Raw genomic sequence first — 67,834 nt, forward strand, 5'->3', positions numbered from 1 at the left:
ACTGACTGCCCCGTACATGGTTTCAAAGGGCACTTTCCGCTGTAGGCAGAACGTCGCTCGCAGAGCCAACCACAGCCCCCATCCTGGTCAGCAGCCGGCACCCACTCGGAGCACAGCGAACCCTAGCAATGGGCAAGGGGCATCCGGTCCAAGTGAGCAGCAGGCAGCGAGTTAAACCAAAGGTTAGTATATGCTTGGACCTTCAAGAAGGTAGCCCACCAACTCCTTGCCAGCTGTGGGGCCCTAACTCCTACAAAGAGAGAATGTGTACAAAAAAGACACTGCTGTTTTTTTCCTCAAATGGCTGTTGAATTTATTTGCTTGATCAATAATGGTCCTGGCAAAAATTAGTTAACCAATGCTGAGACAACTGTAATGAAATACTAATTTTAAAAATCCATGACACCTTGATAGAAATTAAGAGTTTACACAAACAAAAAAGAAACCTTCAATATTGCCAGCAAATATGAAATGAATGTAATATGACCGACAGGACAGCAAGAAGGCTTTTATACGTTTATATTTGACACCTGACCATATCTGCAGTCACCATAATATCTTCTCTCCAGATTTAAAAAAATAGTATGCTGATTTCTATAACAAAGCTTTTTCTCGTACAAAAATCAAACAATGGCCAACAAGTCACAACAGTGCAATAGGTAGAGAATAAAAAAACCGCATCAAACAGGTGCTGAAAATAAATAGTAACTAGGAGAGGACAGAGCCCTCGTGGGGGTTTGTTTCCATCACCTTGAGTGTGTGGGGTATGTCTTCACAGCCATGAGAGCTCACCTACCTCATGGGTGCCGTTTACTCAAGACAGGGTGACCGATCCCAGGTGCCTGAGAGCTGACCTCCCAGATGCCTCAGTCACCAGACAAGCTGCAGAAGCAAGAGAACGGGGTCAGGGATCACAGCTATCACTTAAAGGGAAAGTGTTTTTCTATTGCTCAATCTCGTCAATCGGGAGTCCATCAGCAGGTTCGCGGAGATGATACAGGGAACTGAAGACTTGTGTTTAAGAGCATATATGGCTTATTCAGGCAAAGAGACTTTTACATTCTAGCCCAAGCAAGCAATCTACGTCCTTCTGTGTTTAATGGCAGGTCAGTCAGACAGATTTCTGGGTTAAGCAACAGATCCTCTGCATGGACGTCTTAGGTCAGGCAGCTACCTTCGACCGACCCAGTGAAAAGCACGCGCTGATCACCAGCAGCGAGGAGCCGGCAGGAGGCGGCGGCCACGCGAGCCACGCTGCCTGGGGCGGGCAGGCAGGCTCCCCTGGCAGTTCTGTCTGTGACTGGCTGGGCCATCCCGTGACTCAGGCCCATGGACTGTGGTTTAGGACTGTCAGAGGAGAGGGTGACAGGGTGGGTAAAGGTAACCTCCATAAGAGCCATTGTGGCCAGTCAGGAAATATGAGGCAGCTCCCCATTATATAATCTGCACCGGAAAGGTGTAAAAGGCACAAGCAGGAGTGACTAGTAAGCAGAGATCCCGGACGGTGAGGCTATGGGGCAATCCACAAGGCGGAAACAGTATTTACCTTGTTTGGCTCTCCCCCACCCCCACCCCGAACGAGAGAAAGAGATCCTGATTCTGCTATAATAAAAAAGCAAAGAAAGACAATTTTTGGTTTAAAAAGAAGCCACTCAAGGGTTAAAATAGTTTTAGTTAACAAATTAATCTTCAAATAAGCTGACACTATCTGGAAATCTCATCTGTCCCCTACAAGCCCACAATGCGTGCACTGCTCTGTCCTCCTGTGTAACCTGAGCCTGACGCGGAGAAGTCATACGTGTGAGAGAAGGAAGAGTCTGAGAAGGAAAGACATCTTTACAGAATGTACAGCGGAGAGTTGTGCACTCTGACTCTCGGGATTACAGTAAGATGCACAGGTCTCGTCGGGTCTGGAGGTTCCGTGACGCTCGGGCCGCTCAGATGGGTGTCTCCTTCCTGTCTCTGCTTGGTGACGGCTTGGCCTGCTCCTTGCCTGCCTTCGGCTGCTCCTTAGCTGCCTTCACCTCCAGGGCGCCATCTCTGGGCGGCTCGTCGTCGTCCTGTCCCTGCGGCTCGGGCCTGGCTCGCTGCAGCTGCAACAGGCGGAGCTGTACCCGCAGTTCGATGATGGCCTCCCGCTCCTCGTGAACCGCCTGATTCAAGTGATTGTTCTTTATCTGGAGGGGTGACGAGAACAGCTGTCACTTAAGAAGGTCAAGATGAGGGATCCCTGGGTGGCGCAGCGGTTTAGCGCCTGCCTTTGGCCCAGGGCGCGATCCTGGAGACCTGGGATCGAATCCCACGTCGGGCTCCCGGTGCATGGAGCCTGCTTCTCCCTCTGCCTGTGTCTCTGCCTCTCTCTCTCTCTCTGTGTGTGTGTGACTATCATAAATAAATAAAAATTTAAAAAAAAAAAAAGAAGGTCAAGATGACAATGATTCAGGAACAGAGAACGGCTAGTGGGGGCATCCTACACAGGAATCTGTTCTCTGGGGAGAGGTCCCCTAAATTCCTCTCTACTCAGCTGCCTCACTGTTTCCCAAGGAAAGGAAGACCACTTCCAAGGGGAAGAGGTGGCCTCTAGGAGTTTCTGGAAGCTGGTGCTTACTTCTAGCTCTTCATTCTGCCTCTGTAAGTCCTCCAGGATGATCTGCAGCTCCTCTTCATCCTCACTCTCACTCTCACTGTCGGAGGAGTACTCCTCGGTCTCACTGCGGCCATGCTGCTGACGGCTACCAAGAGAAAAGGACCAGTGATCAGAGGAAGGAATGCTGCTCCCTCCCCACCCTTCCTTTAGATTCACCAGGTTTCCTTGAATTTGCTTAATACAGCACCATTCTTAAGACTTAAGAAGAAACTCAGGGCCACCTGGGTGGCTCAGTCGAGTGAGCTTCTGACTCTTGGTTTCAGCTCAGGTCATGAGCTTGGGGTCATGGGATGGAGCCCAAGGGCTCTGTGCTCAGCAGACAGTCTGCTTCGGATTCTGTCCCCCCTGCAACTGCATGCACACACTCTCTCAAATAAATAGATTTTTAAAAAAGAGAGAAAAGAAGAAACTTAAAGATGACTGATTCAGATGCCTAGTTCTTGCATATGAAAGTCTGAGAGCTGAAACAATTTTATGTTTATATTTCAGTAAACATTCTTGCAAACTCAAAACCTTCTGCTTTCCTTTACCTCTGAATTTCAGCAATCTCAGCTCTGAGGCGTTCAATCTCTTCTTTTTCTGAGGCAATCTGACGGCGCAGAAACTGCTCCATGGCTAGAAGCTCTTCCTGTTCAGTCAGGATCTCATTCTCCTGAAATAACAGTTACTGGATGAACACCTTTGAGAGTATGAGTCTAAGAAATGTCACTTTTCTGGGGTCCCCTATGTTCCCTTGAATCCTTTAGCCCCATACATACATAACACAAGTTATGGGAAAGCTTGTACAGCAAAGCCTGTCTCCTGTTTCCTTAGTGTGAAGAAAAGGTTCTCTGAGAAAAGATAAGACTAAGTTACTTGGGAGGAATGTCTAGATTTTTCTCAAGACATAAAATGCCAACCAGGAATCCCTCATTTTGCAAAGGCTCTCTGAGGCCATCACAATGGGCCAAAGGTCAAGTGTGTGTGTTTTTGACTCCCAGTCCCCCCTGAACGTCTTCCCACCTCTCAGTAAAGGGAGTGTCTCAGGGTCAAGATGGCCCCTGACAGTGCCACTGGGAAAAGGACCCAGGAGATACACAACTGATGTCAGTATCACCTTAAAGCAGATCTAGTAAAGATGTTCCCAGAAGAAAACCTTTCCCCTCCTCAACCCATATCCCCAGGGATAAATAGTAAATAAACAATACATATTCTGCTTTCACAGATTATGCATTTCTAAAACTGGATCACCAAAGGGAGGGGGGGGGACACAAACCCTCTCTGTCCAACATCTACCTAGCCCCTCCAACCTATAGAAAAGAACCAAAGCAGATTTTCAGAGACAGAAATGTATGGCTATGAAAACGAGGAGTTGGAGGCAACTCCAGGTATCCTGTGATTGAACCTGAAAGACCTGGTCAAGTTCTAGACCTGGCAGGCACGAGCAAGCCCTTGGAGAGGGAATATGCAGTGTTTCTTCCCCAGGGGTTTCTGAACACAGATGTTCCCTTTACCCCAGTACACCTAGTAAAGCTAATATGCCGAGGAATATCAGATTGCAAAACTGAAATAGATATGATCTGGGACTTGATCCTGTCTGCTATGTGTCCCTGCTGGACAAATCAAGGTGAGAAAAGGACTGGAACTCGTCCAGCTTTAGGTATTCCACATCCATGAATTTCTGGAAGTGCAGACTCTGCCGTCAGAGCCTAGAACTTCATTCTTTAAAAAAAAAAAAAAAAAAAAAAAAAAAGATTTTATTTATTCATGAGACACACAGAGAGAGAAGCAGAGACGTAAGCAGAGGGAGAAGCAGGCTCCCTGCAGGGAGTCCCACGTGGGACTTGATGGAGAGACTGCGTGATCATGCAGCAGCTCACCCGCTGAGCCACCCAGGCGCCCCTAAAACTTCATTCATTTCTGGTTAAGCTCTAGGAAATTCCAGAACATAGTAAGGCTGAGAGAAAGAAAGGAATTCATCTTCAGCTCTATGCTTGGAATACAGTAGATATTCAAGAGCCATTTATCAAATCAATGAGTGAATAATAAAACAATTCCAGCAACTTGCACTCATAAAAAATTAAAAATCAAAATATCTAAACAGGTTTTATCAGTAACAACAATCAGATAAAATCTGTATGGTTACATTTCAAGGTCCCAAACTCTGTGGTCAGAAAGAATATGTTTTAAAATCTTTATTAAAGTCCAATCTCATTAATATGGAACAAGTACAACTAATCTAAAGTTAGTGAAAACACCTATACTCAAACCTGTATGTGGATAAAATGAGGTCAAGTAAAGCATGTGGAATAGTGTCTAGTAAGAATCAGTAGAAGGTAGTTTCTTTCTCCAGCTGAACACTTAAGCAAACACCACATACAGGTAAGACTGATGATTCCTCTAAGGCTGCTAAATCAGCTTATAAGTTTCTTTAAAGAATTCACACCTCTGTAGCTGAGCTTCTCAAATTTAACAAATGATGACCATTAAGAGTCTTGCAACACACTCTGAACAACCAACGGGTCAAAGAAGAAATCAAATTTCTACGGATGAATAAAGTGGAAAGACAAAAATATCTGAAACAACCTATCTCTATACTTCAAGGTGTTAGAAAAAGAACAAATTAAACTTAAAATTAGCAGAAGAGAGGAAATGATACAGAGCAGAGCAAAAATAAACAAACAGAGGGATCCATGGGTGGCTCAGCACTGAGCGTTTGCCTTTGGCCCAGGGCGTGATCCCAGAGTTCTGGGATCAAGTCCCACATCGGGCTCCCTGCATGGAGACTGCTTCTCCCTCTGCCTATGTCTCTCCCTCTCTCTCTGTGCCTCTCATAAATAAATAAAATCTGGGCAGCCTCAGTGGCTCAGCAGTTTAGCGCCACCTTTAGCCCAGGGAGTGATCCTGGAGACCCGGGATCAAGTCCCACGTCGAGCTCCCTGCATGGAGCCTGCTTCTCCCTCTGCCTGTGTGCCTCTGCCTGCCTCTCTCTCCCTGTCTCTCATGAATAAATAAAATCTTAAAAAAAAAAACTATAAATGAAAAAGGAAACATAATAATTGATACGACAGAAATACAAAGCATTATAAGATACTACTATAAGCATTTATACACCAACAAACTGGATAACCTAGAGGAAATGGATATGTTCTTAGAAACCTACTACCTACACCAAGACTGAATCATGAAGACGGAAAATCTGAACAGAGCAGTACAAAGATTCAATCAGTACATCAAAAATCGCTTAACCAAGCAAAAACCAGGACCAATTAGCTTCACAAGTGAATTCTGCCAAACATTTATAGTAATGCCAATCCTTTTCAAATTCTTCTAAGAAAACTTTAAAATGCTGCCAAACTTCATTCTACAAGACCAGCATTACCCTCACCCCAGAGCCAGAGAAAGATACTGCAAGAAAATTACAGGATAATATTTCTGATGAACACAGATGTAAAAATCTTCAACAACATACAAGCAAACCAAATTCAACAACACATTAAAAAGATCATATAACATGATGTAGTGGAATTTTATCTCTGGAGTGCAAGGATAGTTCAACACATGCAAATCAATAAATGTGATATACCGCATTGACAGAATGAAATATAAAAATCCTATGATCATCTCAATAGATGCAAAAAAGCATTTGAAAAAATTCTAATTTTTCCTTACATGATAAAAAGTCTTAACAAAGTGGGTATAGAAGGAACATACATCAAATAGCCTTTTATTAAAAAGGCTCATAGGTAACATCATACTTAACAATTAAAGGTTAAAGGCATTTCCTCTAAGATCAGGAACAAGACAATCATGCCACTTCTATTCACTATTCAGTACTAAAAGTCCTAGCCAGAGTAATTAGACAAGGAAAAGAAATAAAAGGTATCCAAACTGGAAAGAAGTAAAATTGTTTCTGTTTGCAGACCTGATCTTATATATAGAAAAGCCTAAAGACTCTACCAAAAACAACAAAAAACAAGAAACCTGTTAGAATAAACCAATTCAGTAAAATTGCAGCATCTAAAAATCAATATAGAAAAATCAGTTGTGTTTTTATACACTAGCAAACTATTTGAAAATTCAGAAAATTCCATTTACAATAGTATCAAAAAGTAAAATACTTAAGAGTAAATTTAACCAAAGAAGTAAAAGAACTACTCAAACTAAAACACTGATGAAAAATACTGAAGACACAAATAAATGGAAAAATATCCCATGTTTATGGATCAGAAGAAATAATATTGTTAAAATGTCCATACTACCCAAAAAGAGCTAAAGATTCAAAATTCCAATGGTGCTTTCAACAGAAACAGGAAAAACAATCTTAGAATTTATACAGAACCAAAAAAGACTGCTAATAGTCAAAGCAATCTTGAACAAAAGGAACAAAGTTAGAGGTATTACACTACTTGATATCAAAGTATACTGATTTCAAAAGCTATAATAAAACAGTATGGTACTGGCAGAAAAAGACACAGACCATTAGAGTGGAGCACAAGTCCCCAAAAATAAATCCACACATTTATGGCCAACTGATCTTTGCAAAGGTGCCAAGAACACATATAGGGAAAGGACCATCCTTTCAATAAATGGTGTAGGGAAACTTGTCTTCTACATGCAAAAGAATAAAACTGGACCTTTATCTCACTCACTCTATATATACAGATAAACTTATAATGAGTTAAAGATTTAAATAAAAGACCTTAAACCACACAACTATTAGAAAAAGAAAACTCATGGAAAAGGTCTGTTGACACTGGTCTGGGCAATGATTGATTGACTGATTGATTGATTGATTGATTTTTGTTTATTCATTCATTCATTCATTTTAAATATGACCCCAGAAGCAGGCAACTAAAGCAAAACACAGACAAATGGGATGGCATCAAACTAAAAAGCTTCTGTACAGCAAAGGAAGAAGTCAACAGAGTGAAGAGACAATCCATAGAATGGAAGAAAATATTTGCAAACCACACATCAGATGAAGAGTTAACATCCAAACTATAAAAGGAATGCAACTGATTCAATGGGTTGAAAACAACCAACCCAATTAAAAAATGAGCAAAGGACCTGAATAGGCATTTCTTTCTTTTTTCTTTTCTTTTCTTTTCTCTTCTTTTCTTTTCTTTCTTTCTTTCTTTCTTTCTTTTTTTTTTTTTTTAAGATTTTATTTATTTATTCATGAGAGACACACAGAGAGAGGCAGAGGGAGAAGCAGGCTCCGTGCAGGGAACCCAAGGTGGAACTCGATTCCAGGACTCCAAGATCACACCCTGAGCCGAAGGCAGATGCCCAACTGCTGAGCCACCCAGGTGTCCCTGAATAGGCATTTCTATTTTTTTTTTTTTTTTGAATAGGCATTTCTAAACAGAAGACCTACAAATGACCAGCAGATCTATCAAAAGATGCCCAACATCACTAATTATCAGGAAAATGCAAATCAAAACTATGATGAGATATTACCTCACAACTGTTAGGATCGCTATTATAAAAAAAAAAAAAAAAAAGAACAACAACACAAAAGAGAACAACTGCCAGCAAGGATGTAGAGAAAACAGACTTCTTGTACACTCCTGATGGGAATGCAAACTATATACAGCCATTATGGGAAAAAGAATGGAGGTTCCTCAAAAAACAAAAAATAGAAGTACCATATGAGGGACACCTGGGAGGCTCAGTGGTTGAGTGTGTGCCTTCAGCTCAGGGCATGATCCCGGGTCCGGGGAACGAGTCCTACATCAGGCTCCCAGCAAGAAGCCTGCTTCTCCCTCCACCTATGTCTCTGCCTCTTTCTCCGTGTCTCTCATGAATAAGTAAAGAAAATCTTGGGAAAAAAAAGAACTACCATATGATCCAGCAATTCCACCTCTGGGTATATACCCAAAGGAAATGAAAAGGATACTGAAGAGATACCTGCACTGCCATGTTTACTGGAGCATTATTCACAATAGTCAAAATATGAAAACAACCCAATGGTCAATGCATGAATGGATAAAGAAGATGTGGGGTGTGTATAAACACACACATACACAGGAGTATTATTCAGCCATGAGAAAGAAGAAAATATTGCCATGTATGGCAACACGGATAAACCTAGAGGACATTACACAAAGTGAAATAAGCCAGAGAAAGACAGTGTATGATCTCACTTCTAGGTAGAATCTTAAAAAAAAAAAAAAAAGTAGAACTCAAAGAAGTACAGAGCAGAATAGTGGTTACCAGAGAGGAGGGGGGATAGGGAAAATGGGGAGATGTTGGTCAAAAGATACAAAGTTGCAATTACAAAGGATGAAAAAGTCTAGAGATCTAGAATTACAGGCATGATGACTATGGTTGATAATACTGTACTGAATACTAGAAATACACTACGAGAATGGATTTCAGGTGTTCCCATCACAAAAGAAAAAGGTAACTAGATGAGGAGACTGTTTATTAGTTTCACTGTAGTAATCATTTCAAATCACCATGCTGTACACTTTAAATTTGTAAAATTTTTATTTTTAAAAAAGGATCTTGTAATATAGAGAAAAAAGTTTAGCTTACCTGAGCAAGGAGAATATTTATAACTTCTTCATTTTCATTCATTTCTTCTTTGGAAACATCCTCTTTTGAAAGACTGGCGATCTCTTGTGCAATCTTTGTTTCACACTCCTGTCAAGAAAGAAATGAAAAAGCACTGGTCAGCCCAAATATAACACATATTCAACAATTTCACACCATCACCATTTAGACGTTTCCTTTTCATTTCCTAGAATTGAAAAAGTAACAGTAACAGTCAGATGAACTATCTGGATAGATGAGCATTTGTTAACTGGGCTTGGAAAATAAAATATGGATCTTAGTTTGTGGCTGCACCATGAAAAATGTTCAATTCTGATTAGTTACTGTGCTCATCATTTCTAAACCCATCCATATAAAATTACTTTCTGTGATACTTTCTTTTTTTTGGAGGGTGTCCACTTTAAGTATACAATTCAATTAATTCTGACAAATGAATACAGTCGAGTAACCACCACCACAAACATGACACGTTTCCCTCACCAAAGTACCGTTGGGTTCCTTCACCATTTGCTGATCCCTGGCAACCACTGACCTATTTTCTATTCCTATAGTTTTGACTCTTAAGTTTCATATAGATTGAATCAATCAGTAAGAAATATTTTTTAAAAGATTTTACTTATTTATTTGAGAAAGGAGAAAGAGAGTATGAGCAAAGGAGGGGCAAAGGGAAAACCAGACTCCCCGCCAAGCAGGGAGCCAGATATGGGGATCAATCTCAGGACTCTGAGATCATGACCTGAGCCAAAGGCAGATGCTTAACCAACTGAGCCACCCAAGCACCCAGTAAAAATCTTCTTTCACGTAGCATAATACTTTTACTATTCATCTATTTTGTTGTTTGTATTAGTAGTTTGCTGAGTAATATGCCGTGGTACAAATGTACACCAATTTGTTCATCCATTCACAGTTGATGGGACACCTGGGTCCTTCCTGGATCTGAGCTATTATAACTAGACCTGTTACAAACATTTCATACATATCTGCTTTATGTGGATATATGCTTTCTTCTTTTAAATACCTAAAAGTGGGACTGCTTTGTCATACGGTAACCATATGTTTAACTTTATAAGAAACTGCCAGATTGTTTTCCAAAATTACTGTTGTCATTTTGCATTATCAAGGGCAACAATGAGATTTCCAGTTGCCCCATGTTCTTGTCAACACCTGGTATTTTTATTTTTACTTTTTTTTTTAGAGAGGGAGAGTGTGGGGGACAGAGGGAGGGAGAATCCCAGGCAGGCTAGATGCTCCGCACAGAGCCCAATGCAGGGCTCAATCTCACGATGCCAAGACCATGACCTGAGCCAAAATCAAGAGTTAGATGCTTAACCAACTGAGCTAGCTCATACCCAGGTACCCCCACACCTGGTATTTTTAATTTGAGTCATTCTTATCGGTGTGTAGTGTATTTATTTATTCATGAGAGACAGAAAGAGAGAGAGGCAGAGACACAGGCAGAGGGAGAAGCAGGCTCCATGCAGGGAGCCCAATGCGGGACTCGATCCCAGGACTCCAGGACCATGCCCTGGAGAGCCTGGTCGAAGGCAGGCACCAAACCACTGAGCCACCTAGGGATCCCCCATCAATTTGTATTTCTTTAATGACTAATGATATTGAGCATCTTTGCATGTTATCTGCCATCTGTACATGTTAAAGTGCCTATTCAACTTTTTTGCCTTTTTTTTTTATTTTTATTTATTTATGATAGTCACACACACACAGAGAGAGAGAGAGAGAGAGAGAGGCAGAGACATAGGCAGAGGGAGAAGCAGGCTCCATGCACCGGGAGCCGGACGTGGGACTCGATCCCGGGTCTCCAGGATCGCGCCCTGGGCCAAAGGCAGGCGCTAAACCGCTGCGCCACCCAGGGATCCCCCCTTTTTTGCCTTTTTAAAACTGAATCGTTATTGCAATAAATGTACTGTACTGTGATGGGAGAGCAGAGTTTATACAGGATATCTCTGTACCTTCCAATTTTGCTGTGAACCTACATCTGCTTCAGAAAAAAAAAAAAATAAAACTCCGGGATACCTGGGTGGCTCAGTGGTTGAGCACCTGCCTTCAGCTCAGGGCGTGATCCTGGGGTCCCAGGATCAAGTCCAGCATCAGGTTTCACACAGGGAGCCTGCTTCTCCCTCTGCCTATGTCTCTGCCTCTCTCATAAATAGATAACATCTTTTAAAAATTGTCTAAAAAAAATACCTTGAATTGTCTTCTTCTTAAGAGTTTTTTACATACTCAAATCTTTTATCAGGTATGTGTTTTTGCAAATATTTTGTCACAGCCTCTGACTTGTATATTCATTTTATTAACAGTGTCTTTTGAAGGGCATGTTTTTAGCACACTGATGAAATGTAATCTAACAAATTTTTCTTTTACAGTCCATGGTGTCCTATTTAAGAAATCACTGCCTAAGCCAAAGTCAATAAGAACTTTCAGGTTTTTCTTCTGGAATTTTTTTTAAACGTCTTAATGTATGGTTCATCTTGAATTAATTTTTATGTATGATACATAGAAAGAGTCAAGGTTTTGTTTTAGTTATTCTTTTTTGGCATACAGATATCCAGTTGTTCCAGCATCATTTGTTGAAAAGAAAATCCTTCCCCCAATGAATCGTCTTATCAGCTTTGTTGAAAACTAACTGCCCATGTATGAGTGGGGTCTATTTCTGAACTTTCTATTCTATATGTCTACCTTTATCCAATACCTACCGTCTTAGTTACTGTAGCTTCATAGTAAGTCTTAAAATCAGGTATGTGAATCCTCCAATGTTGTTCTTTTTCCACAATCATTTAGATCATTTGTATTTCCACATAAATTTTAGAGGAGCTTGTTATTTTCAAAAAAACAAAAACAAAAAAAGCCCACTTGTTTAGATTTTGATTGGGATTGACGCCACAGATGAAACTGAAAACACCTAACATCTTAACAATATTAAGAGATAGCACTCCATTTATTTAGGTCTTCATTTTTCTTTTTAGGCTAATATCTAACTGCTCATTGCTAATATAAAGAAATACAACAGACTTCTGTGTGTGTATCTGATCTTATATGCTACAACTTTGCTAAATGGACTTCTAGTTTTTTTTTTTATAGATTCATTAGGATTTTATATGCAGATAGTCATGTTGTCTGCATAGAAAAACTTCTCTCCAATTTGTTTTCTTGCTTTATTGTACTAGCTAACACGAACATCCAGTACAATGCTGAAGAGAGTGGTGAAAGCAGAAATCCTTGCCTTGTACACCCAATCTTAGGAGAAAGCATTCAGACTTTCACCATTAAGTACAATATTAATCGCTGATTTTTTTCATAGACACCCTTTATCAGGCTGAGAATGACATTTGCTGAGAGCTTTTATTATGAGTAAGTTGAATGAGAATTATGAACATCTGAAATGTTGAATTCTGCTAAATGCTTTTCTGCATCTATTGACATGATCTTGTGGTTTTTTTATTCTTTGGTTTTGTTAATACAATGAGCTATATTATTTCTATCTTTAAAAATAATTTATTTCTGGATGGGCAAGGTGGGGGATTAAAAAATAAAAGAATTTATTCCTCAAAGTTGAAGTCAACTTGTCAGCACCTTAGGAAAATTTATGAATTAATGAACAGGTATAAAAAGATAGCATAAAGAAAACTAGTAAAGTAAAGGTGATCTATCCCCTTCTCTAATGGCTCTGCCTGCTCTGTCACAACTCCTTTATGCAAGAGAGAAGCATGAGTAGCAGAGACACAACTGTCACAGGTCAGAGACCTTCATTTAGAGTCTGATGGGCAAAGCCACACGGTCAGCAATTATAACCATGATGGCTGATCAGTCAGTCACTGATTCCAGGCTGACGCATGAAAAGAACAATAATGACAACAGGCACAAGAAGCAAAAGATAGATAATCTGGTAAGCAGTAAGAAACGAGGAAAAATACACAAAGGGCTTTTGCTGGTCTGCCAGTCCTGGAGTACAGATGTAAAAATCCCACGAATACTTCCTTTCTGACGAAGCCAACCTCCACATAAATGCAAACCTCTGGGCAGCCCGGGTGGCTCAGCGGTTTAATGCCACCTTCAGCCCAGGGCCTGATCCTGGGGGGCCCGGGATCGAGTTCCACCTCAGGCTCCCTACAGGGAGCCTGCTTCTCCCTCTGCCTGTGTCTCTTTCCCTCTCCCTCTGTGTCTCTCATGAATAAAATCAATCAATCAATGCAAACCTCTACCATCAAAGCAACGTATGTACATGGGCTGATTTTGCCTGTTAGCACAACCACAATGGCGACCCACCACTGATCACACTCTCTCAGTCTGATAAATGCTAACTAATGTTCCATGGAAGTACTATTTGGGGCGTGGCGTTGAACCTGCATGTGGGTTGTAAGAGGGTCCAGTGATCTGAGATCTTAGCCTTGGTGTGGCTAGGCAATTCACAGTCCCAGAGCCAAGCAACACAGGCTAAGCTAGAGGAGAGCAAAAGCCTGACTCATATACCCCAAACTTATCAGGAGTTACATGCTGCTCTTCCTATTAGGTGACTAAAACTCCTCCTTATCTTCAGGACCTCCTTATGTTTCCTAAGAGCTGACTCAAAGGCCTCAGATTCCCCAGCCATCTCTGAAATGTCTCACTATCCAACTGCTTCTGTTGTTCACAAATACAACTAAGCAGGAAATGACAAAACATCTTTCAGTAAAATCATCTCTTAAATTAAAAAAAAAAAAAAAAAACAGCTTTCTACATTAAACATTTCCCTGATACCAAACTGAAGGACCAATAATGATTAGCTGGGAACATTCAAGCAAATAGATTTCCCATAAGGGAACTTCACTTCAGAAAACATGTATATATTGTGTTTTTAAAAGAAAACTAACTTAAAATAGTATGTAAGAAAAATTCCAGCACATATGGTTTATATTCCATTATAAACATGATGTACCAAAATGACAAATTTACTCACTTGTCTTTTAGCTTCTCTCAGTTTCCTTTTGAGGGCTGTCAAAATTCTTTGTACTTCCCATAATCTTTCTTCTTTAGATAAATCCTTTATCCCAGCCTGCAGATCTCGATGTAAACAATTCAAAAGAAACTCCTAGAAAATAATATGCACACTGAGTGGTAACTCATGTCTTACCATCTTAAAATAAAACCACATGCAATTTCTAAAGATGTACAACCAACTCTTTTTCAATTATCATTAAGGGAATGAAATAATGGCATGAACTATTTTTTCAAGGATATGACTGAAAAATCCTTTTTTGCCTTGGGCACTGAGTTCTTGTCATTAATTTACATTGGCTCAGTAATAGTTCATTCATATCCTTTCCCACAACACATCGACAACTAATAGTGGGAGTTCAGAGTAGACAAAAGGAAAAGAAACTAAGCAGGAATTTTATAACATGTATGCCAATAATCATCATCAAATATAAGTAGATTTCTTTGTCTTGAATTTCTTTTTTTTTTTTTTTTGTCTTGAATTTCTTAATCAGTTTTGCTAAACACACACACACACCACTAAATGAACTATTTCTTCTATCAATATAGCATAGAAGAAAAGTACAGGATTTGGGGTCAAATCCTGGTCCTATAGTTTAGTAACCATATAACACAGAGTCAGTTATTTAATTTCCCTAAATTTATTTTTGTCTGTAAAATATGGCTGATAACAGCAAAGTTGTCCCGATAAGCTAACATTTTTTGACTCCTTACAACGTTCCTGGCAGCATTATCTTATTCATGGTAGTAATCTTCGCATGAAACCATGAGATGACCCATTTTAAAATGGGATCACCAAGGCTTACAGAGGTTAAACAATTTGCCTAAAAATCAATCAGCTAATTAGAAACCAAGGAAGAATTTAAAGCCAGGTCTTTTGATTTCAAAACCTGTGTTCTTTCTACTACAATATTCTGACTTCACTGGCATGAAAGAGTGCCAGACAGAAATTTCTGCCTTTGGCATACCATTAACAATGTGTCTAACATAGTTCCAGACACACACAACGTACTCAGTGAACAAAAGCTCCTCCTCTTAATCATCACTGTCAATCATCATAATCACCCAAAAGGGGCAGAGCAAAGGGAGGCTCTTCAGGGCTGAAGCATGGGGCTGAGAGCACACACCTGTCTTCTGATCTCCTCCTTGATGTTCTCCTGGGTCTCTGGCAGTGTGGGCATAGTGGCCATGTTAGACCATCGAAGAGGTTTTGTCACTTGCTTTAGTACCACATTTCCAAAGAGCTCTTCCACATGTGTGAAAAACACATATAGGACACGATTGCTAATCTAAGAAAAAAATAAATAAAAAGATTTGCAAAAAAAAAAAAAAAAAAAAACTATTCAAATTAGCATTTTATTTCATTTAACTTGTGTCTGGTGCAGAGTATATCCTTTAATCCTAGACATGGGAATGACCGTTCTCCTCAGTAGGGACCAGACATGCTTTGCTACTTAGTGGCCAATTCAAAGAAGAAAATGGAAAAGCAGGAGGAGTTCAGTCATGAATTCAAGCACCATAAGGAACTGAGTGGGAAAGGACAGGAAAAAGGTTGCAGAGCCGCTGACCATCAATCTGTTCCTTCTAGCAATATAATATTAACTGATTTTAAAAATCCTATGTTCTTTATTCTCGAGTTACTTTGAGACCTTGGCACACACACATATGGATCCACTGAGGAATATGAAGGAAGAGCACTTGGAGTTGTTAAGCTGGGCTGAGAATAGAAGAACCCTCACTCCAGAAACAAATGCCTTCTGGGCACATCTGCACAGCCAGTGTTTAAATATGATGTTCATGTGCTAGGAGCTCAGGACATTAACTACTTTCTACCTAAGCTTTATAATATACTTGCACTTTCTATGAAACTATCATCCCTATTATAGTAATATTAAGTAACAATGTAATATTTACCAAATTCTGAAATCCTGACTAAAATCCGAATGATCAAACTGAAATCTGAGAAACAGTTTACTTCCAAAACACAATCAATGAACAATGCAAGTATAAGAAAATGCACTCTTACAACAGTGCATTATAACAATGGCTGACAATAATCTAGTATACTGGCCAAAAAGAGAGCTTAAAATAAAAATACAGGGCAGACTGAGGCAGCCGGAGTGGCTCAGTGGTTTAGCGCCACCTTCAGCCCGGGGCCTGATTCTGGAGACCCAGGATTGAGTCCCACGTCCGATTCCCTGCATGGAGCCTGCTTCTCCCTCTGCCTGTGTCTCTGCCTCTCTCTCTCTGTGTGTCAATCATGAATAAATAAAATCTTAAAAAAAAAAAAAAAAAAAGCACAGGGCTGCCTGGGTGGCTTAGCAATTTAGCGCCGCCTTCAGCCCAGGGCGTGATCCTGGGGTCCCGGGATCAAGTCCCACATCCGGCTCCCTGCATAGGGCCTGCTTCTCTCTCTGCTTGGGTCTCTGCCTCTCTCTGTTTCTCATGAATAAATAAATAAAATCTTTAAAAAAAATTCTTCTTATAAAAAAAGTACAACTGTCACTTCATTTTTTTGTCTTTTGTGTCTAGCCTTTATAAAGTATTAATAATTCTGTCAAGGACTTTTGTTTTTTAAAGATTTTATTTATTTATTGAGACACACAGAGTGAGAGAGAGAGAGGCAGAGTCACAGGCAGAGGAAGAAGCAGGCTCCACACAGGGAGCCCGACGTGGGACTCGATCCCAGGTCTCCAGGATGACACCCTAGGCGCAGGCGGCGCTAAACCGCTGCGCTACCAGGGCTGCCCAATAATTCTAATTAAAGGAAAAGATACACTCTGTGCCAGCACCAAGTGAGCAGCAATAAACAAAGGCCAAGTATTTATACTGTAAATTTATATTATATTAACACATTACCCAATTCCCTGAAATGCCTCCTCAGATTAAATTTCTATAATTTCCTTCTCTAGGATCTTTATGAATGAAATGACCAGGTTAAATCTCTGACCAAACTAATGTTGTTAGGCTCCTTTGTGCCTGAGTCTGGTGTGTGGATGTGATATAATTAAGCAATAATGCTATTTGAAGAAATAAATGAAATCTTCAAAATTCTATAGATGAACTCTATAATTGTGGGTACCACAGGCTGCTTCTCTCCTCATGACAGACAGATCACTGTCATCAGAAACTGGTTTAGAAACCCACACCAGGGACACCTGGGTGGCTCAGCGGTTTGGCGCCTGCCTTCAGCCCAGGGCGTGATCCTGGAGACCCGGGATCGAGTCCCACATCAGGCTCCCTGCATGGAGCCTGTTTCTTTCTCTCTGCCTGTGTCTCTGCCTCTCTCTCTCTGTATCTCTCATTAAAAGTAAATAAAATCTAAAAAAAAAAAAAAAAAAAAAAAAGAGAGAGAGAGAAACCCACACCAAAGACTGCAATAGTCAAATTACACAGCTACATGCAGCCATATGACAACACTGTCCATATTCTGAAAGAAAAACACCAATATTCAGGCTTATCTACTGCCTACTTTTGCTGGTTAACTGCTTTGTATGTGACTCAGCAACAGAAAATGGCTCCAACACTCCCCGCAGTCAGCATCAAAGGACATGTGTGCAGAGAAGGCCATGTACCTGAACGGTTGGGCTGAGCACTATAGAAATGTTCTGTATATTCATTTTTGTTTCCAGTTCCTTCGAGATAACATGGTCCATGTGCACGATCAGCCAAGAAATCAGAAGATAGTTACATTCTGGCAGTTCTTTGAGCAAGCGCTGGAATTCCTGCACCTTCTCGCTCTCTGTGCTCCTCCCACAAGCCTCCTCAAAGCGGGGCATCAGCTCTTTGGTAAGCAGATTCTCCGGAAGGTCTCGCAAATATTGCTTCAACAAACTGGCTACGGTGTTAGGCTCATATTCTTCCAAATTTGGAGACTCCTCTCTGTCATAGGCTGCTTTCAGCTCATCCACCTTTGATTTAATTCCTAAAAACATTCAAATACCGAATAGAAAGAAGAGTATCAAGAAAACAAACACACACAGCTTTTCTCACCATGGCACCTGCCCCTGGGGGGAGATCTAAAGAGTTAATCTGACAGTAACAAACCTCTAGTTATGAAGTATTTATCTGCTCAAAGGGCATAGAATTCCTCTGTAAAAAAAAAAAAATTATAATAATAATAATATAAAAGACTACACCGTGAGGGTGAACTCAACCAAAAGCTAAATAATAATGGGAAAACTCAGTATTTAGAAAAGAAGTCAGAGCAATCTTGGAATATCTTAGGTTTCAAACACAATAATTTAAATCTACGTAGTTAAAAATTCAGGCAAAACTTCAACTACAATCCAAGTGTAAATCTTGTTCCACATGAGCGGCCAACTGCCTTTTCTAATGAGTCACAAGACTGATAACACAACACACAACTCAGTATTTATTAGTGTGTCCAAAAAGTTGTGGGTAATTACTTTTTTATAAGCAAACATTGTATCATAAATGCAAAAGGGGGGTTTGCTATCTAAACACACTCTGAAAAATCTTGTCCATTAAATAATCCCCATCTAATTTCTATTTTAACCTTAAACTATGATATATTTTCTTAATCCGGAACACAGCAGGACCAACCAAAAAAAAAAAAAAGAAAGAAAGAAACTTAAGGTTCCTAAAATCAAATTGTTTTGCTTTTCTTATAGGACAGAAACAGTGATACACAAAACTGTTTTCCAAACATTCTATAAGTTTTTAAATCTAGTCCAATCTGCATTTAAGTGATATGGATTCGGTGTTAGTGACTGCTCATTAAAGTACAAGGTAGCTTTCTGTTGTGTTTGATACTTAAAACTTTAGGCCAACATTTGAAACAAGCCACATTATTAAGACTGAGAGACTATAATGGTTGATGCAAATATTCAAGTGTCATCTAATCTCAACAGCATTTTATAATCAGTACTGCTTACATCTGGGCTTTGGTGTTCCTTATCTTATGTGAAACCCTTACAATGGCATTACAATGAATCTGTCAATCATCACTTACCCAGCACTGGCAAAATAAAATCAATAACACTAAATGTGAAAGTAAGAACATAAAGCTTATTTTGTATAATCTTTATTTTGAGGCAAGAAAAGTTAGAAAATAATTCCCATTTTCTTTTTAAGATTTTATTATTTATTTTAGAAAGAATGAGCAACCAGGCCGAGGGGGAGGAGGTGGCAGAAAGGAAGAGAAGCAGACTCTGCACTGAGCATGGAGCCTGATGTGGGATTCCATCCTTAACCAAAGGATCAACCAAGGATCATCACCTGAACCAAAATCAAGAGTTAAAGACACTTAACCAACTGAGCCACACATGCACCTAAATAATTCCCATTTTCTTATTTTTATGACAATGAGTAAAACACAGTGAGTGAGAACTTCAATTGAAATTCTTAGCAAAGACTTTCTTTTATGTATCTAATTTTTCTCCCCAATAGTGCCAACCCAGAAACCTACACAAATAAACAATTAAAATATGTGTTTGGTTTGTTGTTACTCTGAAATTATCAAAAAAAATTTTTAATTGGACACTTCAAATAAAATGTCTTAGGTAAAAAAGGAGCATACACAAAATGGTATATATTTAACAGTGGAACTTACATATGAATAATTAAAAGCCAAAAATTTCCAGCAGAAAACAGTATTATGGGCATTCAAAGAAAGAAAAGTCACAGAAAAGTCACAGCCGTAAACTTAATCCATACAGCACACTGTCAGAGCTTAAAAAATAATAAAAAATTGATCAAAGCAAGAGCTCAGCCTCCAGGAGTCAATGATCAGGGGAACAGCTCCGTTTGAATGCTCTGACACACAAATAGAGGAGTTCTGCAACTCTGACTCTCCAAAAGAATGCAAACATCAAAAATAGGTCAAAGACAAAGGAATCCTTTGAACAAAGCTACAGAAACTCTTCAGAGAAACTTTCACCTAAAACAAAGTTCCTTCGTGCCTATCAAACTCATGTGAGAGAAGCAGCTGTGTTAGTACTGTTTAAATCTTTAAAAACCAATTCATCATTAGTTTTAAAAGCCAAATTTGCAAATTCATTTAAATGTGTTTATTTTCGTGTTATTAAACGGTTATAAATTCAATACCTAATTTGTGGATTTTATTTTCTACAAAATGGTACTATGTTAGCCAAAAGAGTTAAGAGTCTAAACGACAGCATGGTATCTATGGAACTATGTAAAAGGTTCCTCAATTATCAAAGATGCCTGTCCCTTCTCAAAAAATCAAAAATATCAAATCTGCCCTCTAAAAATGTGTATGAACCAAATAAATGGAAAAGCTCAACATAATCTCTATATTCTAAATATGTATGATTTGACATATCATGAAAATGTGTTACCAACAAGTTTTATAAAATACATCTCCAGTATTAAGAAACTGAATTAAAGGAAAGTAATGATTTGGAACACAGATGTTGCACAGGGCAAGACTTCCATACTACACAATAAAAAAGTCCTACTACTTTGCAAGAAATAAAATCTTTTTCCTTCTACATTTTGCTTGATTCTAGACACCCACATGAGATATTCTTGCCAAATATGAAATTTAAATTTTCACACATAGGGAACATAAATAAATGGAAAATCAATTTCATTAATCTATGTAATAGCTGCACATGGCTGACAAAAGCATTCACATTTGGGCCTAAACATATAACAAAGAACATTTCATGTCCCTCAGCTTAACTCAGGAAATATGATTATGCTAATAAAAGTGTCTCTGAAGCGTCCTTTACCCAGATATCTCCTCTCCCTCACAACACGGAGCTCTGCTCAGAGAGGAAAGAGGTGAGAAGAATACAGCACAGTCTGAGCGCACCCGAGCGAAGGGACACTACTCCTATGCTTTGCTTACACTCAGCCAGGCAGCTGCAAACTATGAAAGACTCACGCATAAAGCCTCCTAATGGAAGGTAGTATCATAAGAAAAAAGCAAACTATCAAAACACACACAAACACATACACACACGCGCGTGCATGCGTTGAGGGATTTTTGTTCAACTGCAAGGATCAAGGAAATGAATAAGGCTCAGGACCCATGCTATAATTTTCCTCACAAGCTAATCGTTTTCCTTTCTTTAAAAAATGAAGGTGAATTTCTTAAAACCCCCAAGAGAAGCACATGTCCTCAATACCTGAAACTCTGTAGATGCCTTCACACTTCATGCCATACTTCTCCACGTAATCTACACACTCACGGAAAACCGCTGGCAGCCGAATGCCATCGTACAGCATGGTCCTCTCAGCTGCATCAGTCAAAGGGACTCCAAAGATGGGTTTGAGGTTCGGAACATCAATCTGAGGCACCTCTGGCTCCTGGATTGGCTTCTTCTTTTTCTTCTTCTCCTTCCACTGTTTAACAACATCGGCTGCTGTCAAGTCTTTTGACTTCTTCTCTTTATGTTTCTCTTCTTTGTGCTTTTCTTCTTTATGTTTTTCCTCTTTGGGTTTCTCTTTAATTTTAAAATCCTTCTCTTTCTTTTTAGAAAAGCTGGGCTTCTTGAAAACATGAATTCCCTTGGACCTCTTCATTTTGGAAGGACTTTCAGCTTCATCTCCAGAGCTGTCTTCCTGAAAGGCAGCATAGCCTTCAGCTGCCAAAGAAACACAGGAAACAGAAGTCATAGATCTGTTAAATGTCAAACCATGCCTAAACTCTCTAAAAACAGGACCAAAAAAACAGCGCTACCTGGCACTGGCTACCTTGCTTTTCACTTCATGGTCAATCCCTCCTGGGTACTCCCAGTAAAGAAACAGGTTTCTTCTCAGGTAAAATGAGATGTGGCAGTGACATCTCCTGGCCACAAGAGGGGAAATGCAGAGTGCCAGTTACCATCACAACTGGTTTTAGGTGGAAGTTTGGCAAACCAAATACTATGAATACACAACAAAGGATCTACAGAGAGAGAGCTAAGTAAGAGTCCTATAATATAGAGCGTTCTTTCTGGCAACTGCAGCAGGGACTGAAGCTTCATTTGGGTGGAAGACAGAACCAGGAAATTTCCAAATCTCTGGATGGTGGCCAAATGCACCGGCCCACTTATGCATCATGAGCCTTGGTGTACACACACTGACACTTGTTTTATATCATATTAGAGCTATCCTAGCTTGCTTCTGTTATCTCAAAATATAATTCTCCTATTCTTTTCTTTAGCCAGCTACCTTACAAGCTATTTCATAACAAAAATTAAAAATATTTCACAAATTACCCTCCATTTAAAATACCACAAACTCCACACCAACCAGAAGGGCAGAAACCTTAAGGGCATTATACCATGATCTAAAACAAATGCGGTTCTCAGACACTGCTGGTGTGAGTGTAAGCCACTCTGGAAAATTGTTTTTGCAGGATCTATTAGACTAATGCTAAGTTGAGTGTGGCCTATAATACAGCAATTCCACATCCAGGCATATACACAACAGAAATATGTATAAACACCTACAACGACACTCACAGAAGCCCTATTCATAACAGTCAAAAATGGAAAACAACCCAAAAGACCAAGAATAGCAAAAAAATTCTAGTATATTAATGAAATGAAACAAAATCCAGCAATAAAAACGAACAGATTACTGCCACATAGAATAACATGGATGAATCTAATGAATACAACTTTGGGCAAAAGAAACTAGATGCAAAAGGAAATCTGGTATCAGTTAGATAAATTCAAAATCAGGCAGTTTCAAGCTATATTGAAAGCAGTTTACCTTTGGGAAGGGTGGAAGATTCCCTTTGAAGGGATAATGGAAAGGAATTTCTAAGCTGCTGATAATGCTCTATTCCCAGAGGCTTATAATTATAAGGACATACACCCTTTTTGTGATAACTCATTCAAGTTATATACAATTTGTGCATTCTTAGTGCTATGCTTCAAAAAACAAATTAACTTAAAAATACCGTAAAACTCCAAATAAAGCAATACTTAAAATAACTCACCTGATCTGCTTTTAACATACTAAGGTGCTATGCTTAAAAAATTCATCTTTCCTACTGAATAGGAACTATAAATAGAATGCATTATGGCATTTGCTTAAGACAAACAAATAACTACTGTTTTTTTACAGTTCCAATAAAGTATAGTACTGCAACTGGCTTACACAACCGAGCCAAGAAAGTAATATTCTATATAAGGGTGAAACTCCAGTATCTACTTTTTATGCATTATTTAAAATAATCAATATAAGAAACTTTCATCATAAAACTTTACCATTTCTGGAAATTTGGTATTTTTATTTGCAAGAGTAAAACCCTAAAATACAGCTCTACTATACAAAAATTGAGATCCAAAAAAAAAAAAACAAAACAAAACAAAAATTGAGATCCAGAAAAGAACAGAAAATGTCAAACAAGAGTCTTTGAACATTGTCTCAGAAAATAGCAGGTGCATGTAATTTGAGTAAAAGTTTATCTGAAATATATCAAAAGCACAGATAAAAATGGCACTTACTCCTTTTTTCTTTTTTCTTAAATTTTCCTTTTTTCTTCCCATGGTCTTTCTCATCATCAGATACTATGTCAGGAGGTTCATGGAGGCTGTCATGGGGAGGCGAGGGCTCGCCGGTGCGGTACAATCCAGGAAATTTAGTAGGGCTGATCTCCTCAGAGCTGGGGGTTCGGGTAAGACCACTGCCATGCTCCACCCTGCGGTGTTCACTGGGGCTGCTGGTGGGGGGCAGGAAGCACTCAGTCATTCTGCCTCCCTGATGAGACAGTGAAGAGGGTTTCTCTGTTACCTATCCATTACACCTGCACATAGGAAAAAAAGGTCATCAACACCAGTCAAAATACAAAAGCACCTCCCCACACACAAAACGTAGTGAGTACTCTTGCATTTACAAATCAAAAATATTTTTCTTCATGACCCCTCTTTAAAAATATTCATTTTCTCATCTCAAGTTATATTCATCACACATTTCAGTTTTCAGAGCTTTCATAGAAAGCACTAGCATCTTTAAGTATTAGAAAAATAAACTAAATGAAAATCAGAGTTCTCAAAGTAGCACACAGAGCTCCTTTTACAAAGAAGTCCCCACAGTAAGAAGTTTCATTTTGTTTTTTTTGTTGTTTTTTTTTTAAGATTTATTTATTTATTTATTTATTCATGAGAAACACACACAGAGAGATAGGCAGAGACACAGGCAGAGGGAGAAGCAGGTTCCATGCAAGGAGCCCGACGTGGGACTCGATCCCGGGCCTCCAGGATCACACCCTGGGCTGCAGGCGCCCCTAAACCGCTGCGCCACCGGGGCTGTCCCAAGAAGTTTCATTTTGATTGCTCTAATCAACATAAAATCTTACTATTTTCCTTTATGAACAAATTACAAGTAATAAATAATATAAAGACAACTTATATAGCTACAGATGAATAGTTCAGAATCATAATTAAAATTTACAATAGTTGTAGTGATATATTTGATGATTCATACAATGATAGATCCTTAAGTATAGTTATATACTGCATTATATTAGATAGTTTTTGTGTTGATAATAACTTTAATTTTGTACTCCAATTATGTCAAAAGAAACAAGGGAGCCCTTATTTGTTCAATCCTAAAATACACACAAAGCAGACTGACTAGAATGGACACTGCAAAGGCCAACCACAGTAAGAACTCAAGATATGTTCACTTCTTTCTTTCTTAGAGGTTACACAATCTATACACAGTCAAAAGTTACTTGGATCAGTTCTTATTCCTCTTTAATATCCTTATGATACTCATTTGGAAAACTATTAGAATCACTCATTTTCTCTTTGCACTTACTTTTAAGGTTATTTTAAAATTTAAAAACTCCACAAGCCCTAAATGACAAGATCAATAAATCTGACCATGAACAGTCAAAAAACAAGCAAACATTAAAAAAAAAATAAATTGGCAATCTGCAATAACTAAGTTCTTTAAACAGCAAAGAGTTCTTAGAAATCAGTAAAAATATTAACAAATCAGGATACCTACACAAAGCACATGATACAACTTATAGAAAAATGACTAATATCCATATGAAAATAATGTTCAAGTACAATTCTAATTTTTAAAGCATAAACTTAAAAAGTTACCATTTTTCTAACATCAGACTGGCAAAGAACAAAAAAGTACATAATACCCAATGTTGGTAAAGATATAAGCAAAGAGGGACTCATGAGACTACGTACTGATAACCTAAGTCTAAATTAGCACAATCTTTTTTGAAAAGCAATTTGGCAATATCTATCAAAATATAAAATGTACTCTCTGATCCAGGCATTCCTTTTAGGAAATTATTCTTCAGATACACTTTCACAAGAATTCAAGGATGTGCACATGAAAATATTCATTTCAGAACTCTAAGAGCAAAAATATAATAATCTAAAATGGCTATCCCTAAAAGATCAGTTATGATTTACCCACATAATGGAATATAAATTATTATACACAATTTTTGAAAGCTTATAAGAAACAGCTACTGTTAACTCTTGGAAGTGGTAAAATGGGAGGGAGAGAAAGATTTTTTTTTTTATTCCTTCAACATAGTTTGAACCTTACCATGTCCTTTTATTACTTTCATTACTATTGTTGTTTTTAAAAATGTACAGGGCATATTTTTTTAATTTCATAAAAATCATACAGCATTTAAAATCATGTTTTTAATACTATTTAATAATATAGAGAAAAAAATAATATAGAGAAAAGGCTTTATTTATAGCACAATATCAATATTTAAGTATATGAACATACATGCAAAAAATGGTAAGAACAGGGGCACCTAAGTGGGCTCACTCAGTTGGTTAAATGTTCGACTTTTAATTTCGGCTTAGGTCATGATCTCTCAGGCTTGTGAGATTGAGCCCTGCATCAGGCTCTGCACTGAGCATTCTAGCCTGCCTTGGGATTCTCTCTCCCTCTCCCCCTTCTCTCCCCTGCTCTCATATACACACATTCTCTCTCTCTCTCTCTCTCTCTAAAAAAAAAAAACAAAACCAAAAAAACTTAAGTACAAGAGAATGTTAATAACAATTCTCTGAATCCTAAGATCATAAGTGACCTATGTTTTCTTCCTACCTTCCTGCATTTCATAAATTTTCTACCCAGTATTATTGCTCATATAATCAGGGAAACATAAAAAAAAAATCAGAAAGTTCCATTTAAGATCTATAAGGATCAGTCTAATTCTGTTTTTCTGTTTGGCTACTGTTTTTTAGAAGTACAGGCCATTTTCTCTTCAATCAAAGGCATCGTAAGTTTTAACAATTACGGGATTTGAGGGTTTACGCAAAGCTAGAGCCCAATAGCATAATAGCATAACAGTTACGTATTACAGGTGAGGAAACTGAGCTCCAAAGAGGAAGCCAAAACACAGCTGCAGGAAGGAGCACAGCTGTAAACTACACAAATAAACCTGCTTATAGGCATCCCTTCCACACTGAGCCATTTTGTCTTAAGCTCCCCTGGCTTTGCACACGATGTCTTCACTCCTGGAAAGCCCCCCTTCTAGCACCTCTGCACGGCCAATTCACACCCATCCTTCACCACGACTCCTGAAAATGGGAATGAGGGATCTGTTTAAAGTGATGGAAATAGCCTAGATTTAGACAGTGGTGACAGTTACACAAACTAGTTGATTTACTAAAAATCACCACATTATACACTTTAAGTGGGTGGATCTTATGGTATGTAAATTATACCTAAATAAAGCTGTTTAAAAAAAAAAAACAACAGGATCAATTACCAGCAACACTTTTTCCAGGAATCGTCCCTCACCACTCCTTTTCTGTGCTCTCCAAATCTCCAGAACACACCTCCAGCACTGCATGCACTATGCTGTGTTTTAATTGCCTGGGCACCTGTCTGTCCTGTCCAGCAAATCTGTGAGCTCCAGCATTTAACACAACACAGGGCATTATAGGAAGTACTCAAATTACTCAAATTAAGTTTACTTAATGAACCAATTAGTTTCTCCCATGTCCTCAACATATTGTATATTGATGATGAGACAAAGACTAGAAGACATGAACCTGACCCTTAGCCTTACATTTGAATTAAGGAAACAAAGCAATGGAGCCCAAATTTTGAGTTCCTGTGGCTTCAGCAACATTCACATACATTAACCTTAGTACATCCTGTGAGAAAAGAAGTACTTTGCCAGGTTCACAAAGGGGGGGCCCAAGGCTCAGAGGCCTGCAGTAACTTACCCTAAGTCACACAGCAAGCAGTAAAACTGGGATCTACCCTGAAGTATCATTTTTTCCATGTATCACACCCAGAAGAGCACATTCACGCCAGGAGGAGCAGCGCAGTTAAATTAAGACACAAGCAGAAACACGGGGCTTATCTGTGGGATGGCAGCAAGCCTGGTCTGATGGAACAGCTCCTGGGAAGGATAGGAGAGGCATGGAAAGACAGGTGGGTTCTGAACCGAATGCCAACTGAATGCCCAGCTGAGGACTTCGGCCTTGATGTGGGAGCCGAGTCATCACCAATCACAAAGCCAGGAAGTGATAAAACGGGGACCTAGAGGAGTAAGGGCAGGAATATGTACCAATGCCACACGGATCTGGGTGCTCCTCCCATCTTCCTGCAGCATTTTGTAACGTTCTCTCTGTTCACACACTAGCATTACTCAGTTTCCATCCTAGACTGACAAAGAGGACAGGTTTGTTCAGAAAGCATTCAAGAGATAATCTTACAAAAACTACTCTAGATGATTATGTGTTGACTTGCTTCCACTACAGTTGGGAATGAGTAGAAGGAAGGGCAGAGCTAAGAGCATACATGAAGGGTGAAGGCCTGAATGCAGGATGATTTAAAAGCAACAGGTCTCCATTAGGGCACACACTGAGCACTGGGGAGCCACAGCAAACCTAAGCTTCAACAAATAAAAATGGGCAGACGCAGCCTCAAGGGTCCATGGTAAATTTGAGTAGAAATAGCTAAAGGTAAGGGAAAAAAACACAAAAATTAAAAATTTCTACTTCTAACGGAAAAGAAGAATGGGTGTAAATTTGTAAACATTTGAAGAAAGAATACTTACCCTACTCCTCTTGGTGAAGTACAACTAAAAATCCTGGATATTAGATTTAAAAAAAAAAAAAAAAGGACAACCGACTGATAGAGAAGAAGGTTAGTAGGTTAGGGACCTCAGGATTCTAAGAACAGAGTTGGAAGTTCCCTGAGTTTTCTTTTTGCCTCTACATCCCAGACTTGGAATTCAGTCCAAAACCCAGAAACACTGATGGGCACAGATGAAACAACAAATGCCTGCTCTCTCTAGCCAAAGGACTAGGAAAGGAGCTGCCCTACAAGAGGAAAACTTTTAGATAATAATGGTCTACCCAGGAAACACCAGGAAAAATCTGTAGCCCTCCCCTGAACCACACCGGTAAGAGGGAGATTAGATTTGCACCCTCATGGGGTGCCCCAAGTAGGACGCTGGGCCTTTCACACCGGCCAATTGGTAAGAGTACTCTGCTCTTGCAAGGGTATCAATGGAGATTCTTCCAGTGAAGAATCTGGACTTCTACCCCCAAACTGTAAGTAACTAAGCATCCTGCTCCATTCCTGCTAGGTAGTCTCAGAGGCCTAACAGAGAGTTGGGATTTTCACCACCACCCAGTGGTAATGAGGCCACCCCACTTCAGTGTCAATAGAGCCCACATGGGAAGCCAGAAGCAAAAGAGGAAAAAAGAAAACCTCCAAAGAAAAGATTAATTACACAGAAGACAAATCGTAATATAGAATTAAAACCAATAATTACATTACGGGCAATGGAATATACATTCCAATAAAAAGGCAGAGAAATCAGGGTGCACAAAGAAGCAAGATTCAGTGATCTGCTGTTTACAAGAGATGCACTTTAAAAATAATTACTACACAGAAAGGTTAAAAGCAAATGAATGGAAAAGATATACCATACAAACATATAAATAACATCAGAAAGGTGGAATGACTATAATATCAGACAAAACAGACTGCAAGACAAGTACTGCAGAAATAAAGGACATCCCCACAATCATAAATGATGTAATTCTACACATGTACACGTCTAATAACAGCTTCAAATACATGAAGCAAAACTGACAGAATTAAAGAGAGAAATAGACAAATCCCCAATTATCATTATCACAGAACTCTCTCAGTAAATGATGAAAGAAGCAGTCTAGACAATATCTCAGCTGGGGGGATCCCAGGGTGGCTTAGCAGTTTAGCACCTGCCTTCAGCCCAGGGAGTGATCCTAGAGTCCCAGGATCAAGTCCCACATCGGGCTCCCTGCATGGAGCCTGCTTCTCCCTCTGCCTGTGTCTCTGCCTCTCTCTCTATGTGTCTCTCATGAATAAATAAATTAAATCTTTAAAAAAAATATATATATCTCAGCTGGGACACAAAAACTACAAATCATAAAACAACAAGTTGATAATGAGATTTCGTCAAAAGTTAAACCATCTATACATTAAAAGAAAATTATATTGAGAAAATAACAAGCCTGTGCTGGATGAAAATATTTGTAATACATATATCTGACAAAGAATTCATTTCTTTAGGAAAAAAAATATGCATCGTATATATACAATTGATCTATAAGATATGTATTACCTTATATACCAATAAGACAAACCAATTAAAAAATAATGAGCAAATAATAACAGCAAGCAAAATATCTGAACAGATACTTCACCAAAGAAAATATACAAATGATCAAAAAGCACATGAAAACAATGCTCAATATCATTACTCATTAAGGAAATGCAAATTAAAACCAGAATAACCCTATTACCTAAAATTAAAAGGACTGCTAGTACCAAGTGTTGACACGAATGTGGAGCAACTGGTATTCTCATCTGTTACTGACAGCAAGTACAGAAACTGCACAATCACTTTGGAAAAGTACTTAACGGTTTCCTATAAAATTAACATACATTTTCATCACCTAATAATTCCACTTCCAGGTATTTACTCAAGAGAAATGAAAATGAAATGCACGCAAAGACTTCTCAATGAAAGTTAATAGTACCTTTATTTATGCTAGCCAACTGGAGATGACCTACATATCTATCAACAAGCAAAAGTTAACAAATTATGATATATCCTTATGATGAAATACTATTCAGCAATAAAAAGGAATGAATAAAAAGGAATGATGGACACAACAACACAGATGAGTCTCAAAAACAATGAACCAAAGAATCCAGACAAAAGAATATACACTGCATGAGTCCGTGTATATGGAATTCTTAAACAAGCAAAACTAATCTGTAGTGACAGAAAGCCAATCAGAAGTGCTGCTGGGCCAGATGTGGTCAGCCAGGAAAGTGAATGCAAAGAAGTATAAGAGAATTTGTCACATTACACACAAAACACAATTCATGATAAATCATAGATGCAAAATTTAAAAGCTCATAACTGTAAAACTTCTAAAGAAAAAGATTTTTGAGACATGAGGGTAAGAATTTCTGGTCCAGACAGGACCAGAAAGCATTAACTATAACATTAAAAATTGAAAACTGGACCCTAATAAAAGTAAAAACTTCTGCTCATTAGGAAATTGAATAATCAAGCCAGTCTTGGAAAAGACATTTACAGAATATATATCTGACAAAAATTATATCCATAATATATAAAAAAAACTCCTTACAATTCAATAATAAGAAGACAAACAATCCAGGGGAAAAAGTGGGCAAAAGAGTTGAGCAAAAAACTTACAAAGAAAAATATGTGACTGGTCAAGAAGTCCATAAAAAAAAACTCCACCTCACTAAACACTGAAGAAATCCAAATTAAATTTTAAATGTGAACTATCAAAAAACACCATCTAGAATGGCTAAAATTTAAACAGAATGAGATCATTTCCAACACTGGTGAAGATATAGGACACAAGGAAGTTTAAGAAATTGTTGGTGGGAATGTAAAGTTTAGCCATTTTGGAAAAGTGTTTGGCAGTATCTGTTATTAAATCCTACTATATGACCTACCAATTGCACTACTTAGTATTTATTCAAGAGGAATGGAAACATATCCACAAAGACTTATGATCAGAGTAACTTTATCCATAAAAACCAGAAACGTCTACATTTCCAACAAGGGACTAGATAAACTACAATATACTCGTGTTAGCATTTTCTTAGAAGCAACTATTCATACAACAAAACAGATGAATTTCAAGTCAGCACACCCAGACACAGTATCTGCACACACAAAAGATCATAAAATGGATTCTGTTTATGTGAAGTTCTGAAACAAGGAAACTTCCCTCTGTCAAAAGAATTTAAAATTGTAGTTGTGGGGGTATAGGGCAAAGGCAGGCATTGAGTACAAAACAGGAGAGAATTTTCTGAATTGGCAGCTATGTGGTATATCTTAACAAGCATGTGGGCTATATGTATGTACACATTTGCTAAAACTTAAAGTATACATTTCACCGAATATCAATTATATCTCAGTAAAATCTCTCAGAAGGGAAAAAAGCCATAATGCCATACATACAGATGACGGTGATCATGAGCCATTAAAAAACACACACCCTCCTTGTCAAATGTTGCTACTCCCACCTCTACAATAAACATCCCACCACCCCCATGCCCCACTACAAACCACTACAATAGGAATGTCTCTTCTAATCTTTCCTAAATGAAAGCCTGTGGCTTGTGGCTGGTTCTTGTAAAAAGAGTAACTTCTCTCCAGAGAGAATTGCAGGTAAAAAAATGGTTTTTTTCCATCACCATTGTTTTTAATGAAGAAATTGTTTAAAACTGTAAAGGGAGGGCAGCCCAGGTGGCTCAGCGGTTTAGTGCCACCTTCAGCCCAGGGCCTGATCCTGGAGACCCGGGATCAAGTCCCACATCAGGCTCCCTGCATGGAGCCTGCTTCGCTCTCTGCCTGTGTCTCTGCCTCTCTCTGTGTGTATCTCTCATGAGTAAATAAATAAAATCTTTTTTTAAATTAATTAATTAAACTAAAACTGTAAAGGGAAAAATGGGCATGAGATGGCAAAACCTTAGCAGCACAGTGGTTAAACAAATTGAAAATACTAATCCACAAACATTAAAATATTAAGTATGTATGTTGCATATAAAATACAGTACAGATGCAGTTGCACTATACTAAAGGTAAAAAATGTTACTTCTGCAGTATCTGACAAAAAAGTAATAAATTAACTTTTATGACAGTTATAATTGAGGTAAAGCAAAAAAAAAAAAGCTTCATAAAACTACATTCAAACTTAACTAACAGTAGCTTAAAACCATTCACTTTTTTTCCAAAGAACTAGGATACACATTATTCTTAAAATAGTTTTTCTGCTCAGGAACTAGAATTAATCAGCACATGTAGTAATAATCACTCACCCATGCAAAAGGACACAGTAATCTAAATAGGGAAGAAAGAAAGATCATGGAGTTAAAGTCTCCCGAAATGAGCTTCTGAGAATTACTCTAGTGGTTTATTAAACTTGATAATGTCAACAGAGGAAAAGACCTATTCCAGAAAACCAATAACCTGCTTAACTAGTTTACAAGTCAAACAAATTCAGGGACTCCTGGGTGGCTCAGCAGTTGAGCGTCTGCCTTCGGCCAAGGGCGTAATCCTGGAGACCCGGGATTGAGTCCCACATTGGGCTCCTTGTATGGAGCCTGCTTTTCCCTCTGCCTGTGTCTCTCTTCCTCTCTCTCTCTCTCTTTCTCTCTCTCTCTCTGTCTCTCATGAATAAATAAATAAAATCTTTAAAAAAAATTCAAATTCTGTATTTTATAATCGTTCTTTATTAATAAATACGAGGCTAAAATTCAGTAGAAGCAGCTTTCTGTTGTTTCTATAGTTAATACACTACATACTGAACCTCTACCCAGTATTAACCTATTATTTGGGAATGCCGAATTTTGTAAACAGCATCTGCACACATAATACATTTTGTTCTTCAAATGACATAGAAAGAAGTTTTCTCAGAATTAAAGGACAAGAGTGCTCAGATCACAAGAGACCACTAAGCACCCCACACAATAAAAGAAGAGACCCACACTGAAGCACATTATGAAGTTTCAGAGCACAATGGGATAGAAAGATGATACTAAAATAGATTCCAACCAGGAAGAGCACTTACAAAGGATCAGTGCCAATTTGCCAACAGGAACACTGGAAATTTAAAGACAGTAAAGAAATAGCTTCAAAACTCTAAAAGGAAACTAGCTCCAACAACCATTCATGCATAATGGTAGAAATAAAGACATTTTCAGACACACTGTCAAGGAAGGTACTTCCCATACACTTTCTCAAGAATGCCAACGACTTGAGCATAACCTTGGAAAGCAGCAAAGGAAGCACCAGGAAAACAAGCCTGTGACCAACTAGTGACACAGTCCACAGTGACATAAGAGGAAGAGCTCCTGGGGACAATGGGGTTTACAGACCTCTGACCATGTGGAAAAGAACAGTAAGATCTGGTAAAGAGTTGCTTGGGCTTTTGGAATAAATCTGTCATAAGAACAGAATAGAAAAGCAAATAAAAATAAGAAATAACCATTAACTGTTAGGAAAAGAAAAAAGTAGACGAGAAAATGAAATTGTAGTCTACTGCCTAGCTCCGCATTACACAATATTTGTCCAGTCATCATAATGAAAAGAATGAACACTGATTCAATCAAACATTGTGATAGGGATGATTATATCAGAAGGCTAAAGGGAATTCAGGAAAAAGGCATGAAACCTAAATAGTCATCTACCATAATACCCAGTTAATATGCCACACCTAAAACTAGTATCTGGAAAAAATAGCAGTTTAAGTATATTATTTAGAAACAAAGAAATAAATACCAAAAGAATAAGCTGAGAGGAAAAAAATAAGACTGGGGGGTGGGGATGGGGGGGTGCAAGAATGAGACTGGGAATAGAACTTACAATGGAAAATTGTAAGTCTTTCAGTACTGCTTTTGGGAGGGACCCCAAGGTCACCCACATAATTCAGCATATATCATACTCTCAGATGATATCTATTTCGTGAAAGGATACAAAGCAAAACAGCAAAGGAAAAGGCAAGCAGAGAAAAAGCCAGAGGACACCAGGCTCAAGCTCCCAATCCTCCTGCAGGGCGTTCACAGTAACAAACTGAACTCTTCTAGCAACAGTAACACGTGAAGTGTCTGCCAGGGAGCTCCTCAGGCTGAGCCAGGGTCTCCATGGAGCCTAACATCAACCAGAATTCCAGACTCCCAGAAAGAAAGCAGGTCATCAGCAGATACGGCACTGCTTTTACCAACAGTTGAGACACAGTGAGCCACTATTCTCATTTAGGAAAAGTTTTATATACCATAGGGAACTTAACAGTCAAGTTCTTGGCTGCAAGCCAAGGATCGACCTTGCAGGCAGGTCTTCCTGTGGACAACAGCCTCAATCTGCTATAGTAACTCTGCACAGGTATTATTTGGTATCTTAAACTGTCTTATGAATTATTCTGAAACAATTTTAAAACAAAAAAAGTCAGGGACACCCAGGTGGCTCAGTAGTTGAGTGTCTGCCTTTGGCTCAGGGTGTGATCCTGGAGACCCGGGATCGAGTCCCGTGTCAGGCTCCCTGCATGGAGACTGCTTCTCCCTCTGCCTGTGTCTCTGCCTCTCTCTGTCTGTGCATCTCTCATGAATAAATAAGATCTAAAACAAAATAAAAATAAAAAATGAAATGAAATAAATAAAAATAAATAAAATAAAATAAAATAAATAAAATAAAATAAAATAAAAGGAGTGCCTGAGTGGCTCAGTTACTTAAGTGTCCAACTCCTAATTTCGGCTCAGGTCATGATCTCAGGGCCCTGAGATTGAGCCCCACGTCAGGCTCCTCACTCAGTGGGGGGTCTGAGATTCTTTCCTTCTGCCCTTCCCCCAACTCATACACACACTCTCTCAAATAAATAAATCTTTAATAAATTAAAAAGAAATAAGTAAAAGAAAAAGAGATTTCCCTTAAAATAGGAATATTACCATAAGATTGTTTAAGCTAGGGGATCCCTGGGTGGCGCAGCAGTTTGGCGCCTGCCTTTGGCCCAGGGCGCGATCCTAGAGACCCGGGATCGAATCCCATGTCAGGCTCCCGGTGCATGGAGCCTGCTTCTCCCTCTGCCTGTGTCTCTGCCGTTCTCTCTCTCTCTCTCTGTGACTATCATAAATAAAAATTTTTAAAAATTAAAAAAAAAAAAGATAAAGCTTATAATAGGATAGCTATAATCCTTCAGATGAAGCAGATAAAGTTTAGAGGGGTTCATATCAACAGTGAATGATATTATCAACTACCCGTGATAGTATGTTTGAAGTTTACGATCTGTGTCCAGTACATGCAAACTAGTATTCACATTTACAGGCTTGACAATAATTTATCATGCACATCCCCACAGACCAACTGCCATCCAACTCAGATTGTTATATAATCAGTTCTTTCAAATTTACTAACATTTGTTTATAGCTGTACTTTAATAGAGATTTTACTCTTTACAAGAGTTATTGTTTCTTTTCTGTACTTTTCTTGTATATTACCGCCAGACTTAATCTTAGTTTCTCTTCTATCCCCAGATGCTTATCTAAACAAATATACATTTAGAGTCCCACATGTCACTCACAGAAATTCACTAAATGACATGGTGATTTCATGTTTCTCACTCAGCTTCTCAACATTCTCAGTGTCACTGATTAGAACAATATACCTAAGACAAGACATATGTGTAAAATAAAATTTTATTTATTTTTTTAAAGATTTTGTTTATTTATTCATGAGACAGAGAGAGAAACAGAGACACAGGCAGAGAGACAAGTAGGCTCCTCATGGGGAGCCCAATACAGGACTTGATCCCAGGACCCCGGGATCATGTCCTGTGCAAAAGGGACACACTCAACCACTGAACCACCAGGTGCCCCAAAATAAAATTTTAAAATGTAAAATTCTGAAGTTCATTGTAATGAAAATTAATGCATGAATGCCTTTTCAATGCCAACGTCCACCATATAACTAATGACAAGAAAACAAAAAACTAATGTTAGTTCAAGAAACTGATATAACTCAATCTGTAAAATCAACCTCCAGATGAGACCAAAATCTGAAGAGCATAAGAAACAGATTCGTAAATACAGAGAATAAAACTAATGATTGCCAGAGGGGAGGGCGGCGGGCAGTTGAGCAAAATGGGTAAAGAGGAGTAGGAGGTACAGGCTTCCAGTTGTGGAGTGAATAAATCACGGGCAAGAAAGGTACAGCAGCACAGGGAATATACTAGATGGTATTGTAATACCATTGTGTGGTAACAGATGGTAGCCACACTTGTGGTGAGCATCATATAACATATAGACTTGTGGAATCACTATACTATACACCCGAAACTAATGTAACCTTGTGTATCAACTGGATTTCAATATCAAAAATAATAATAAAATAAAGAGCAAAGCTTTAAAGTGAAAGTGAAAGTTCAGACTCTGAGGATTAGAAGGTCAGGTGTTATTGAGGCACCTGGGTGGCACGGTTAAGTGTCCAGCTCTTGGTTTTAGCTCAGGTCATGACCTCAGAGTTCTGAGACCCAGCCCCCCATGTTCAACTCCCCACTCAGGGAGGAGTGTGCTCCCTCTCCCCTCTTTCCTTTTGCTCCTCCCCCCACTCATGTGCAAGCATGCACACATGCACACACACACTCTCTCAAACAAATAGATAAATCTTTTTAAAAAAATGTCATTTGTTAGAAAATGAGCATCCAAAACACACAGGAAATAATTCCACCTTCTACCTACAAAATGAAAGACTGGGAAGGACACAATTCAGTCTTACATACAGCTGTCCAAATCAAAGAATATATACATTTATTAAGTATCAGGGGAAAATGCACACTGGACTCTTGCCTTTAAACAAAACCAAAAGTGCTATCACTAGCTGTCACTCTAATACAAAGAAAAAAAAAGTTTTCTCATTTAAAAAATTATAATAAATATCATTCAGTAAGGGGCAGCCTGGGTGGCTCAGCGGTTTAGCGCCACCTTCAGTCCAGGTCATGATCCCGGATGGAGCCTGCTTCTCCCTCTACCTGTGTCTCTGCCTCTCTCTCTCTCTCTCTCTCTCCCCGTGTCAATATAAATAAATAAATAAATCTTTAAAAAATATATCATTCAGTACTTAATAAACAAACCATTTTTAAAGGAATGGTATATTCCTTGGGGGATGGAGGGAGATGGGTTCCTGTCACATTTCATAATCACATAATCTATTCTCAAGTAAATCTTAAATGAGAAACTAACTGGAGAATGGAACAATCAAAAAACCTTAACAATAACTTTTAAACAGTACACCATGGGAAACCTGGGTGGCTCAGCAGTTGAGCGTCTGCCTTCGGCTCAGGGCGTGATCCTGGGGTCTGAGGATCAAGTCCCACATTAAGCCTCTGCAGGGAGCCTGCTCTCCCTCTGCCTATGTCTCTGCTTCTCTCTGTCTCTCATGAATAAATAAATAAAATCTTTAAAAAAATAAAATGCACACCACTGGGGGCACCTGGGAGGCTCAGTCAGTCAGAATAGCATGCAACTCTTGATCTCGGGGTTTTGAATTCAAGCCGCAGGTTGGTATAGAGATTAGTAAACAAAACAAAAACTTAAAATGCACACCACTAGTTACAACAGAAACTGGGCAGAAGTATCTAGTCTATGGTTCCCAAGCAATGCACTGAGACACCCAGAGCATCATAAGCCAAGTCATATAGAGCCATGGAATATCTTCAATTTGAGACAAAGAGCAGGACCCAAAACCTGTCAAACGCTGTACAAACTACTAGCTAAAAGAAGTTCAATTTCAACATTAGGTTGAGCTACATTCCTTTCAATGACATATCTTTGTGAAGTGGGATTTTGGGGAGTAATAGCCATAATTTTCTTTTAAAGTACCGAGAGAAAATCAACATGAGACAAGAAATAAGAGTGGCAACGTCCAATCTGATTACAAAGTATTTATATATATAGTATCCAGCAGGCAAACCATTAGTTATTTAAGAGTGAAATAAAAATATTATTCTCTTTCAATTTATGTGTATTTTTTCAAATGTCTACTGAATTGTCATGACGTAAGTACACATGAAGTTATGTGACCCTAACAATAAAACATATGGAACTATTAGGTATTTCCATTAGGCTGACACCAGGTCTAAGAGCAGGATATGTACAAGATGAAGCTGAAATACCATGTCATAAAAGAAAGTAAAAAGTTATGCAAGATGCTTGGAATCAAGTCAAAAGGACTCCGAAGCTAACTAGAAGATGCTCCCACTGGCCAAAAATTAATAAAATAATTGCAATTAACTAAAAAGTATCAAGTATATTTAAATCTATGAGTTCATAATGACAGTGAAAAATTAAACTCATTGGTCACTTTGGAGGATGCTAGACTACCATCTCATTATTTAGGATAGCTGGTAAATAAAGGAGGGAAAAACATTTATTCTAAATTTCCTATACAAAATGTTGATGCAACAAGTTTCTTTGATCTTTCACTTAATAAATGAAGAAATGGACTATTGCCACTTAATCATCAATTTAAAAATAAATACTGGCAATGATTACCAATGGTTCATAAGATCTCACACAAAAAAAGAAACCAAGCCTTAATGTGTTTTCTGATGGACACACACAGCAGTCTTGCAAAAGTAAGCAAACAAAACCTTAATCTGATTAAGACTCAATATCTACAGGGTATAAAATTTAGTTTCCTTAGTTAATATTCGCAAAAAAAAAAAAAAAGAGGGGGGGGGAGGAGGAAGAGTGGGAGAGTGAACATAAAAATTAAGAGACTTAAGACCAAGAATGAGAAGACAAGCCACAGACTAGAAGAAAATATTCATAAGACTATTAATGTAATAAACGACTGTTATGTACAAATAGTTATGTAAAAGAACTCTTGAAACTCAACAAGAAAACCAATTTAAAAACAGGCAAAAGATGACAACAGACACCAAAGAAGACGTACAAATGACAAACATGAAAATTCTCCATATGTCACGAGAAAAACTGATGAACCTGATAAAACAAAGCTAGATTTTTTAAAAATTATTTTTCTTTAAAAAATGTTTTTGTAACTGCGTATGGTGATGGATGTTAATTAGACTTCTTGTGATCATTACACTATATTCTTGAAATAAATGTAACATTATGTCAGTTATACCTCCCTAAAAAAGATGTTTATGGCAGCTAACTCAGAGAATTATATTTATTCATAATTACCAAAACGTAAAAGCAACTAGGATGCCCTCTGGTAAAGTGAAAGGATAAACTATGCTATACCCAGACTATAGAATATTATTCAGTGCTAAAAATAAATGAGCAGAATCCTAAATGGAGAAGAATTGTAAGTGCCTATTACAAAGTGAAAGCCAATCTAAGAAGGCCACATACTATACTGATTCCTATTATATGACATTCTGGAAAAGGCAAAACTACAGAAACTCCTAAAAGATCGATGGTTGCTGTGGCTGAGGGAGGTGGCAGGGAACAACAGGCAGAACACATGGGGTATGTGAAAACACTGTGTGATATCATAATGATGGGTACATGCCATGTCGTTATGTATTTGTCCAAACCCACCAAGAATGACCTTTGATGTAAACTATGGACTGGGTGATTATGATGTGTCAATACAGGGTCATCAGGTGTAACGTACAACTCTGGCGGTGCTGATCATGAGGGAGGCTATGCATGCTTGGGGGTGGAGGGTATATGGGAAATGCATATCTTGCACTCAGTTTTGCATCTAAAACTGTTTTTAAAAATAGTCTTTTAATTTAAAAAAATTACCTGAGGAAGCTAAATGTAATGTCATAATATACTCATTTTCTTAAAATGCTAAACTTAAGTTGAAAACTTAGATGGCATCTGCTGCTTTTTAATTGTGTTACCATAGAAATGGGATAATAAAATGGGCTTCAATGAGCCTTTTCTCCAGTTTTATATCCATACTTTTGTTTCCCATAATTTTCCTAGGCAGAAAGTCAACGTTCTTGATTCACTACTTCAACTTTGGAACAAACTACTTAATATCACCAACATCTAAAATTACAGGTATAGGGGCTCTCTGCTCTTCCCCGTTCGACAGACAGTTGCATCTTTTGATGCAGTGCCAGCCACGTCCCCGAGACACAATGGTGAAGGTTGGAGTGAACGGATTTGGCTGTATTGGGCGCCTGGTCACCAGAGCTGCTTTTAATTCTGGCAAAGTGGATATTGTTGCCATCAATGACCCCTTCATTGATCTCAACTACATGGTGTACATGTTCCAGTATGATTCTACCCACGGCACAGTCAAGGCTGAGAACGGGAAACTTGTCATCAATGGGAAGTCCATCTCCATCTTCCAGGAGCGAGATCCCCCCAACATCAAATGGGGTGATGCTGGTGCTCAGTATGTTGTGGAGTCCACTGGGGTCTTCACCACCATGGAGATGGCTGGAGCTCACTTGAAGGGCGGGGCCAAGAGGGTCATCATCTCTGCTCCTTCTGCTGATGCCCCCATGTTTGTGATGGGCATGAACCACGAGAAGTATGAGAACTCCCTCAAGATTGTCAGCAATGCCTCCTGCACCACCAACTGCTTGGCTCCTCTAGCCAAAGTCATCCATGACCACTTCGGCATCATGGAGGGCCTCATGACCACTGTCCATGCCATCACTGCCACCCAGAAGACCGTGGACAGCCCCTCTGGGAAGCTATGGCGTGACAGCCGAGGGGCTGCCCAGAACATCAGCCCTGCTTCCACTGGCACCACCAAGGCTGCGGGCAAGGTCATCCCTGAGCTGAACGGGAAAATTAGTGGCATGGCCTTCTGTGTCCCCACCCCCAACGTGTCAGTTGTGGATCTGACCTGCCGCCTGGAGAAAGCTGCCAAATATGACAACATCAAGAAGGTGGTGAAGCAGGCATCGGAGGGCCCCCTCAACGGTATGGTGGGCTACACTGAGGACCAGGTTGTCTCCTGAGACTTCAACAGTGACACCCACTCTTCCATCTTCGACGCCAGGGCTGGCATTGCCCTCAATGACCTTTTCGTCAAGCTCATTTCCTGGTATGACAATGAATTCGGCTATAGCAACCGGGTGGTGGACCTCACGGTCCACATGGCCTCCAAGGAGTAAGAGCCTCCTGGACCACCAGCCCCAGCAAGAACAAGAGGAAGAGAGAGGCCCTCAGCTGCTGGGGAGTCCCTGCCCCAACTTAATCCCCCAACACACTGAGAATCTCCTGACCTCCAATTTACATCCTAGACCCCGAGAAAGGGGAGGGGCTTGAGGAGCCCTACCTTGTCATGTACCATCAATAAAGTATACTGTACCCAGCAAATAAATAAATAAATAAATAAATAAATAAATAAAATTACAGGTATAGGGACACCCGAGAGGCTCAGCAGTTGAGAGGCTCAGCAGTTGAGCATCTGCTTTTGGCTCAGGGCATGAATCTGGTCCTGGAATTGAGTCCCACATCCAGCTCCTTGCAAGGAGCCTGCTTCTCCCTCTGCCTGTGTCTCTGCCTCTCTCTGTTGTCTCTCATGAATAAATAAAATCTTTAAAAAAAATAAAATTACAGCTATAATTTATGAATCTTCCTTACAAAGTCTTCTTCCCAGTAGAGGGGAGGGGAGCTTTCTTCCCTCATCTACCTTGGCTCTCTTTCTTTTCTTTAGTAGCTCCGTATCCAACTGCATTTATCTAAAGGCACCCACCGCTGGCAGGTTGGTGAAGATTCTTATCTATAAAAAAGTTAAGAGGAAAATCCTGGTCACACAACACTAGCTTCTACAACTGACAATCATACCTCATTTTTGAGGCAACAGTATGCAGTTTTATTCTCAACCTGTCACAATATCTGCCTCTCAATTTTCAGTGTTTTTAAATTAATCTAACATTCAATTCATAATGAACTGAGATGCTTCATCATACCATGGTATTAACTCTGAAAACAATTACAAATGAGTTTTACTAGTATTTTTAACTTTTTATGTAAAAGCTTCATTTTTAAATCTTTGTACAACTTTTCAACGTAACCAGTTTTAAGGACTTTCCTCAAATATAAATAGGCCTAGTAGAATCTGGCATACAATAAGTACTCAACAAATACAGATTCCCTCATTTCACGTATTACAACTGTTTAGAATAGTGGGATGCTTGGGTGGTTCAGTTGATTGGTCAGCTACCTCTTGATTTTGGCTCAGGTCATGATCTCAGTGTCATGAGATCGAGCCCTGCATCTGGCTTCTCCCTTGCAGGGAATCTGCTTGGGATTCTTTCCCTTGCCTTCTGCCTCTCCCCACTGCATGCTATCTCTAAAATAAGTAAATACATCTTTTCTTTAAAAAAAAAAAAAAAAAAAAAAAGCTGGGCAGCCCTGGTGGCTCAGCAGTTTAGCACCACCTTCAGTCCAGGGCGTAATCCTGGAGATCCAGGATCGAGTCCCACATCGGGCTTCCTGCATGGAGCCTGCTTCTCCCTCTGCCTGTGTCTCTGCCTCTCTCTCCCTCTCTCTCTGTCTCTCATGAATAAATAAATAAAATCTTAAAAAAAAAAAAAGCTGCCTAGAAACAGAATGTATACATATTTAGGGGCACCTGCAGGGCTCAGTTGATTGGGCAACCGACTCTTCAGTTTGGCTCAGGCTGTGATCAGGGTTGTGGAATCAAGCCCTGAGTCAGGCTCCAGGCTCATTGGGGAGTTTGCCTGAGATTCTCTTTCTCCCTCTACCTCTCTTCTTACTCATCTGCGCAAACGCACACACTCTCTAAAATAAATCTTTTTCAAAAAGTATACACATTTAGGGACACCTGGGTGGCTCTGCGATTAAGCGTCTGCCTTAGGCTCGGGTTGTGATCCTGGAGTCCCGGGATTAAGTCCCATATCGGGCTCCCTGCATGAAGCCTGCTTCTCCCTCTGCCTGTGTCTGTCTCTCTCTCTCTCTATGTCTCTCATGAATAAATAAATGAAATCTTTTTAAAAAATTATACACATTTATACAAACATCTTTCTTTGTGTATAAAACATCTCTGCAAGAACATACAAGAAATACTATTCCTTTGGTAGTATTTTTAGTGGCTGAGAAAAAAAACAATTGTATTATTTGTCTCACCCAGCTCCCCTTCCCTCTGCAAGGAAACTGGGAAATACCTTATGGAGAGATAATTTGGTAAATAGGAAATATATGGGCTCTAGAGCCTGAGAGACAATCTGGATTCAAATCTTAGCTCTGTCTGGAACATAATTATGGGTTTTGACTAAATGCCATCACCTTTCAGGGACCAAATCTCCTTATCTGTACAAAAGAATGTTGACATCTGGCAAGACATTGTCAAGATTTAATAAAATGAAATTCCTCAGACAGGAGGTACTCAGTAAGTAGTAATATTAGCCAACATTTAACTGTGCTATTAACTATAAAAAAGCAAGAGCATAAACATGTCTGGGCAAAACTTGAGATTTTCTAAACTATATTTCTACCTCGTACAAGAATATGAAAAAAGGAAGCTTTTCTTGCCTTCTTTTTGACTGTCTATTTGAAAACGCTTCAAAAAATCTTAAGTACATTTTCATTTTTTATTTCTTTCTACAGATTTTATTTATTCATGAAAGACACAGAGGGAGAGGCAGAGACACAGAGGGAGAAGCAGGCTCCCCACAGGGAGCTCAATGTGGGATTTGATGATGGGATCATGCCCTGAGCCAAAGACAGACGCTCAACCACTAAAGCAACCCAGGCGTCCCCTTAAGTACATTTTTAAAACATCATAAACAAATTCTTTAAAGTTTTTATTATAAATTGTTAACATTTTTAAAAGATTTGGAGAGGCAGCAAGAGAACATTCGCCAGCAGGGGGCAGAAGGGGGCGAGAGGGAGGGAGAGGGAGAGAGAAAATCTCCAGCGTGACTCCACACTGAGCACTAGCCAGACACAACTCGATCTCACAACCTAAGATCATGACCTGAGCTGAAAGCAAGAGTTGGATGCTTAACCAACTGAACCACTCAGGTGCCCCATCATATACTAATTTAAAAAGCCACGAAGAAACTTGGAAAAAATACTGGTACTAGACATGGCAATTTTTTTTAAATAAATTTTTATTTATTTATGATAGTCACACACAGAGAGAGAGAGAGAGAGGCAGAGACACAGGCAGAGGGAGAAGCAGGCTCCATGCACCGGGAGCCCGATGTGGGATTCAATCCCGGGTCTTCAGGATTGCACCCTGGGCCAAAGGCAGGCGCCAAACCACTGCGCCACCCAGGGATCCCCATGGCAAATATTTTTTTAAGATTTATTTTAGAGAGAGAAACCGTGCTCGCACATGTGCAGAAGCAGGGGGAGGGAGAGCAGAGGACGGAGAAAATATCTCCAGTAGACTCCCCACTGAGGGCAGAGCCTGACACAGGACTCAGATCTCATGACCCTGAGATACAACATGAGCTAAAATCGAGAGTCTGATGCCCAATCGACTGAGCCACCCAGGCACCCCTTAGACATGGCAAATATTTTATAAAATTTTCTTAACAAGGAAAACAAGGGATGCCTCGGTGGCTCAGCAGTTGAGCGTCAGCCTTTGGCTCAGGACATGATCCCCAGGTCAGGTCCCCGGATTGAGTTCCTCATCAGGCTTCTGCATGGAGCCTGCTTCTCCCTCTGCCTGTGTCTCTGCACCCCCACCCCCACCCCCTGCTCTCTCTGTCTCATGAATAAATAAATAAGAATTTTTTTTAAAGAATTAAGAATTAAAGAATTTTAAAAAAAAAACCATGATAGAAGGTATGTACAAAAAAGGTATTTTTTTTTTAAGATTTTATTTATTTATTCATGAGAGAACACAGAGAGAGAGAGAGAGAGAGGCAGAGACACAGGCAGAGGGAGAAGCAGGCTCCATGCAGGACTCCATCCCGGGACTCGAGGATCATGCTCTGAGCTGAAGGCAGCACTAAACCGCTGAGCCACCAGGGCTGCCCCCAAAACGATATTTTAAACATGAAGGCAGGGTGCCTGGATGGCTCAGTCAGTTAAGTGTCTGCCTTCAAGTCAGGTCATGTTCCCAGGGTCCTAAGATCAAGCCCCACATGGCACACTCTGCTCAGCGGGGAGCCTGCTTCTCCTTCTCCCTCTGACTCACTCTCTTCTTCTGCTCATGCTCATTCTGTCAAAAAAATAAAATCTTAAATTAAGGGTTAAGCATCTGACTCTTGATCTCAGGGTTGTGAGACCAAGCCCTGTGTCAGGCTCCACACTCAGCAAGGAGTCTGCTTGAGATTCTCCCTCTCTCACTGTCCCTCCCCCCTCTCACCCCCACTCTCTTTCCCTCTAAAATAAATCTTTTTTAAAAAGATATTTTGAAAATAAAGGAATAGGGGTGCTTGGGTGGCTCAGATCATGATCCCAGAATCCTGAGATAAAGCCCCACATGGGGCTCTCTGATCAGTAGGGAGTCTGCTTCTCCGTCTCCCTCTGCCCCACCTCCCAGCTTGTTCTCTCTCTCTCTCTCTCTCTCAAATAAATTAAAATCTTTAGAAAAAAAGACAGAAAATAAAGATGGGATGAGCACTGGGTATTATACTATATGTTGGCAAACTGAACTTCAATAGAAAAAAAAAGTAAAATAATACAAAAATGAAGGAATAAGAAATTAAAGAGATGCTCTTTTCAACCACAAATTTTCTTAAGATAAACAAATCTGATACCCAATAATGGAAAGGTGTGAAGAGACATCCCCATATACTACTGGTAAAAGTATAAACTGGAGTGTTTTAAGTATTTGTTCCTTGAGCACTAGCCACTTTACAACTCTAGTTAGCCTTAATTTCCTGGGAAATTTAAAGGGAAATCTAGAAAAATCTATCAAAAATGAATATTCTCACCTAGCAATTCCACCATCAAAATCTTATCCTCAAATACACAAAGTAACCAAAAATCTAAGTAAAAGGATGCTTATTATAGTGTTTATAATGGCCAGAAAGCCTTTATTTATATTGCATCTCTCTAAGCACCTAAAATCCTTAAAAAATAAAGCAATGAAAAAGAGAATATACTGACCCTCTGTATGCTCCATGAAACATAAAATTCACTTGATTTATACTAATACAGATAGCCCAAAAATAAGTATAGTATAATAAACAAATGGGGAGTAATGTTCACAAAACGCTGGAATAAGAAATAGCAAACGCAACTAAAAACTGTCAGAATCAACTTTTCCAGAACACCAGAAACTAACCAAAAACTTATAGCAATCCAGAGAGTACTTATTCCAGGAAAAGAGCTAAATCTGGGTAAGAACATAGAGCTTTATAGCATTTAACTTACTCTTCTCCTATCCTGGACTCTGCAGATCAGTGGTGACCATGAAAACAACAGCCCACATTCCTGGTACTGGGATGGCAAAACAAACCTCATTCACATACAAACTGGAATTATCTGTTTTGACCGATCTAGTGGTTCCCTGGAAAATGTGCTGAAAAGTCTTGCATTAACTCACCTAATGCTGCTAACTCAGACTTCCTCCAGAGCTAACGCCACTACAGAACACAAAGGATGTTTGTCAAAAACATAAGCAAGCAGGCAGACAATTTCAGTACCTGCTGCCTGACACAATGACTAACAGTTGGGGCAAACAAACTGACCAAAAACCTTGAGAAGAAAGCCTGGGCAATGAGATATTTTGAGAAATAAGAACCTTGAACAGCTTCAACAGATTCCTGTTGAATCTAGGACACAACTTGTATGCCCAGGGCTGTGCACATGCTGAGAAATTTTGCCAGCTCTTGGTGGACAGTTTTTCTCTTTCAGTACTTTGACTACGTCATCTCACCACTTCCTGGCCTCTATAGTTTCCGGTAAGAAGTCAGAACAGTCAGCTGTTAAATATGAGGATTCCTTGTATGTAAGGAATCACTTCACTCTTGCTTCTTTTAAGATTCTCTGTCTTTGTCTTTCGATTATTTGGTTAAGATTCTCAGTATGGCTCTCCCTGAGTTCATCCTATCCAAGGAGTCCCTATACTCTCACTTCTGAATGACCTTCACCTCTAGACAAACAGGAAATTAAAGCTAACTAGAGTTGTAAAGTGGCCAGTGCTCAAGGAACAAATACTCCAACAGAAGCACAAGACCCTTCTGAAGACACTAGGGGATATTGCTGGTACTAAATGTTTAAGGATATACCTGTTCAATCATTAGCTGACAGGACACAGACATAAACTTCAATGGGCACACATGACAAAGAATAAACTCTATAATAACCTCTACAAAATTAGTTCAGAAAAGTTCCTAAACAAACTAACAACAGCTACAAGTAGCAACATCTCTGGGGGGAAAGGAGTCTAATTTCCTAGAACATGCCATATTATAATGCTCAAAATGTCCAATTTCAACAACAAAAAAAATGCATACATGTAAAGAAAAAAGACAGGCCCATACACAGGAAAAAAAGGAAATCACTAAAAATTCTTCCTAAGGAATCCCAGACATTAGACTTACTGGACAAAGACTTCAAATAAATATGTTCAAAAGCAAAAGGAAATTATGTCTGAAGAATTAAAGGAAAGCATAAGAACTCTGTCTCACCAGATAAAGAATATTAACAAAGAGACAGAAATTTTTAAAAGAATCAAATAGAAATTCTGGAATTGAAAAGTATAATAACTGAAATGAAAAATTCACTATATGGGCTTAACAGCAGATTTGAAAAAGCAGGATAAAGAACAAGTAATCTTAAAGATATATCAGCCTTGGGATCAGAAAGAAAAAATGAATGAAGAAAATATAACAAAGTCTAAAAGATCTGTGGGACACCATCTGGCACATCAAAAGCAAAATGGCAGTACCAAAAGGAGAGGAGAGAAAGAAACGACCAGAAATAATATTTGAAGAAACAGCGGCTAAAAACTTCTCAAATTTAATGAAATACATTAATCTACAAATCCAAGAAGCTAACCAAACTCTAAGCAGGAGAAATTCAGTGAAATTCACACCGAGGCACACCTTTATCAAATAGTTCAAAGACAAAAAGACAATCTTGAAAAAAGCTACAGTGAAGTGACTCATCACATACAAGGGATCCTAACTATCATTATCAGCTGACTTCTCATCAGAAATCATAAAAGCAGAAAGCAGTGGGATGACATAATCAAAGTACTAAAAGGAAAAAAAAAAAAAAACCTGTCAACTGAGAATCTTTACCTTGTAAAATTATCTTTCAAAATTAAAAGAAAAAATAATATATTCTCAGAGGAAGAAAATCTGAAAGAATTCATTGCTAATGGATCTATCCTACAAGAAATGCTAAATGAATAATGCTAAATGAATAATATATTCTCAGAGGAAGAAAATCTGAAAGAATTCATTGCTAATGGATTTATCCTACAAGAAATGCTAAATGCTTCATGCTGAAATGAAAGAAAACCAGACAGTAACTTGAATCCACATGAAGAAATAAAGAACAGGGCAGCCCAGGTGGCTCAGCAGTTAAGCACCACCTTCAGCCCAGGGTGTGATCCTGGGGTCCCGGGATCGAGTCCCCCGTCAGGCTCCCTGCATGGAGCCTCCTTCTCCCTCTGCCTGTGTCTCTGCCTCTCTCTCTGTCTCTCTCATGAGTAAATAAATAAAACCTTTAAAAAAAAAAAAAAGAACAATGGTAAAAGTAACTACATAGGTAAATATAAAAGACATGCCAATTTCAAAAGACAGTATAAATGTATTTCTCAGGACTCCTGGGTGGCTCAGTCAGTTAAGCATCTGATTTCTGGTCAGGTCATGATCTCAGGATCCTGGGATCAAGCCCCACATAAGGCTCTCTGCTCCCCCCACCTGTGTACTCACTCTCTCTCAAATAAGTAAATGAAATCTTTAGAAAATATAAAAAATAAATGTATTTTTCTTTTGTATCTCTTATCTCTCCTTTTTGATTTGAATGGCAATGGCATAAAGCAACAATTTCACATGAGATGCGCATACAATGTATAAAGATACAACTTGTGGGAAGCCTGGGTGGCTCAGCAGTTGAGTGTCTGCCTTTGGCTCAGGTCATGATCCTGGGGTCCTGAGATGGAGTCCCACAGCGGGCTCCCTGCATGGAGCCTGCTTCTCCCTCTGCCTATGTCTCTGCCTCTTCCTCTCCCTCTGTGTCTCTCTTGAATACATAGATTAAAAAAAGAAAAAAAAAAGATACAACTTGTGACAAAAGTACCATTGGGGGGGAATGGAGCTATAGGAATAGCTTTTATACACTGTTGAAATTAAACTGGTATTAATCCGAACTACACTATTACAAATTAAAATGTTCCTTGGAATCCCAGGGCAACCACTAAGAAATAATTCAAAAATATATAGTAAATTAAATGTAAAGAATTAAAATAGTACACTGCAAAGAAACATAGAAAGCAATAATGAAAGAATTGAAAAATAAAAAAGATTTAAAATATATAAAAGATAAACAGCAATAGGGCAGAACTTCCTCCTAATCAGTAATTACTTTAAAATTAAATGGGCTAAATTCCCAAAATTAAAAGGCAGATAATGGCAAAACAGATTAAAAAAAAAAAAAAAAGACCCAAGTAGAGCACCTGAGTGGCTCAGTGGTTGAGTGTCTGCCTTCTGCTCAAGTGGTGAACCTAGGGGTCCTGGGATCAAGTCTCACATCAGGTTCCCTGTGGGGAATCTGCTTCTCCCTCTGCCTAGGCTCTGCCTTTCTTTCTGTGCCTCTCGTGAATAAATAAATATAATCTCAAAAAAAAAAGATCCAACTATATGTTGCCCACAAGAGACTCAAGTTCTAAGACACAAGTTGAAATAAAAGCATGGAAACAGATATTTCATGTAATCAGTAACCAGAAGAGAACTGAGATGATTGACTATACTAATACCAAACAAAATATACTTTAAAATAAAACATAAGAGATAAAGAGTATTACATAATGATAAAATGGTAGAGCAACAAGATAACAATTATAAATGTATATGCACCTAATAACAGAACCTTAAAAGGCAAGGGGGAAAAAACTGACTAAATCAAAAGGAAAAAACAGTTCAACAATAGTTGAAGACTTCACTATCCCCCTTTCGATAGTGGACAAACCAACCAGGCAAAACATCAATAAGGAAAAAGAAAACTTGACCAATACTTCAAACAAATTAGACCTAACAGATATCTCCAGAACATGCCACTTAACAGAAGCAGAATACAGATTCATCTCAAGTGCACTTGGGACATTCTTTAAGACAGATCATATGTCAGGCTACCAACTAACCTGAATAAATTTTATAAGAGTTAAAGCACACAAAGTATGTTCTCCAACCACAATGAAAGAACACTGAAAATCATTAACAGGAAAAAAATTTAATTAAAAAATATGTAGAAATCTTAACAAACATTTAACAGAACATCTGAAAAACTAGGGACAGAAGGCAACTGATAAAGGGTATCAGTGAAAAATGCAGAGTTAACATTACAGTTAATGGTGAAAGACTGGAAGCTGTCCTAAGACCAGGAACAAGACAAAAAGGCTTGTCCTTGCCATTTCTATTCAATACTGAACTGGAACTTCTAGCCATGGCAATTAAGAAAAAATAAAAATCAATTAATAAAAGGCATTCACATTGGTAAAGAATTAAAATTGTCTCTATTCGTTCACAGATCACATGATCTTACACAGAAAACAAGAAGCATATGCTAGAAAATTATTGGAACTAGTAAACGAGTTTTACAAAGTTACAGGATAAAAGATGAAGATAGGGCAGCCCCGGTGGCGCAGTGATTTAGTGCTGCAGGGTGTGATCCTGGAGACCCGGGATCGGGTCCCACGTCGGGGTCCTTGCATGGAGCCTGTTTCTCCCTCTGCCTGTGTCTCTGCCTCTGTGTGTGTGTGTGTGTGTGTCTCATGAATAAATAAAATCTTTAAAAAAAAAAAAGATGAAGATAGAAAATAAAGTACATATCCACACACCAGCAACAAACATTCCAAAAATGAAATTTTTAAAAAAATTTTGTTTGTGGGGAAAAGATGATCCTCAGTTTTGTTGTTTTTTTTTGTTTTGTTTTGTTTTTTGATCCTCAGTTTAATATGGAATTGCAATGGGCCCTAAATAACCACACACAAAAAATGAAAAAGAACAGACCTGGAAGACTCACATTTCCTGATTTCAAAAGGCACAACAAAACTAGAGTAATCAAAACAATGTGGTACTGACATTAGTATAAACATATAGACCTATGGAATCAACTTGAGAGCCCAGAAGTAAACCCAAACATCTATGGTCAACTTATTATCAATAAAGGTGTCAAGACTATTCAGTGCAAAAAGAATATCCAGTCATCACAGCTAAGATTTGTTTATTCTTCAAATAATCTCTTCAACAAATGGGGATAAAACAATTGGATTTCCATATGCAAGAAAATGACCCCATACCTCAGACCATACACAAAAATTCACTCAAAATGAATCAATGCCTAAATATAAAAAAACCAAAAAAATTTTAGAAGAGAGTATAGTGTAAATGTTCACAACCTTGGATTTGACAATGGATTCTTAGATATGACACTAAAATGATGAGTAACAAAAGAAGCAAATGGATAAACTGTATTTCATCAAAATTTTAAAATTTTGTATAACAGAGGGTATTATCAAGAGAGTAAAAAGACAACCTAAAGAATGGAAGAAAATATTGGCACATCATATTCTGAAAAGGTTCTAGCATCCAGAATATATAAAGGAACACTTACAACTCAACAACAAAAAGACAAACAATCCAACTGTAAAATGGGCAAAGAAACTGAATAGATATTTTTCCAAAGAAAATAGACAAATGGCCATAAGCACACGAAAACATGGCCAACATCATCAAATCAAACCCACAATGAGATACCAATTCACACACGCTAGGACAGCTAAAATTTTAAAAGCCAGAAAATAACAAGTGTTGGTAAAGTTGTAGAGATATCAGAATCCTTACACTACATAAATGAAATGGTGCAGCTGCTTTGGGAAACACTTTGATAGTTCCTCAAAACGTTAAACATAAGAGTAGCCATATGATCTAGCAATTCTATTCCTAGGTATACACCTAGGAGCAACATACATCCACATAAAAACATGCACATGAGTATCAGTACCAGTATTATTCACAATAGCTGTAAAGTAGAAACAACTCAAACAGTCACCAGCTGATCAACGGATAAACAAAACATGGTATAACTCAGGAACAGAAAACTAGTTGGCAATAAAAAGAAATGAAGTCCTGACATATGCTACAATATGGATAAACCTTGAAAACATTATACTGAGAAAAGAAAGCCAGTCACAATCACATATGTGATTCCATTTATATAAAATGTCCAGAACAGGCAAATCAAGAGACAGCAGCAGATCAGTGGTTGCTAATGGGTGGGAGCAGAGGAAATGGTGAGTGGTTGATAATGAGTAAAAGGTTTCTTTTTTGAGGTAATTAAAACGTTCTAGAGTTGACTGTGGAAATGGCTGCATAATTCTGCAAATATACTAAAAACTACTGAATTGTACACTTTAAAAGGATGAATTTTATATGAATTACATTTCAATAAGAAAAAAGCAGGTTCAAGTCTTTGCCATGTTAAAAATCACTCACTTAAACCTTATTACCATCTGCTAACACCTCTTTCCAGTCTTCCCGTCACAGCTAAGATTTGTTTATTCTTGAAATAATCCACATTTACTTTCTTCACTCTCTGATCTCCCATTAACTTCCTAATTCAAAGAAACTAGCCCCTTCCCCAAATGGTAGCATTAAGTAGAAGATTACAAAACTGTTCTTAGTTATCAAATTCAACAGACTCCTAATAATCCTTGTTTTACTCAAGTTCTCAAAGCATTTGAAGTACAGCTTCCTATTTTAAAATTTTCTTTTGGGATCCCTGGGTGGCGCAGTGGTTTGGCGCTTGCCTTTGGCCCAGGGCGCGATCCTAGAGACCCGGGATCGAATCCCACATCAGGCTCCCGGTGCATGGAGCCTGCTTCTGCCTCTGCCTATGTCTCTGCCTCTCTCTCTCTCTCTCTCTGTGACTATCATAAATAAATAAAAATTTAAAAAAAATAAATAAAATAAAATAAAATAAAATTTTCTTTTTTCTGGACAGTTAGTAGTGAAGCATAGCTTCCCTTTGAAATGATTACATTTTGGCTTATGTGACATTTTCTCATGACTTCCTTGCATCTCTAAATACTTAGGAATTTCCCTTTCCAAGTCTTCTTCCTCTATGTGGCTTTAAATGTTATTCTCCATTGTCTATTTCCAGAACTACACTCCACTGGTAAGCTCTTCCTACATGGTATTACAGAAATCAAAGATTTCAGCTACCACCTATAATATAGCCTGCTGACCCTCATAGCAAGACCTCTCTCTTCGACTCCAAACCCACACACCCAACTCTATAGCTGATGCTTCACCTGGATGTTTCATAGACAACTCCTCAACATATCCAAAAGCTGAAATACTGTTCCTCCCCCCAGTTGGCTCCCCTTCCTGAAGTCCCTGTGTCAGTACAGTTGACCCTTGAACAACAAGGGTTTGAGCTGTGTGGGTCTACTCAAATGTGTTTGGTTGTTTTTTATATATATATATATATATAAGTACAGTATTATAAATGTATTTTTTCTTCCCTATGATTTCAGTAACATTTTCTTTAGCTTTATTGTAAAAATATAGTATACAATACATAATATATAAAATATGTGTTAATTGACCTAAAGTTATCAGTAGGGCTTCCAGTCAACAATAGGCTATTAGTAGTTAAGTTTTGGGGGAGTCAAAAGTAATATGCGGATTTTAGACTGCAAGGGGGAGGTCTGCAAGGGGAGGGCTGGTGTCCCTAACCCTCACACTGTCCAAGGATCAACTGCAGTTTACCACTGTCTATTCAATGATCCAAGTTAAAATCCAACTGTAACTGAATCCTCTGAATTCCACCTTCTAAATGTTTGTGCTATTAATCTACTGTTTCGCATCTTCACTGACTCTGCCTTAGTTTAACTGAGGGCCTTACTCGTCACCTCAATTTTTTTTTTGTCTTTTTTTTTTGTCACCTCAATTAGTACAAAAACTCCTAGCCAGTCTTTCTGCACCCTGCCGTATCTTCCCTCCATCCCTTCTGAAATCTGCACTCTACAATACCAGAATGATCTAATATGAATATTTTATGACTCTTTCCTGATTAAAATCCATAAACTCTATTATCTATATTCTAGGGAAAAAAATTCTAGAATCCTTAGAATGTCATGCAATACTCAAGGATCTATCTGTGCAGCCTCCTCTTGTGCTACTCACCACCATAAATCCAATGCTATAGTTGCAGAGAATGGCTTCTAGCTCTCCAAAGTATTCCACGCTCTCTAATCACATTCAGCTTTCCTTCTGCCTTAAGTTCCTCATTTTCTGCCTCAGTCATGCCTAAACCTTCAAGTTTAAGGACATAAAGCATAAAGTACCTAATGTAACACTAGACACATAGCAGGGAGTTAAAATGGGCTGAGCTGGCTTAGGCCTCTGTTTTCCCTATCCTGTCTCAGTGACTTCTATTTGCTTGTAAGACAAAAGTTGAAATTACTTCAACCGTGTATAAGACCATCCATAATTTGGCCCCTGCCCACTAGCTATACCTGCAGATCCTACAACTCACTATGGAAGCGGAGACTCCCATGCTTCTGCTCACACTGTTCCTTCTACCTAAATGCCCATTCTTACTGTTTGCACCCCCTCTCCTTACCACTGCCACCTTCCTCCCTCTCTCGCTTCCCGTAGGAAACTGATCACTATCTCCTTTGTACACCTCTATACCCCCATACTTTCTCTAAGTAATCTTAAAAACATATTGTACTTGCTAACAGTTCAAGTAAGAGATAAAGTCTTATCACCCAGAAAGCAGAGGCAAGGCCTTATCCATCTGTAAGTCCTCCTCACCTGCCATAGTACCTGCTAACACAGTAATTCCTCTAAATGATCCGCGTTCTTCTTTATTCCTTCCACATATACTCAAGTTTCTATCAGGAATCTTCTTTCAAAAAAAGAAAGAACAGGGCAGCCCGGGTGGCTCAGCAGTTTAGTGCCGCCTTCCGCCCAGGTTGTGATCCTGGGGACCCGGGATCGAGTCCCACGACAGGCTCCCTGCATGGAGCCTGCTCTTCCCTCTGCCTGTGTCTCTGCCTCTCTCCACCTCCCCTCTGAGTTTCTCATGAATAAATGAATAAAATAAAATAAAATAAAAAAAGAACATACTTTTGAATATGTTCAAGCCCCATCTCCCCTTGCCAAGCAAACAGCTGTGCAAATATAAGGGTGCAAATTAAAGTTGGTATTGATTCTCTGATACTACTTCTAGTTTTCCAAATTAGATCTAAAATGAGAGATACTATTTTTAAAAGAGCCAAGTATGTCACATTGCTTCGAGACACTTTGTTCAAAGAATTACTTCTCGGTTGTTAGTTACTATTAAACCAGTCCACCCACGTAAATCTATGGGTCACTCTAGAAAAAGTGGGAACGACTTTAACTTCCTTCCTACCTCTCCGACTGCCAGTACCGTTTACAGCAATTACTCATTTTCAGAAAGACACTCAGAAAGGAACTATCAAATCACCAAGACAACCGGAAAGGCGTCAAGGGAGGTTACTTTTCTTATTCACAGTCCCATTTTCTTCCGTTAGAAGTGCTGCCTCCATGATCACCAACCCAAAAGTCAGCGTGCTCCTTACCACCACTTAAATACCTGATGAGTAACTGCCAAGAATGATGGAATGCCAGGAAAGTGCTGCAGCAAGCGAGCATGCCCACTCCACTCCACAAAGTATTCAGTGGAAGCTCTTCTAATGAGGCTGGATGATGTGTGAACTCCACGTCCAGACGACTGTGCCTCTCTCACAAGGCACACTCAAAGTACCTCGAGTTAACATTTTAACTATTTTCAAAGACTCTACCAGGCCTTAGAGGAAACAAGCTGTTTGGCCAAGAGGGAGGCCCTGAAGGAATGAACCCCCAAACTCAAAACAGCGTTTAATTACTTCAGGCTAAGACTGAGGTATGGAATATTTTGAAAAACCTGTTTCGCTCCTACAACGATCAATTTAAAAAAAAAAAAAAAAAAAAGCGTCCTCAATAAGAGCGTTTTGGCACAAGCACACCCGAAGTTGAGTTGTAAAAAGAATTCTCAACTCCAGATCTGTCCGTCCATCCGCAGGGAAACCTGAACGCAAGAGCGCGGCACCCAGAGGAGCGCCCGGGCTTCCGTGCCAGCGGTGGGAAACCCCGGGAGCCTAGTCCCGGTGACCCGGGCCAGTCCTGGGGCCGGTCAATGTTCCGGGGGCGACGAGGAAAGACTGATTACATAAAAGGCGGAGTCCCCCGTCCCGGCGCTGCCGAGGCCTGGGGACTCCGTGGGGAGCGGCCGGCCCCCGACTCCCCTCCTCCGGACCCCGAGAGCACCGAATCCCAAACGCCGACGCCACGAGGGAGGCCCGGCCGGCAAGTGGGAGGAACGGCCGGCAGCCGGGCGACACCCGGGGAGCAGCCTGCCGGGGAAGAGCCCGCACTCGGGCAGCCACGCCCCCCACCCCCACCGCCAGCCCCGCGCGCCGCCTGACAGACGCCGCGGCGGGGCGGGCAGGAGAGGCTCCCCCGGAGCGCGGGGCCCGCCGCGACCCCTGCACGCCGCCGCTGCCCGCCACCGACCTGTGCCTGCCGCCGCGCGACCGCCCGCCCCCGCCGCAGCCGCCGCCGCCTCGCGCTCACCGTGCCGCCGCAGCCACCGTAGGCGCCTCCTGCGCTGCGCCCCTAGCCGGCCTCGGGCGCCCCATTCCCACCCCGCCCCAGCCTCCGCCTGTTTACAATGATTGGGACAGAACGCGACGAGCCGGCCCACCGCGCAAGCGCACTCCCTCCTCCCGCCGCTGCCGGCTTCCTGGGTCCTCCTCTCGGCGCTGACGGCTAAAGCCGCCAAGGGCAAACGCCCTGTGCCCTCGCGCGCGGAACGCTGGGAGGCGTAGTTCTCGGACGCCCAGCGCCCAGTTTACAAGAGGGCCCTCCGCCGAGGAGCCACACTACAACACCCAGGAAGCACCGCGCCTACTTCGGCCCAGAGGCTCGCTGAGCAGACTGAGGGAGCGCGCGAGAGAATGCGCCGCGCTAGGGCTCAGCGGGCGCCTGCGCAGTTCCTGGTCTTGGGGGACTGGGTGGGAGGTAGCACCTACCACGAGCGGAGATCGCTGAGGACGCGTTGGAGGGCAGCGCCTCCGGTGGTCTGGAGAAAGGGAAGCGCTCTTCTCTCCACGCTCTGGCCGACTGCTCCTCAGCTCCCGAAGTGCAGCCCTTTTGTGCCAGCGGGCTTCGGCCGTCCTAACCAGTTAGACCAGCCTCGGGGGCCGGCCCCGCCTGCCCCTGGGTGGGGCATCCTCCCGGCCTTGGGCTGGGTGGGGACTCTGGCCGTGGGCCTCCGAGGGGAAATCTGCGTGGAGCTGTGTGTGCAGACCCCGCCGAGAATTCCTGAGTTGACAAGGGCCAGCCTTCGGTTCGAGCTGGGCTGCGGGGCCGTCTTCGCCGCCCTCTTTGGCTCCACGTTTGCAGGGAACACCTGAATTAGGACTGCCCAGCCGCGTGGTTAGGTTGCGGAGAGAAATAACTGAGTTGCAGGGAAGGCTGAAAATGACTGAATTTCCCCCCAGGAAACCTAAGCGAGGCTTGAAGAATTATTCTGCTAATGCATGGCTGGAAATCGGGTCTTTTGAGGTGTTCTTGTTTGATAAAGGTTGGCTAATTATTAGGGGAATGATTTGGGTTAAATGCTCTTCCCAATCATTTCCATTCCTACGTGCGATACTCTCGAGAGATTCATTGTATAATGTCGATTAACCTATGTAATCTGTCCTGCGCTATACCTCTCAGATAAACTAACAGATCTGAGAACAAGTCTCTCCCTTGTATCCTGCGATTTCTTTCTTTCTTTCTTTTTTTTTTTTTTTTTTTTAATATTTATTTATTCGTGAAAGACGCAGGTAGAGAGAGGCAGAGGGAGAAGCAGGCTCCACGCAGGGAGCCCGACGCGGGACTGGATCCTGGGTCTCCAGGGTCATGCCCTGGGCCAAAGGCAGGCGCTAAACCACTCAGCCACCCGGGCTGCCCATACCCTGCGTTTTCTACCCAGTGAAGTTCATTCCCCTAAGCCTGAATTTGAAGAGTCTCCTGGAATTAGATACCGACGTGGTCTGTGGGAGCCACTGTTTTTCTGACGGTTTGAGAAGCTCTTTTTTGCCCCTCTGGCGACAGAAGAGTGTCGGCTGACCACTGAGATGGGCATGTTTAAGATGCCAGCCGCAAGTGCTCCTTGCTTGTAGCTACATTAATGGGGCCGAGGGATAGGCACTGGCCTGAGTTGGACATTATTGAGCCCTTTGTGAAATCGCTATATGGACCTTGAAATGATAAATTGACAATTCAGTTGTGGTTGGAGGTTTCAAATTTCTCAGCAATAAACAAGAGAAAGTAAAGGCGGATACAGAAGACCCTCATTACAGTATCAACCAATACTGAAATATTTGACATATGCAGAAAACTCCCAACAGCAGAATATACATCCTTTTCAGACAAATGAAACATTGTCCAGTATACATCATAAGGCAAGTCACAGAACAAATCTCTATAAATTTTAAAGGACTGAAAACATACAAGTTATTTTCTCTTTCTACAATGGAATTAGCAAAAACAAATTTGAGAAACCCCCGCCCCACATAACTGGAAATTAATTTTTTTTTTTTTTTTTTTTTTTTATGATAGTCACAGAGAGAGAGAGAGGCAGGCTCCATGCACCGGGAGCCCGGTGTGGGATTCGATCCCGGGTCGCCAGGATCGCGCCCTGGGCCAAAGGCAGGCGCCAAACCGCTGCGCCACCCAGGGATCCCGGAAATTAATATTTTTAAGTAATCCATAGGACAAAGAAGAAATCACAAGGAAAATTAGAAAATACCCGGAACGGCATGGAAACAAAAATACAACATATCAAATTTAAGGGAAGCAGCCAAAACTGTGCTTAGAGGGAAATTAGTAGCATTAAGTGCTTAAAATTAGAAGAAAGACAATAATCTAAGCTTCTATCTCAAGAAGGTAGCAAAAGAGAAGTGAATCAAACCGAAATTAAGTAGAAATCAGGAAACAGGATAAAAATAGGAATCAAAATATCTGAAGCATAAGGAAATAGAGAAAAAGACCCAAAAGTCAGCTCTTTGAAGATATCAAATTGATAAACCTTTGGCTAGACTAAGAAAAAGACCTAAATTGCCAAAATGAGAAATGAAGAGAGAATACTATAGACCTTACAAAAATGAAAAGTATTCTAAGAGAATATTATGAGCATCATAATTCTGATAATTTTAAAAACAGTTGAAAATGGAGGCTTTCCTGGAGAGAACAAATTACTAAAACTAACTGAAGAGAAAAGGAAAAGATCCAAATAGACATATATCAGGGTAAAAAACTTGAATTAGTAAATATAAATCTTCCCACAGGGAAAAGGCCAGATCAAATGTCTTCACTGGTGAAATCTATCAAATATTTTAAGGGGAAAAAATAATACCAAATCTATCAATACTTTTTTAGAAAATAGATGAGTAAGGAACACTCCTCAATTCATTTTATGAGGACAATCACCCTTATAACAAAATCAACAACATCACAAGAAAATAGAATATCCTTCATGAATAGTACACTTTAAAAGGGTCAATTTTATGGTACAAGAATTATATTTCAATAATGCTTTTTTTTAAAATATGAAACTTGGATTAAATATTCTAAAGACTACCCCACCCTTGGATGAACAGAGTAAAAAACTCCAGTGCCTGTTGCCTGTATCCTTGGGACTGGCACCTAAACAGTTCACTGGGTCATGGCACTATTACATAGTTGAAATGTCCTATTTTTATATTATTAAATAAATAGATTATAATTTAATATTTAATAAATAATGAATATTAAATAAAATGTTATAGTTTTATATATCATATAAAAGATACACTATTTAGAGCTCATGACAAAAATAGGCGTCAGAACTGTAAGAGTTCACATTTGCTCTTCACAACAATTCACCCCACAACTCAGTGGCTTTAAACTATTCTACTGCTTTTACAGTTATAGTTAGTTGGTGGATTAGGTGGGAGTTGGACTCATCTGGGGCAATTGGGATGGCTAAGCTTCTCTCTGCAATGGTCTCTCATCTTCTTAAGGTTACTTGTATTCTCAGCACGCAAACATGTCATTTACTAATGTCCCATTGGCCAAGCCAAGTCATATGCCATGCTCCAGATTCAAGGGATGGAGAAATAGACTCCAACTACACGGAAGCACTGGGAAGAATTTGTGTCCATTTATTTGCAATCTATGACAAGAATTCTCGAATCTCCTTGGCTCCTGCAGGAATGATTTTATAACCTCTAAGATCTGTAAGTTAGTGTGAATTGACACCTTTTAGTTGAAACAACCATAAATCATATGTGAATAAAAACTACATTCTAGTATCTTCCCTCCAGTTCCCTCTAATCCTAAAGATTGTCTAGGAGTAAATAAACTACAAAGCTGATTCAAATGAAAAATTTACCTTACAAGCATCCATCCAATATAGTAAAATTATTTCCATTTCCATTATATTCTGCAAAGACAGTGCTTAATTTAATCATCTCTGGGGGGAGAAATGGTAAAATTTATGTCATAATTTTGAAGTATAACACTTGATTTTTAAAGTTATTAGTGACAATGTTGAGGCTTTTTATTTAGAAATAATAATTTGTATCATGAGTTTATGGATCATAGTTTTGGCCTAGATAAATCTAAACACATAAAAGTATTTTTCTGTTTCCTTGCCACTGGGACAGAGGACCGCCCTTCCCCCAGCTCATTGCACTCCCTACCCCACACCAGCTCCTGCTTCTGGGATCTGTAAGTAGCACATCTTGTGATTTTACTTCCATTGTATGTGTTAAAACTGCACCTTCAGAGGCATCTGGGTGGCTCAGCTTCATTTCAGCTTAGGTCATGATCACAGGAGTTGGGCTCCCTGGTCAGCAGAGAATCTGCTGAAGTCTCTCTGTGCCCCTCCCCCCGCTCAGGAGTATGTGCTCTCTCTTTCTCTCTAAAAATTAAAAACAAAAACAAAAACAATAAACTGAACCTTGGATCAAAAGGACCCCAGGTTTTTTCTTCTCAAATTGGGAGTTCAAATGCTGAGGCAGTTACCAGTCAACCCTGTGTGGGTGTCTTGTGCCTCTTCACTCAGCAGGTCATAATCTACATATTCTTAATTTAATACACCAGTTATGGGCCCTCAAACACACCTCACATAGTTTAAAGTATCTTTTTTCTATGCTGACAATTAACTGACTGGATTTGGCCAAGTACAGATTACAAATTCTTCTACCTCAAAACATTGAAGACTTTGCTATAATCCTCCTAGCTTCTAGTATTGCTGTGGAAAAATCCAATGCTATTCTGAGTTTTGATCCTTTGTAAACAATCAAAAACCTTATATTTTCTCCTTCTTTAAGAAAAAGAAAAAAACTTAGAATCCAGAGGTGGACCCTCAACTTTATGGTCAACTAATATTCAACAAAGCAGGAAAGACTATCCATTGGAAAAAAGACAGTCTCTTCAATAAATGGTGCTGGGAAAATTAGACATCCACATGCAGAAGAATGAAACTAGACCACTCTCTTGCACCATACACAAAGATACACTCAAAATGGATGAAAGATCTAAATGTGAGACAAGATTCCATCAAAATCCTAGAGGAGAACACAGGCAACACCCTTTTTTAACTTGGCCACAGCAACTTCTCACAAGATACATCCACAAAGGCAAAAGAAACAAAAGCAAAAATGAATTATTGGGACTTCATCAAGATAACAAGCTTCTGCACAGCAAAAGAAACAGTCAAGAAAACTCAAAGACAACCTACAGAATGGGAGAAGATATTTGCAAATGATGTATCAGATAAAGGACTAATATCTAAGATCTATAAAGAACTTATTAAACTCAACAGCAAAGAAACAAACAATCCAATCATGAAATGGGCAAAAGACATGAACAGAAATCTCACAGAGGAAGACATAGGCATGGCCAATAAGCACATGAGAAAATGCTCCACATCACTTGCCATCAGGGAAATACAAATCAAAACCACAATGAGATACCACCTCACACCTGTGAGAATGGGGAAAATTAACAAGGCAGGAAACCACAAATGTGGGAGAGGATGTTGAGAAAGGGGACCCCCTTGCACTGTTGGTGGGAATGTGAACTGGTGCAACCACTCTGGAAAACTGTGTGGAGGTTCCTCAAAGAGTTAAAAATATATCTGCTGTATGACCCAGCAATTGCACTGCTGGGGATTTACCACAAAGATACAGATGCAATGAAACACCGGGACACCTGCACCCCGATATTTCTAGCAGCAATGTCCACAATAGCCAAACTGTGGAAGGAGCCTCGGTGTCCATCAAAAGATGAATGGATAAAGAAGATGTGGTCTATGTATACAATGGAATATTACTCAGCCATGAGAAACAACAAATACCCACCATTTGCTTCTACGTAGAGGGACCTGGAGGGTATTATGCTGAGTGAAGTTAAGTCAATCGGAGAAGGACAAACATTAGATGGTCTCATTCATTTGGGGAATATAAAAATTAGTGAAAGGGAATAAAGAGAAATGAGTGAAAATATCAGTGAGGGTGACAAACCATGAGAGACACCGAACTCTGGGAAACGAACAAGAGGTAGTGGAAGGGGAGGTGGGCGGGGGGTTGGGGTGACTGGGTGATGGGCACTGAGGGGGGCACTTGGGATGAGCACTGAGTGTTATGCTATATGTTGGCAAATTGAACTCCAATAAAAAAAATTTTTTTTAACTTTTAAATTCTCTATTTTACCCATGGTTTTATGAAATTTCAAAACGATATGTCCTCAGCTGGGATTAGTTTTATTCTTTTGTGAGTTGGACACTTTATGGGCCCTTTCAGTCTGGAAACTCATGCACTTTGGTTGTGGGATCTTTTCATTAATTATCTCATTGATGACTTTTTTCCCCATCCACTTCTCTCTTCTGGATTTCTGTAATTCCTGTAATCGGCTGTTGAATCCTTATAATGCTCCTCTAATTTTCTTTTTTTTTAAAGGTTTTACATATTTATTCATGAGAGACACAGATAGAAAGAGAGAGAGAGGCAGAGACACAGGCAGAGGGAGAAGCAGGCTCTATGCAGGGAGCCTGATGTGGGACTCGATCCCAGGACCCCGGAATCATGCCCTGAGCCAAAGGCAAATGCTCAACCACTGAGCTGCCCAGGTGCCCATTATTTTCTTTTATCTCCTATTTTCTATCTCTTCGTCTTTTAAATTTCTGGGAAAATTTCTTCAACTATATCTTCAACCTACTTATTAGGTGTTTCATTTGGTTTCATCCTTTTAATTTCTCTTAAAAAATATATATATATATATATATTATATATCCTGTTCTATTCTTGGATGTGATAGCCTATTTTTTCTTCCTGAGCCTAGCAGTGAAATACACGTTTAAGTTTTCTTCTCCTTGCATAATCTCTGATTCTTCTCAGGTTGTGATTTGATGGTTTTGTGATCATTGTTTGTGTTGTTATGGTCTCTGATTTTCATAGGAGAGACTTTCTTCAAGTGTTCAGGGACTCTTGGCTAAGTATATCTGAAAGTGTGAAACTAAAAAGCTTAGTTTAGTCCCCAGGGCTTGGGACTTGTGGACCTCATTCCTTGTTGGGTGGTCTAGCTGGGCTATTTTGTTGAGTGGGTCAACCTGCTGATTTCTCCTCAAAGATGTTTCCCCCAGAGGAGTTAACTAACCTTATTGTGGTTATCATTTTGCCCTGCATACATGTATGAAATCATCATGTCATATACCTTAAACTTATGTATATGTCAATATCTCAATAAAGCTGGAAATAAGTAAATTGTAAAAAAAAAAAAGATCCCCCCTTTTCCTTTGGCATGTGAGGTGTGGCAGTGGAAGCATGTACTTCTTGGGTCTCTGACTGTAAGGATCCTAATTGACTGATGGTCCCAGATCATGTACTCCAGATGTATCATTGCATTCTTCCCAAGGTCACACTTCCTACATTGGCTGCTCCCCAGTCAGTGACTAAGAGTGGTAAGAATACTAAGACAAGCCCATTCCTGCAAGATGCAGGATTCCTCTCCTGGGTGTATTTGACTTGAAGACGCCCATAGTCTTGCCAAAACTTTCTTATAACTACAGTGTAGTCTTATACATTTCTTTGTTCTTCATTCCTCCCTTCTTTTCCCTCCTTCCCTCCTCCCCTCCTTTACAGAGGTCATGCCTGTGTCATGACTGATAGCTCTTCCAGTTCTCCTCATTTTCTCATAGTTGTTTCCCCTAATAAATTTCTAGCACATCATGTCCCATACTGGCATTTGCCTCTCAGAGGACTCAGACTGTTGCAAATTGTACAGAAATTGGAGTCTGAGAAAACAGATGAAAAGATGAGATTTGGGATTTATTGATATACTATTTGACAGGTGTTGAAAATGCTATCCTGAGTGGTCGGTGGCACAGATACTCCTGGCACAAGATTGTGACCCAGCTGCTAAAGATTTCACCCCTGGTTAGCTGGAAAGATTTCCAAGGAGAGAACATTCTTGCAAGTATAATGATTGGGGAACTTGAGACATATGAGGAGAGCCATGTCTTCCATGACAGTTGAATTAGATGGTTGCTAATAAATTGTATTAATACCCTGCAGAGGGATAATTAGAGACTAAGCATCATTAATAAGCAGTTAATGGCCAAGAGCCATAGGCCTTTTTTTTTTTTTTTATAGGCCTTTTTGGTAGCATACAAAGAGGCACTTATCTCCTGTAGTAGAAGAGCAGACACAGAAGAGCACCAGTGATGTTTGAATTCTCAGCCAAAGGCAAGTCTGCTATGCTAAGGTCAAAGTCCTGGTTAGGAAAGCCTGGGACTCTGAAATATGGGATAGAGACAATTGGATATATGCCATTGAGGATATTAATTTTGTAGACACCTCTTAACCCTATGACTTCCAAATGTTCCACCCTTCTCTAGTAAAAGCTGGTACTTGTGCCATGCTGAAATCACTACATAGTACCTGCATGCAATAGATAAACCCCTAAAGAGCTGCTCCCACCACTCATTCTGGGAGCCAGGGCAATAACCTGGATGGGGAGATGCTAGGCCCAATGAAGGAGGTAAGAGATTCCACCAAAAGATTTGCTTGAATTGGCTGGCAAAAGGAATAAGGCAAACTTGGTGCTCAGGCAGAAATTAATTAGAAGCTTGCAAAAGGGCAGCCCCGGTGGCTCAGCCGTTTAGCGCCACCTACAGCTCAGGGCGTGATCCTGGAGACCCTGGATCGAGTCCCACGTCAGGCTCCCTGCATGGAGCCTGCTTCTCCCTCTGCCTGTGTCTCTGCCTCTCTCTCTCTCCTCTCTGTGTATTCTCATGAATAAATAAATAAAATCTTAAAAAAAAAAAAAGAAGCTTGCAAAATATAATGACCAACATTCAGTGAAGCAGAAATGTCTGAGTTTCCCTGGCAGATGGTAGAGGGGAGAAGAAAAGGGTTGAGGAAAGCAGGCATGTTGGAACGGATGTAACTATGGGTGACCAGAGGACCCACCAGAGGATTTTGTTCTACCAGAGGATCCCAGGACACACCACTCACCAAGGCCGTTTGAAATGTGCTTGTTAGATGGGGCACCAGCATCACTTAGGGGTTCAGCGATATTCTCTGCAGGTCACGGATGATCGTAGGAAAGTACAGAGCCAGGTTATCAATACTCATGAGCAAGATTCCCCCCTTCGCTAAGCAATAAAGGCCAGGTGGCTGCACTTAACTTCTAGCAGCCAGGAGGCTGCAGTTACTGTGGTGACCGGTAAGGTCAAAGGAGCTCAGCTGGGGTGACTGTGGGATGATCTTTACCCACAGACACCGAAATAACATGTAATTGTACTATCACCCAGACCACAGCACTTTGACGTGTTCGCAAGCATAAGAAAAATACTGTCAAAATTTTGCAAAAATTCATACACACAATAAGCAGGTATAATTAGACTAAGTAATTGGACACAAATTATCTGGAATCTGACAGAACCGAGTTTGAATGTATACTCTAATTCCTACTGTATGTCAGGGGTCAGCAATTTTTTCTTAAGTTTGTTAGATTTCCTTGGTCTGTATGGTCTTGTTAGAACTAGTCAATTTTGCTGTTGTAACTCAAAAGCAGCCATAAGCAATATATACGTAAATGAATGTGGCTATGTTCCAGAAATTCTTTATTTAGAAAAACAAATGAAGGCCTGGATTTGGTCCAGGGGCTGTACTCAGCTAACCTCCATTCTATGAACATTATTTTCTTAACTCTAATCGGTCATTTGCAAAAGCAACCCTAATGCTAACTACTTTGTAAGGTTGTTCTGGCACTTAAAATAGTATGATAGCTCTTAAAAGTTCTCATCACAAGAAAAGAATTTGTAACTATGTCTGGTGATGGGTGGTAACTAGACTTACTATACTGATCATTTTGCAATAAATACAAGCAGCAAATCATGTTGTGCACCTGAAGCTAATGTAACATTATATGTCAACTACATAAAAATAAAATAAAACTCCTATTTTAAGCTGGAAAAAAAAATGAACCAAGACAGTGAAATGAGCCCCAATGTCAGATAGATTTGGGGTTGAGTCTGGGATTTGTCACCAACTACTTACAGATGACCCAGGGGAAGCTTCTAAACCTCTCTAAATTCTATGATCTTGTTTGATTGGACAAAGCCTGAAAAGTTTAATTTGCACAGAGTTGTTTAATGGAGCATTAGAATTTCTGGTTCACTGATATAGCAATGGTTCTGGCTCTGGTTGCAGCCACACAAATATGCCATTTGTGACTCAACCAAAACCATTCACTTTAGTTCCTAGACTTTCCAAAGCACTTAACGGTTTTGTTTTGTCAGGGTGTCAAATAGACCTCAGGTTGCCAGCCCTTCCATCCTCCTACTCCTTCCTCTGGTGCCCAGCACAGAGCTTTCCAGAAAGGAGGAGAAAGTTCTGTCCTCCTTGAATGAACACAGCATCTCAGTCCTGTGGGATTCAGCTGTACTTGTGAAGACATGCTTTTCATGACTAAAAAATCTAGTTTTCAAGTAAAGAAATCAGGTATTCCATCTTTTTTTATTGAAGTTGAAACAAAAAGAAAAGAGGCTTAGCCAAAACAAGGCTTTGAAGTTGCCATCAAAAGGATTTCCTTGGAGTGGCTGTTGAAAGCTTTTAAAACTAGACAGGCTTTTAAAAATAAAGTGGGTTACCATCTCCTGGGAAGTTTGTGTGTGGATCTAATTACAACAAAGGAGTATCAATTGAAATAACCCTTATAGAGTCTTTGATTGAAACGGCTGGAAGTCTTTCTGGTAAATAAAGGATGAGAAATGTCCCTCCAGTGAATATTTAAGAGTTCCTTTGTTAAATATTTTGCTTTGCAAGACAGGAGCTGCAGGCTTCTGGAAGCTGAAGGAGTACCTTAAAAACTTATACCGTTGGTGGAACTGTAAACTGGTACAGCCTTCCAAAGGAGAAATTCAGGATATCTAACAAAATTCAAATATATAAACTGTGAGCCAAAACTTATTCCAGTG

General features: G+C 39.7%; 1 protein-coding gene and 1 pseudogene across 5 annotated transcripts; one reads left to right on the forward strand and one right to left on the reverse strand.

Moving 5' to 3' along the window:
* Nucleotides 1-287: 287 nt before the first annotated feature.
* RALBP1 (ralA binding protein 1) lies at nt 288-57,530 on the reverse strand. 5 transcript variants are annotated; one of them, XM_026005950.2, is made up of 10 exons: nt 57,348-57,530; nt 23,608-23,906; nt 21,295-21,753; nt 17,752-18,101; nt 15,304-15,465; nt 14,139-14,270; nt 9,170-9,277; nt 3,178-3,299; nt 2,609-2,732; nt 288-2,177 (listed from the first exon to the last, which is right to left on the reverse strand). In XM_026005950.2, the coding sequence occupies exons 2-10, from the start codon at nt 23,849-23,851 to the stop codon at nt 1,938-1,940; spliced, it is 1,941 nt and encodes a 646-aa protein (XP_025861735.1). In that variant the 5' UTR covers nt 23,852-23,906; nt 57,348-57,530; the 3' UTR covers nt 288-1,937. The 5 variants fall into 5 exon arrangements, with proteins under 5 accessions (XP_025861735.1, XP_025861734.1, XP_072590980.1 ...); XM_026005949.2 differs by lacking the exon at nt 57,348-57,530 and adding an exon at nt 56,890-57,104; XM_072734879.1 differs by lacking the exon at nt 57,348-57,530 and adding an exon at nt 56,830-56,950.
* LOC112925285 (glyceraldehyde-3-phosphate dehydrogenase-like) lies at nt 40,252-41,388 on the forward strand (annotated as a pseudogene).
* Nucleotides 57,531-67,834: the final 10,304 nt, after the last annotated feature.

The sequence above is a fragment of the Vulpes vulpes genome, chromosome 13 (genome assembly GCF_048418805.1).
Source record: "Vulpes vulpes isolate BD-2025 chromosome 13, VulVul3, whole genome shotgun sequence".
Taxonomy (NCBI): Eukaryota; Metazoa; Chordata; class Mammalia; order Carnivora; family Canidae; genus Vulpes; species Vulpes vulpes.

Bases quoted from the DNA above. Each gene is read 5' to 3' on its own strand.
- RALBP1 (XM_026005950.2), bottom strand. From the start codon at position 23,851: ATGACTGAGTGCTTCCTGCCCCCCACCAGCAGCCCCAGTGAACACCGC. The intron at 21,754-23,607 runs GTAAGTGCCATT...TTTCTTTGGCAG, and splicing joins TAAGAAAAAAGAAAAAAGGA to CTGAAGGCTATGCTGCCTTT. The intron at 3,300-9,169 runs GTAAGCTAAACT...CTGTTATTTCAG, and splicing joins TAAATATTCTCCTTGCTCAG to GAGAATGAGATCCTGACTGA.